Below are 72,089 nucleotides of genomic sequence, written 5' to 3'. Positions count from 1 at the left end.
TTGGAAACTTTAACTGGGTTGTACAATTTGCCACTGTGTTCAATATATTTCAAAGGTATCCCATAATAGCTAGTAGTTCTTTACAAAGGTCACTGTAAAATCATATCCTGTATTACTACATATTTCAGAAAGTGTTCCTCGTCTGCCAGCTGTTCAACTGAACTTTGTTAATGAAGGCGAAGTTTTCTAGGGTTATCACTCTGACCCTTAAACTATATTATCTAGAAAACCATAAACCTTATAAAAAAAGATATGAAAAGGTGTATAAAACATTCTCTTAGCAGATCCTGTTTCCAGCCTCACCTTTTGATCTGCAGTCGGTTTTAAGCTCTTGCCACCATGCCTGCTGATTACAATGGGACGTGGGAAATGGAAACCAATGAAAACTTTGAAGGCTACATGGTTGCTTTAGGTAAATGAAAAAATATTAACTATATAGAGATAAAGAGAAAATGTTTCAATTATAAGTAAAATCCTTCTAAAAATTAATGAGACTATTTCTGTAATGTGCGTTGTGGCATAAGGGTTTCTGCCAATCACATGAAAAATCAAGTAATTGTAATGTATTTATAATTACAATGATCTAAATATATAAGCAAGAGAAGACCTGTAGCTAAAGATATTAGTCTTTATTTAGATAAATGAAAAAACAGACACAGATGGAAAAAAAAAAAACAACAACAAAACCACAGGCTTTCAGATACAGAAGCTCTTTTTTATTCCTGGTATATACTTACTGTAACAGTCAAGCCGCAACCTGGTTGGCTCTGTTAAAGAGGAATAGATATATTCTATATCACTAAAGCAACAATAGTGTTTAGTACTTAATTAATGCTTTGAACTAGTAGAAATTATATGTACCAGTTGCATGGTAAAGGCAATAAAAGCCTTTAAAAGCATTTAAAGATAAATGGGCAGATATTTCTGACAATTTTTGTGGGAGTCATCCTTACACAGCAAGGAGACTTAGGTCACAGGAGTTCTTAAGACATATGTTTACATGGTTAACTAAACTTAATTTCACTTGGCTACTACCATCATTGATGACAACAATATATGTGTACATGCAAAAAGAGATGTTCTGCTCTTTAGGTAACTTTCATTTACTGCTTTGTTAGCCTCTTTATCATTAGAGGCCTGATAGCTACAGTTTGTGTAGCCATTGTATAGGATATTAAGCATACTCTTTGTAGATGCTAGAATACCAAAACACTGTTAACTGAATGCAAGCAATATCCTTGTCAGTTCATATCAAGATCAAGTTTATGTTGTTTGTAGATTTATTTTTCCCCACACTGACAGATTCAGTTTTTGTAAAGACTGGAGATAATTTTATGAGAGAAATGCCTTCTTTTGCTGCACCTATTATTTTCAATATAAATTGCCTTTCAAGCATTTTTGTTCTCGTAAAGGCATAAACTTTTTGTTCCAGGTCATTATGATTATGCAAGTAGTGTGCAGGAAATCCTTCCTCTACTTAGGTTAGCAGAGATGTAGATCTTTAATTTGCTGAAAAGAAGAAATAATAGAAGACATAACATTTCTCAAGAATGTCTTCACTACACTCTGGATTGGCATTGAAAGAACAGTTGTCACCTTTCCACCACTGCAGTAATATAGCTGCATTCCAAAAACCGCAAAAAATGGGGGAGTTAGATTTATACATGCATGAGAAGTGTAATCTTTAGAATCGGGAATCTTCTCCCAGCTCTATCTACTACATCACAGATGAAGGACATAAAGGACCGTTGTTTCCCTACCACACATATATCTATAAAACTTATACAAGAAAAGTAGTCATTAGAGTTGGCTAAATTAACCTAGATTGGAGGAGTCTGTCTGGCTCTGAATCATAAATTAGCATGTGGCAAAAATCAAACCTGTATTTTATTTTTATGCTTAAAATTGATAGCCCTCAGGGGCCCAACTGGGTCTATGCAATTCTCATTCCCAGATGTCTCATTGTTTTCTATCTAGTGGTCATTGATTTCCATCTTCTGTTCAGCATTTGCTCTTCTTATTTCTCTGCCTTTCTACAGTAGCTGACACCACTGTAAGAGTAATGCTGATAAACAGGAGCTTTTTCAGGTCAAAGTACCTTGCACTTTTCATCAGAAGTCGAGATCAGACTTGTGGCTTCTTGTGCTTTGTTCAAAAGGTGTTGAGTCAAGTTAATGGAGATCTAAAGAATTTGTTTGCTCAGATTCCAAAATATTCACTTGTAAAGATGCAGATTATAAAAACAATTCAGTGGTTCAAAATCAATGAGTACACTGTATAGCCATCTTCCGCAAGCTAAGAAAATGTATTCATTAGAAAGAAGAGCCTAACACATGGAAGGTAATCAGGTAATTAAATCTAACAATTTTCAAGTAATTCTCAATGTCTACACTAGTGACTGACTTTAGGGATAACTATCACAAAATCCTTAACTGAGATGAAAAATTTGATGCTTTAACTGATTTTCTTCTAGTTTTACTCTCATCAAAGAATCTTAACCCTAATTTATTTATCTGTTCAGATTGAAAGAGAAAAAATAAACATAAACACATAAACTCTCATCATTATTCAACAACAATTGAAAATAGTTATAATTTCCTCAAAGCTTCAACTCTTTTAAGAGAGAAAGGCAAGTTTCACTATTCATAGTTTTTAGCCTTTGCATTTATGGAGAAAAGCTCAATAACTTTAGGGAAGACTGTAAATACTATATACATACACCTGCGAGGTACAAAAAAAGTCTTTTTTTAAAAATAAGAATGGTTAAGCCAATATCATGAATTTCAGGAGAAAGATACACACTAACTGAAGTGATTTGGGTGCTGGGGTTTGACAGTTATGCATAAAGAATAATTACTACTTTATATGCAACTGAAATGTGATTTTAGCATTAAATATGCCAAGTGCAAGTGAGCCATGGGGCCTGTTGGTCTGGATGACACTTAACTCAACTCCTAGTTGTCACAAATTGACTGTTCCAGGCCATCTTCGTCTACCTCAGGCTTCTCTCACTGCCTGCCTCAGCTTCTGGTCTTACCTACAATTCTTGCCTCTAGCCCAATTCTCTCTGCTTTGGCTCTGCTTCAGTCCTGTCTCAGCACTTTGCTCCAAGACCTGACCTACTTTTGTGGGGTGTTACTCTAACCACCAGTCATGATGGTCAACCTGCTCTAGTTCTGCCTTGCTTTGTAGTGATAAATTTAATCATATTTGATAACTCTCTTTTGAGAATTATCTTGATACAGATCTCTCTACTTTTTATGTTTATTCCTTCCTTATTTTTTAGGATGCAAATTAAACACTTGTGGTGTGCGTATGATTTGTAATTATGGTGATATCTTTTCATTTGGTTGTAGTGCCCATCTCATTATTGTTCCTTTCTTCCCTTCCAGGGTATCATCGGATGAGATTCTTGTATTGTTTATTTCAGTTGATCTATAACATTTCACTTGTGTTTGTCTTAAAATTCAGGAAAAATGTCAGGGAAAAGGATACCAGCTGCTAATAACATGCATTTCTTTGAATTTTAATTTACCCACTCTAGAATTTAAACTGTGATTTTCACTCATTTAGTGTCTGTCATAATACAAATATTAATTATATCAGCTTTAAACTGAACTTTAATTATTATGATCCTTATATTCTGATCCTCTTATAACAAGTAATCCGTTTTCCAATTTTGTAATTCTTTTTGTACCATAAATGCTAGCATGAGCTGATCTACAGAGGTTCCTCATTGCGTCTCAGTGGCACCCTTAGAACCATTTCAGTCAGTGGATAAATTATGACTTTGTTATTATTAAATCAAGTGGATTTTTGATCCCTTTCTGATCTTATATATCCCAGTGGAAATTGGGAGAAAAATGGATGGATTCAGCCTACAATGGGTTCTGGACTACAGGCATCCAATACTTGGAAGCCTGCTTAAAAAAAGATAGTAACAGTTCGTGAGAATAAAAGAACTTGACCGACTCAATAGCCTGAAACAAGGCAAGAGGAAGATTGTGTTAGAATAAGGAATATAATATAGATGTATTTTTCCTGGGAAGTACTTCGATTCATTGCCTACCCTGAGTAGACTGTACTGGAGAGGTACTCACTGAACTTTCTGATAAAATTTTCAAACTACTTTCCCAATAAGTATGCCAGCAACTGGTTGGGATGAAGGAGCTATTTGGACCAGTTGTCTGGATCTGGCTTTTCATAAGTACATCATGATTTTTTGTGTATACATGCATATATATACTATAAGTTATACTAATTAAAAACTGCCAATGAATTAGCAAAAAAAAACCAACACCAAAAACAATGCAAAGATGCATATGGCTATAGGTCATTTTCAGAATAGAAAGAAATTACATGGAAAGGGTGAAAAGATATTCTTCTGCTCTGTTTCTCACAATTTTACATGTGGTTGATATTTTAAGTATTAAAGTGCTCAGGTTCAAAGCACACTGAGGTTTTGTTTTTTCAAAAATCATCCATCCTTTTAATTAATGCATACGCATTTCTATACTTTAATTAAAGAATAGTTTTGCCCTTTAAGCCAGAAACTTTGATTTTATCATAAATATGTTACAAAGTATTTTAATCTACTATAATAGAACAATATATCATTTTTATTGCTTGTATTGTTCAAAATGCAGTTATGAAAACCATGCTTTAATAAAACCTCCCCTGATTTTTCTCCAGGAGCTACAAGACTAATATATTAGTCAGAAATAGCATTTCTTTAGAAGACTAGACTTTTTTTTTCCTCAGAGAGAACTAAATTTTACGTTACCTGGCTATAAAACAGACCCAGAGACACCTTTAATCCACCACAGCAGATGATAAAATATACCCAAGAAGTCTTGAATATAAATACTGAACAAGAACATTATTCCCTATGTTAAAAAGTCACAATTTTTTTCAAGCCAATCCTCTTACTCAACTCGATTAGTACTTCACAAGTAGTATAATGAATCTACCAAAAGAAAAAGGGCTCCATTAGTACGTGGCATTGCTGAGCTGACAATGATTAACTTGCATGCGAAACCACTAAAGGATGGCTAACAAACCAAAACCATTTTTCAATCTCTTGCAGAAGCATGTGAGATTATTTCATTTGCATATAGCACCATAATAAGATTCACTGCCAGCTGGTCAGAAATATTTATTGCAGATGGTAATGCAGCTGGCATTAGGTGGATTGTCTGGGGCAAACTGTCATCATGGTAATTCTCCTTTTGGTAACTTTCAATGGATGCAGTTGCAAGCAGTTGTTTACATTATAATGTTAGTCTTCATCATGAACAAAATAAGGATGTTAAGGAGATCAGTACTGCATAAAATGTTGACAGAATATTAAACAGAAACTGTCAAATGCTGTAGTTCGATACTCTTTTGACTTTTGACTTTGAATTTGTCTCCCTTTAACATCTAAACTACAATTTATTTCTGTGTCTGCTGTCTAACAATAATGGATAAGTCAGGCTTTTATTTGATTGTTTCTTTTTTATTCATTAGTATAATTTTCATTATTTTTAAATTAATTAATTAACCTCTTGAATACTCCCACAGACTATAGGTTCATCGTAAAAGTAACATGCCAAAATCCCCTTGATTACATATTCATTCTAACATGCTTATTTTCTGAAAAGGAATGCTATTCTGAGATCCTTCTTTTGGGGGTGGCCAACATTTGTAACCGTGCAGGACACATACCAGTACCCTCATATGCCTAAGAGCTACATGATTTACACCGCATGCTTAGAAAAGGGAATGACTCCCAGGCATAAGATGATAATAGCACTCCTGGCATCCCACAGCTTCATGTGTCAGTGAGGCCAAAAAGGCAATGGCAGTCTTAATAGCCCCTGTTGTTTCACATTCTCCAAAAAAAATGGAGATTCGGGTGATTTAACATGCCAGCATCTATTCACTGCTGGTTTTACGTTGTAGCTCTGCTCACAACATTCCCACAGATAGCCTGTTAATAAATAAATCTATAATCAGTGGAAGATCCTCAAATTGAAAGTCTACTTGCAAACACAAGATTATTTTTATTTAAAATGATCTTTTTCTCTGCAAAATGTTGCAGGTAAAAGCATCATTTGTGGAACTACATTCCACATAAAATGTTTTTTTTTTTTAATTATGTGTAAATATAAGTATGTGGTTTTTTAGTTTTGGTAACAAATATTGGAATTTTCATTGTGATACTCTCTTTTCTGGTTTTTGGCAGATATTGATTTTGCAACTCGTAAGATTGCAAAACACTTGAAACAAACAAAGGAGATTATTCAAGATGGAGATAATTTTAAAACAAAAACAACCAGTACTTTCAGAAACTATGAACTGAATTACACTGTGGGAGTGGAGTTTGAAGAACATACCAAAGGACTGGATAACCGAGTGGTAAAGGTAAAAATTTGGTACCTGGTATCTGTTTACACTACAGTCAGCACCAGGAGTAAGCAGTTCCAAAAATCAGCTGAATACATGAAAAAAAACCAACCATATTTTATAGACATCAGAGGATTTTTATAAAACAGAAACAATTTTCATCTTGAGACAGTTTTCTTTCCTGCTACAAGCATTTATTATAAATGCAAATCAGGATGGTTACTCAGATACATGAGGACATTCATTAATTCCATGTTTTTCGGGTAGGGGATTTTTCCAGCTTTTCTATGATACACCTTTATGTATTTAGAAAGTAGCAAAACTGTATTTTTACCTATGTATCTTCCTTAATGAAACTGTAAATTCATCCCTTTGAATTTAGGACTTTCTCTGTGTCAATATAAATTTTCAGTTCTGAATGGCTAGGTTCACACAGTATTTTTAATTTGAGCCTGCTCAACCTCAGTTGGACAGTTTAACAGTTGGACACTGTTAAAAACAAACCTGCATTCAGCTATTAACTTTAAGGGAGCTTTGGGAAGGGACAAGAAAAAAATGTGAACCAAAGCTACCACTGATACAGGTGGCAGGCCTACTGGCAGTGGTACAGAGGCAAGGAGGCCCAGCAGTGCATGCTTTAATATCTTTAGGATTATAGGAGTAACCTGAGCTCAAAATACCCCTAGGAAACTGTGGGCATATGTTCAGACACCTTTCAGTGAGATATGTGGACAAGTAACATTTGGATCAAGGACTATATTGTGTGTTAGCCCATGCCCTACCTCCTATGACAGACAGAGTCAACTAATAAGTCTCTTCCTGTGAGGCATTCAAACAAGACTGTATCAGGGAAGTCAGTGAGGAAAAGAATACATAAGAGCACTAATTAAATTCACTTACTGAATTCAGCTTCATGTTTCTGTATCAATACTGCTTCTGTTTTACTCTCTTCTCACCCCTGAAATACTTAAGCAAGATTTTCTAAGGTAGAAAGGCCAGTAGATCTTAAATTTCCATTGACTGTCCCCTTCAGACTTGCTAATCGTGCATTGCCTGCCTGTCTTTGTCATCATTCACTGAATCAATCTACCCATATCAACTCTTCTGCCAATTACCACAGTTTTGTTCTTCCACTCAGCTCTCAGCTCTCTTGCTCTTCTCCAAACATATGCTGTCTTTTCCATCAGTATCTTCTCAATAAACAAGGTTTCAGAACTCTGGTTTTGGCAACTCAGGTTGCCAAACTCTGAGAAGCTGAGATCAAAGCTCACTGTCAACAGACCTGTTTTGTTTTGGCAATTGCCCCAGGAAATTGGCAGCATAAAGGACATGTTTACATTTGAACTCACATCATCCTTCACTGGAGTGGCACAAATTTAACAGAAGATATTGTTTATTCACTATGGATCACTTTTCATTTTCAAACTAACTTTGTGCAGTATAATTCCTATGACTTCTTCCAAATTATTTCTCATTCACAGCACTGCAAGCCATCAAATAATACAACCAATTTTTTTCCAGTATTCTGAATATCTCTATCTCTAAATTTGCTTCCTATCACTTCCTCCAGTGAGCACTGGGTGGGACATATTCCTGTGACAGAGTTTATGCTTTAAAACATTGCTCCCACATCTCTTTAGATCAGTTGAAGGCATTACTAAGGATCTAAGGATTCATTAGTTGCATCACTCCTTAAATCCATAGACTAATGCTCCTCTAGTGCTCTTCGCCACTACCAAAGCCATTGCTTTTCTGTGCAAAATCATTTCACTTGCAGACTCTCCTCTTCATTATCAATTATTTGGAAGGAAGGAAGGAAGGAAGGAAGGAAGGAAGGAAGGAAGGAAGGAAGGAAGGAAGGAAGGAAACACAGCTTGTACAATTACAACCCTACCTGGTTTAATAATTTTTGCCTAATATTCTTTTCTAAACAAATTATATTATTTGTTTCTAACAAGAGGAGAAGGAAAAAGGAAGCATGTCGTGCCATTATTCTCTGGACTGCTCTAAAAGAATTTTCCGGTCATTTTATTAACAAAACAATACCTCAAACACATTGAAGTTAGATGAAGGTAATAAAACTGCTAGGCAACATTTAAATGTAAAGAGAGCATGGATAATTTAAAGAGCATGTAGCTTAAAAATTCTGTAAATAAGAAAGAAGTTAACTGAAATGGAATGAGTTTTGTCTTGTTATTAATAGAAAGCTCCCTCATAAGAGAAATAAATCATCCAGTGCTGAACTAGAAAATGAATTAAGCTCCCAATACTCTTGGAGCTTTTTAATAACTGAACTTCCACTGACTGTAACTGGTCTCTGATGAGGATTTGCCTATGATACATGGTTAAATGTCTCCCTAAAGTACAATGGTTCAAATCTAGAACAATTCAAACAAAGTTGCTTTGAATGTACTCTAGCATATCTGAGTAGAGAATTTAGCCTGTAGAGAGAACTTTTCCTTACAGATATGGTCATCCTGCTCCTGGACAAGAATCAGCATACCCAATACCCTGTTTATTAGTGATAGACTCTGAATCACACCAAATCATGAAATGGTTGAGGATGGAAGGCACCTCTTGAGATCACCTAGTCCAACCCCTCTCCTCAAGCAGGGTCAGCTAAAGCACGTTGTCCAGCTTATGATCATATCTCTTTGTGAAGTGCATGAAAATATATAAAAGAATTTATTGTATGAGATGATATTAACATATACTTCCTCTTGTTATTTTATGCAGAGCTAGAAAAGGCGTTAGCACAGCACTAGTTGGTATAAGCCCCCAGGGCTTCACTCATGAAACCTTATAATCTTTTTATTAATGGCTTTAAACAGCAGGAAAAGAAAAATACAATTTGCATACATTGGACAAGTATCTGTTAATTCACTCAGTAATTCACTAGTTAGTATAAACAATTTATATTCATGTATGTGAAGAAATACATGGAAATGACAGCAAAGCACTGTAAAAGCTTCACATCAAAATGCTGTTGTCATCTTGAATGCATTCAGGTTTTGGTTGAATGGTTGATTTGGGGTTTTTTAGGAGGAAGATGGGGAATGGTAGGAAGCAACTGTGATTGTGTCTTCTCATTGTTTGATTGAGCTTATTTTCATGTATTTATAAACTTCTCGTCAACATATCTGAGTTAATTATCTGATTCATGCAGACACTAGTGACCTGGGATGGTGACAAACTGGTATGTGTTCAGAAAGGTGAAAAGAAAAACAGGGGCTGGAAGCACTGGATTGAAGGAGACCTACTGCATCTGGTAAGGGCTGCTATACAGATACATAGCACATAACTGAGACTGCAACAAAGTACGGTTTTCCATTTCAAAGGGTTTGTTACTTGTTCTAGTTAGAATGGTCTTTATTTAGACAGCTCTGATCTCTGAACTCTAAGGAAATCCCCCCTCTGCTACAACTCAGGAATGCTCAATTTCTTTCCACCTGCTCCCAATTAAGTCATAACCCTGCAGTGGTTTTTTTGCTCCAGTCCACTGCCCTCTAGCTATTAACCCTTCCTGTTACATTGCACCTCTAACATCATCTCGTTCTCATATAATCACTCGTAGAAAAAAAAAAAAAAAACAACAATATGGGACAGATTGCAAGAAAAATATTATTTTTTGTTCTGAAAGAAGCACTATGAAATTTTAGCATACTATGCTGTAATACAGATCAGAAACCTCTGGATACTCAAGAGGATCCTGCAAACAACCTACATTGCAATTATTTTGTGATACTACAATAAAAAAGTCAAAACATTCATACATCTGAGCTAGTAAGCTGGAGCCCAAAGATAAATGAGGTGAGTCCAAGAGAGGCCAGAAAAGCCTGTGCAGGAAATAAGTAGTCAGTGAAGTCCAGAAAGATTTCAAAATAATACATATATAATGATAATGATTCCAGAGTTTCTTGGGTGAGCAATAAAGAAATGGGCATGATAACGCTGGATGCTGCCATAGGTGGGTGCGGAAAGATTATGGAGGAGAGCTCATTGTTCTATCTCATGATTTGCATCTAGATATCTATTCCTTCACAAGTTTGCCCTACAGATAGTTGGTACAGCCAGCCACGTTGCCTCAAGTCTGTATGCTTGAAAGGTCAAAGCAATGAATAAAAAACCACTATCTGCCACCTAAGTAAAAGCCAACTGTCCAGTACACTTTTTCAACTATATTTTAGCACATATTCAAAAACTGACCTAACAAAGGTTCTACATGCTGGCACCAGGATTCAGGCTAAGACTGGTGGAAACAGAGAGACCAAGTAAATTCTTACAACAGTCTTCAGAAACTCTATTGCAGGTTTGGCCGATTGCTGGCCAAAAAGCCAGCTTCAGCTCACTTCAAAGTCTTATTTGGCACAGGAATGCTGGCTAATGAGAAGACTAACCAAACTGACTGCATTGCAATGTGCAGGTGTGCCAACCTTTAAGAGGTCAGCTGCAGCACTGGGCAAAAATGGTGTATTGTTCTGGCCCTTGAAAAACAGCTGGGCACATCTCTGAAGCAAATGTCCTCATCTTTTTAAAGCATCCTCCATTTTTTTTTTAATTTCCGTGTTTCATTGCTTCTTATGAATTATGAGGTAACCTGTGAATTATAAACTATTACAGTATATTGTTTTAATAACAAAGCATGAAAAAGCCTTGTATTAAAGAGTAATTTTTATGCATTTTTCATGTTTATTCTTCTTAGAGCTCAATTCAAGTGTCAAAATCTAATTACTGCAACATGTGGTGTGTGCCTGCTGATTGGTTACATACAATACACTGTTCCTTCTGTTCTCTTTTTCATAAGCATATCTTTTTAATGCAGTGGCTCAGTTGTAGTAATTTCTGGTGGGATCTGCTGGGTATGCAAAATACAACTTGTACCACTATATACTTACTAATTGTTTTAATACTGTAGGAACTGACATGTGAAGACCAGGTGTGCCATCAGATATTTAAGAAGAAAAACTAAAATTGACCAGAAAGCCACCCAGATCTTCACCACACTATTATGCTCTTACGTTTTGTCTAAAAGGAAGAACCAAGCCAGATTTGCAATAATTCTTTGACACTGCTGTGTGAACGTATTTTGTGCCTGTTTATGGAAACAAACACGTTTTATACAAGTAACATCAAACAGTTACAAACATCATAAATTCATTTGCCTTTCAGTCTGGAGTTAAATAAAAGTAATTGTCTTTCAAATAATGCTTTCCTACATCTTTGTAATCATTTCCAGAGGAATGTCCTTTAGCAACAAGGCTGAAAATTAACAGTCACAATTATCTCAACCACAGTATATCTCTCCACAGTGCTGTAATATCATAATATATTTGGATGACTGAGTAAAAGTGGACATTCATTGAACTGTTTCTATTTAATTTAGTCCTGGATCACTAAGTCCACAGTTTGAGGCAACAGAATGGCTCACTGAACACGATACATGGCCTTTCACATCTAGGTTATGCATTTGAATTTGGCCCAGGTCTATAGCTGCTAGTAGTTATCACCTGATAAATGTCTCATGGCCAATGTGAAATGCTGTAGCTCCTTAATACGGTCCTAACGTGGATCACTGACAATGCTGCTAACCTCCAGTTAGAACTGGCACCCTACTAATAATCCCAGTGGAGAAATCTGCTGTTTGAAGCTAACTCTACATTCAAGAGTTGCTCCATGATGTGAAAACTAAGGCATACTTATGGCTATAAGAGGAAAACTGCAGAGTATACACAGACTGCGTGTACCCTGTGCATAGTGCCCAGCATGCTGCAATCTTCACCTTGTACCTACCTTTCAGAGACTTTAAAAAGAAAAGTAACTTCCATACAGCTCTTCTCAGTTTTATTTAGGGTTTTTCAAAAGAATTCTTGTTCTTTGCTAAAGGCGAGTTTAAGTTAACCATGGATGGTGAGCACTACTTCAGTAGATGGAGACTGAAATTACTCAACAAAATGTGTGCACACATTCCACAGAACTGAAGAAGTGCTTGTATGCCCAAAAGCTCATCTGTTTTTTCCCAACTATATGAATTATTCTAATAAAATATACTGTCTTTCCTGCAACCTTGCCTTGCAGATATATAAACTTTCACATAAACTTCATCACCATTTCAATTCCCTCTTGTCCATAGGCCCCCATCTTCTGTTTAGTATGGGAGGAGTGGAAATTCACTAAACAAATCAGTGGTAGGGAATTAGAGAAAAGATGTGGAAAAAAACTTTGCAGAATTGGAGGAACATACGCTTTCTCCCCATCCCCATCTGCTGCTTAGCCTACTCACTGTCAATAGCTCAGAACAGGAAAGGAGCGAGACAGTCTTCCAGCTAAAAACAAGGTTACATCTGCAAAAACCCAAATCCGATTAATATGTCACTAATACTTACATGGCCATGGGCATATAAGTGCATATGTAGGGATATTTTTATGAATTGGACTTTGCTTCTCCTGATAAAAGTTGACCTGGTATCAAACTTCCTGTGTACTTCAACTGAGCAATGCTCTAATGTTAGTTCACATAGAAGAAACTGCACTTGGAGTTGGTAAACTCCTTATTTTTTCTTATTCAGACCTGGACTTCCCAGTAGAAACATTTAATTCCTAAGTCTCTGCTAGTTACTAGGCTAAGAAGTAGCACAGTTCATTAAGCTTTCAAAATGTTATCAGAACAAAGTAATCACTAGGAAACAAAATGTGCATGTTTTAATCAGTGACATTTCTCATAGTTGGTTCTTGCTAGGAGTAAGCCTGCACAATGCAGGGTTTCATAACTTCACACCAAATCATAAAACAAATGAAAAGCTTTCATATATCACAAAGAACTAGCATTAATTCACAAATGATGAGTTTGAAGATGGAAAGCAAGCATTCTTCCACTGATTTCTTATTATGCTTCCTAGTTTTATCTAATGGATATGGTTGGGAAGTAAATGAAGTAGGTAATTAGGCACTTGAGTAGACTTTGATTAGGAGAAAACTGGATCTGACCCTATTTTTTTGCCAATTTTAGAAAAGAAAATTCCAGACTTTTTAACAGGGAGTGAGAAAACGTGCAAGGTTTTTTACGCTCCAAACCAACATTTTCTTCCTGCACACGCTGATATGCAATAACTTGCAGCATCCTTTACAACCGTATGCACAGAACTGGAGACAGAAGAGATATTCATTATGTTGCATTATAATTACTTCCAAAGGTATACTTGTTTGTATCATATTTGAGATGTTAGGTTGGTCTCTAAGCTGTACAAAGTCCCTTATCACCTTGTCAGCAGATTAAATACTTGCACTGGAGGAACGGACCTCGCTGGTAAGTCAGAATGTTCATTCACATTTTTTCAGCCCTCTGGCATGCAGTGCTGTCTCAGCTGTTTTGAAGGATTACCATTTGCATTGATTCTTTTCCTCATAGAGAATATTACTCAAATACAGCTAACAGGGAGGGCATTTACCAGCAACCTTCTGATCCAGAAAACAGAAAAGCCTGTACTATAACAAAAGCACTTCCTAGTGAGTACAGTACTGGGCAAAGAGTCAGTACCATTACCTGTCACTGGACTTTCAAATGACAATGACAAAGGTGTAAGAAATGTTTATGGTGGAATTTCTAAAAATCCTCTGCATTGAGCCAATTTTTCTCCCTAGAAGTCAACCAGCATTTTCTTATCAACTGTTAAAAGAAGAAAGCAACACTGCAGGCAAATGCTGTAGAATATGTTGTAAATGCTCCTAACAATAATGTTCTGTGGCTAGTTCCTAAGATGCTATCTTTGTATTAAGCTCTGGAGGGTCACCTAGGCACTACGTACACAGAATGGCTTTCAAATTTTCCATGAATATCCTATGCGCTCTGCTGATTTGCTGCTTGTGAAAGATGTCTACTCCACTGCCATCTGGCAAAAAGTCTGAGGTTTCTAAATCAGCATTTACTTCAAGATCTGATGAAGACAAAATTTCACCAAAAAAAGTTGTTTAATTACATTTATTCATATTCTTTTTAAGCAAGGGTACATATTTTGCCTTAGTGGGGAGAGATTAATAGAGAGGATTTCTTCGGAAGGTTTTTTTCCCACTAGAACACATTTTTTTCAGGTTTAATTTGTGATTGATTTGAAGGGCAGAGGTTGCAGATATTTTAATTTCAGCTTGCTCATTACACTTCTTATGCAGATGGTGAAGATTAGAAGAAATCATTTTGTGAAAATGAGATTTAAAATAAAATTAACCAGACAAGCTTTTCGATAGCTGCAAAAATTTTGTCAGTTATTCTCTAAATATCACACTTGCTTTAATTATATCTCACACTGCAGTGCTTCAGTCATCATTAAATAGAAGTGGGAATGCAACAGATGACAGTACATATTCCAGAGTTCTTAGAGGTGGAGGAATCTATGGAAAGATTAGGAGCTTTGCCTCATGTGACAGCAAACAGAGACTCCGCTTGGCATAAGAACACGAACATGAAACACTGCTGCTAAAGGAATGAGGGCACACTATCATCCATACCCAAAGACAGGAAAAGAAAGACAAGACAAGAAGTAACAGACTTAAATTGCAGCATGGAAACTTCAGGTGGACATTAGGCAACACCTCTGCACTCAAAAGATAATAAAGGACTGGAAGAGGCTGGCAGATGAGCTTGTGGAGTCTCTATGGTCCAACCATAGTATCCACTTTCTTCCATCAGCAAATCAAGCTGAGTCTTTCATTGTACCTGTAGTAATAGTTGACAAAAAGACTGTCAGGAAGATCTCAAAGATATTATATTCTTAACATTTTTATGAAAAAAAATGGCCAAATAGAGTACCTGCAGTAAGAGAAAGGCTACAGCATAAACTCATGTTTACCAAGACCCAGAAACAAGCCTTAAGAACCATTGGAAATTCTCTTTACCTGTTTTCATGTTGCTATACTTTGGGTTCATGTTGGTTTTAGTTTAGGTAACAGTCTGTCATAGAAAGGCTTTCTGAAAACCTGATAAACCCTTCACAAAGGCTTTTCCTGTAAACTTAGTTATGACTTCAGAATTAAACCATGGCATGAAAGTTAAATTGGATATCTCCCTGTGAAAGCTGGAGAGGGCATACTTTTGAACTGCTTTTAATATGTAGTGCCCTTTGCTGCCTTTCATCACTGCACCCAAAGTCAAGCATTTTCCTATAGTTTCTTAATTGTTTTTTCTGTCACCTCTATTTCATTCATTTTTGGGTTTATACATATGCACCTTTAGACACACATGTATTTACATTCGGGGGGGAGAGGGGTTCGGTAGCCTCATTTGTTAAGAAAACGAGGCATAGGTGTCCACAATATTTGTTTGCTCACACCTCCGCAGCTTTTGAACCTATTGCCCAGTGTAGATTAGCCAACCAAATCTGACAAAGGATAAAGACTCTCTAAAATATAAGAGTTCTACAATTTTATATGAAAATTAATGGCCAAATAGAATGCCTTCAGTAAAAGACAGGCTACAGAGTGAACTCATGTTTATCAAGTCCCAGAAAAATCACTTAGGATAAAAACATGATAAATGCCTGTAACCATGGGAAAACCTTCGGCAGGAGTTCATAGCTTGATGCCAATGAATTCAACCATGAGACAAAATCGATAGGAAACCAAGCTTCAGTAGTTCTGCTGCTCACAGTAGTACTTGTTTTATTGACTACCTTATAATATTTAATTTTTTTGCTACTTACTCAATTCTCTGATTTGTCTTTTTCTGGCTATTTCTAGTATCTGATCACCTGTTTTTTCAAAATTTTCTCATCTCTTCCTACACATGTGTAGGGAAAAAGAACTTTAATAACTGAAGAATATGTATATATTTTTCCTGGAGGTGCCCTAAAGCCAAAGATTGCTTAAATTTTCTGGTGGCCAGACTAAAGCAATGCTCTTCCGACATGCCATCCAATGCAGTAGTCCTAAAACCCAACTCAATACTTCAGTATATCTTTTCAACACATTGATTCATTGATTGAAAAATACCATACACCATGGTCATGCATTCTAGCTTGATCAGAGAAAGGCTATTGAGCCTTTGTCACAAAAGCGAGTAAAGTCTTAGTAAAATTCAGTTGGCATGACAAGTAAGCCAACGGTATATTCTCAAAATATATAATTTTAACTTTTCTTTACACCTTTTTAATTAAATGTCAACTTTTGAAATAATTATAAGGGCTTCTAACTGTAGATTGGAGCTGGTTTTGCAAGTAGTTCTACTTAAGTCAGAGCACTTCCGTGGAGTCATTTATCCCATTCAGCCAGATCAAATCCTGAGTAAGGTCATGCACATCTACTGATAACACAGACTATAGACTCCAAAGCTGCAGAATTTAATGCATTTACTGTTATTGATATCTGCTTCAAAGATTCAACAATGAAAGAATGCAATAAACTTCCTGAATGTTTAGGAACAAGGTTTTTAAGTTAAACATTTTTTCTTTTCACTTAGATGTTCAAAACATGCAACTAAAAATAAAAGCATGTGACATATGGCAATTTTTTCTGTTATCTCAAAAAATATTTGAGAATTTACATTTATTTATATAGATATATATCACATTGTGGTTTTTTAAATAAATCACCACAACGTAATCTAAATTAGACTCTCATTTTCTAAACACTTTTGAGAAACCAATATCAGTAAAATAGCCAGGAATAACACCTGGAAGATGAGCTTTACTGGTTAGAGGATTAAGGCAAAGTTGAATGGCTCCCTTTGTGAAATAACAGCCTTGGTTCTCTAAAAACACAGATTGCTGTTTGCTACTAATGGGTGCCTTGAGTAGCATTACAGCAAATTGCTTTCCTTGATGGCATAAACTGAATACACAGAAAACACGAACACTTAGTTAAAATGTTAGCACATCAAAAGTCACTAAAGGAAAATAACTTTTCCAGAGAAGGGCTTTATATGATCATAATTGAACTATTTCTGTTTTAGTGAACTTGTGCCATTTAAAATGGGAAGCAGAACCAGATTTTCTACTGCCATGCTGATCGCACAGTCATTCTGCAGCAGAGCAAAATGAACTTTGACTGTGACTAAATCACAATGGCAGGAATAAATTAACTGTTGGCCATCAGACTACAGGATCCTGTGTGTTCCTCAATGGAAGTCTAGACAGCTCCAGCCTTTGCCCCGATTTGGGCTTCCAGATACAACATCTGCTCACAGCAATAGGGTTATCAGACTGTTTTGGTTACACCTCTTCCTACCTGACTCACCTCGCTTAGCTTGTATTGTACCTGCACTATGAGATTTTACAGGGGCAATGCAGTACTACAAGAGGGTAATATTTATCAGGAGATGTTCTCATACCAACTGGCTGAACTCTCCATGGAACAAGTTAACTCAAAGGAATTGCAGAACATATTTTAGTATAGTAGTTTAAACCTCTGTAATGTTCCATTGACACAGCATGAAGTGCAAGGCAATGAAGATTCTGGCCTTTGAGCTCAGACTTGGGTTTACAGGTTTTCATAACCTGTTTTTTCACCAGGGTAAATCTCTGTATTCTGTTGATACAGTTTATGTTTCTTTTGTTTCAAAGAAGAAAGTCAATCCTTCACAAAGTCATAAATAAAGAAAAAAAAATCTTTTTGGCTTACCGTAGATCTCAATATAAACAAACTATAAGCAAGGTTGTGCATGAAAGCACTGTAATAACTTCTCAGATATGTGTTTTTATTTATAAAGTACATGACAGAACTCTGTAGCTGTCCTAGTGCAAGTAATTTAAATAAAATGAGACCTAGAACATATTAGGAATCTTCCAATGAAAAGTAGAACATATTTTGGCACTTTGGAATAGGGTTAAAAAAAGGACCAAATAATCCACCTGTCACTGCAAATTTGTTTCCTAGTGGAAGTAGACACAGATTTAAATTCTTTCATAGAATAAATCAGTATCACTCTATCAGATATAACAACAGTGCAACAACTTATCTAAAAATCTAGGCCTGCAAAATATTTAAAATGTATGTAGTCCTTTGTCTAGATTACCAACAATAGTAACAATCAAGACTTCTAAATATGTATATGTACACTCTGGATATAATTCTGGAGTCACATATGTATACAGATTCACACAGAACAGTCAGTTTCACCTCAAGCAGTTTACAGTCCAAATCACTTTCTCAAATATTAGATCGATGCTACAGCATTTGGGCTGCATGTTTTAGTTGTTTTCTGGATTCCACTTGGACTAAAGAACCAAATATGGAAACATTTAAATCAATTGGTCTCAGATTGTTAAAAGATTAAAACTTATCCTTCTTTCCTCACCACTCCATTAGGTTTTGGTAATGAAAACCATTACTACTCCTATCTTTTCCTGTCAGCTGCATCAGCAGTAATTCATCTCGACTGACTGAAGAGCATAAAGGTAGCCTGGTGTTTTTATCACCGTTTTTTTCCCCTGCATTATAATGATTGTATTATAATCAAAAAAGATTCCAGAGAACGTCTTTAGGTAGGAGAGGATTCAATCTGAGAAATTCGGTATCTAGTTCAATGCCAGGTGTTATTATCTGGCAGTATTAATTAGAGAGGGGGGAAAAAAGTAAATCTTAGTTTATGTAGCTCTCCTTAATGTGTAAGATTGTAACCACATCACTGTGTGGCGAAATGAGCTGCACAGTACAGCATGCTTTTAAGCTTTCTTAAATACTTAATACTAATACGCTCCATGGCCCTTTATGAAGTTACTTGAAGCCACAGAAGAATTTGCAGCGTCTTCTCTGAAGACAAATGTTTTAATTTAGTGATTATTTTTTTAGAAGAGAATTTATATAATGATATTTTTAATAAAATGAGTAACACAATAAGCACATATTTTTTTCTATACTATCATCTTCAGCATAGAAAAATTTCCTCAAAAGTCTGGTCTACACTGCAAAGGCTTATTTGTGAGAAACCTCCTTTTGTCACTAGAAGTATAAATACAAATCTGATGTAACCTAGAAAAGCCCAGTTTTTGTCTTGTCCAAATCAAGTCTACTTTCCCAAACAACAGAATTCTCTCAGCCAACATACAGTCACTAAAAATACTGCTGACAAAATAACACTGGCTCCCAGTGTTGTTTTATATAAGCTTCCAGCCTCTATTTGCAGTCAGAGCCAGTCTTCTGAGTCCCATCCCTGAGAAGCCCCTCAAAAGACTCTGTCACTAATTTCTATTACATTTAGCATAACAATATTCATCAGTTGTCATGAAATAGTTCACATAAAAAATCAGATAGCATTTTCATTAAAGTATATTTTTAAATAATTTAAAAGTTTCAAACAGTGGATAGTATCTCTTCCAGTTACAAACCCATCTAATGAGGTTGGATTTTGTCAGCAAAACAGCCACGTATGCATAGGAACATAGCATTGTCCTACCATACAAGATCTGTTATAGTAAGTTTTTTTGTAAAGGATGGCCTAGTGCAGCCCTTTGACACACAAAAAAATTATCACAAAGGAAATAGTTCCTGTTGGTCAACTTGATGCCAGAACTGCTCACATGCAACTATCTACCTGCAAATGTCTACACTGAAGTACTGCTTAATCAAAAATGAGGAAATTCCCCATCTTTCATTGAAAGGGAGGCTGTTGTGATTTTCCTTAGATTCATGGCAAGAAACTGCCAGGTAGAAACATGCACACAGTTCACTGTGGAGCAGCTAACCCATGTTGATTTGTTATAGTATGGTAACCTGCTTGTGTATCACAGACTACAGACCTGAAGTTTATGAGTGCAGAGACTAACAAATGAGGAATAGGAACTACAACGCTTGCCCTGATCTGTGGTTAAACAGAAGATTTCAGTCTCTCTCTAGCCTGGTCCACACAGGAATTATTTATGGATATAAACATGTCAGTACCAGGATCAGTGATAATTTTTACAAATGTATGAGTACATATCATAAAATGGATACAGTTATGCCAGTAATAAAATGCTTTACAGAGGTATAGCTTATTCCCCCCTGCCCTCCTGGTAAGGAAAAATGTGCACCAAATGAAACACATCTATACAAGCATTTATCCACACATGCTAAATGTCTGTTAATAGGTGATGTAAAGGACACTATCCTGACCTGCTTCTACTTTTAAGTTACAGTTGTGAAGCAGAGGGACATGAAAAAAATGAAAGAAAAAATATATGAAGAAAAACTATTTTTAAAAGGGGTTTTGTCCAAGACAAATAAATTATTGGTATAATAGAAGAAGAAAATCGGTGATTAAAAAAAAAAATCAAAACCCAAAACCCCTGCAAAACAGGCTGGAGTTAAAAGCAGCAGTGAAAATTGAAATAATTTTATTTACTTCAGTAGAAGGCCTTCAAAATTATCGTTTAAAAATATGTGCAAAGCATTCTTTCCCAGCCGTTATTACATTCCCATTCTTACTACAGAAACCGTTTCAGGATTTCAGGTCCCCATCAGGGGAAAAAAAAAAAAAACAGAGATGAACAGAATCAAGGCGTCATCTAGTGGCTAATCTTTTAAACACACAGTTAAGGGGGGCATCCTGTGGTTTTATTATCTGAGTTTCCTGTCCTCTTCACAGACTCAAAACAAAAAATACTGTCATTACTGTAATTTTATATCTCCATAGTAAATTGAATAACATCCTTATAATTTTTTTAAGACCAGAACTATTAAGACAATGTATGTAGTGTAAACCACATCACAACTTTACAAGTGCTTTGAGGGGATTAAATTCCGACTACATACTAGCTACATATTATTAAAATTCATCAGTTTTAATTATAGCCATATAAAAATAGTACATATCCATTTTTAATAGGAGAATTCAATGTGCCTCTTCATAAAGGATATAAAACCATGTGTAGGTGATAGTTATTATTACTAATTGGAGGGAGGGGGGAAGTTGACTGTGTGTTAGAGAATGGTAACATTTTCAAGAATGGCAGCATAAGAGGAGTTGTACCAGAAACTTCTAGAATTTTTTACTTTGAACTAAGACTCTATATTGTTCCTCACTCATCAACAGATTGTATACTTCATCTTTGAGAGTGAATTTGTCCAGAAGATCTGAATGCTACAAACCTATGTCAGGTTCCATTTATGTAATATATTGACAAAGGACTGAAAAAGAGACATTGAAAGCTAAAAGCATTAATTGCTACAGTCTGAGTTTAAAAATTCAAACATTGGACAGGGATGGTTGTGATAACTTGCAATCTTCAGGCTAGATGAAGAGGGTAGGTACATAGCACACGCTTTTGTTATTGAATTACATATATGACTATCTCCGAAAACTTTAACAATTCCGGTTCTACTAGAAATGGGAAAAAAAAAGAAACAGAGCTTGTATAGGACTTTTATATATAAATACATTGTTACATTTGCCTCTGGCAATACATTATTTATGTGTGATTATTATAAAAGAGCAAGGATAAAATCTAATATAGATTTCATCACTGCCTGCTCTCCTACATAAATAACTTGTTACTGTGTCACTGTGAAAAAAAAGCTTCAAATACAAAGACATACATTCAGTGCTACAGAAATGCCATACAATTCTGTGATTACTAATTGTTTGAACTACAATGTAAACTGAGAAACCATATAACTATGCAGTTCAAATCACAAAGATAGAGTGGTCTTAACCTTTCCTAAAAAAACCCTAAATATTACAACTACTGAAAACAAATTTAAAAAAAATAAAATAAAAGAAGTCCCAAACCTGTTCACACAGCCACTTTCCATTTGACAGGCATATCTTCAGAGAATGCTTCTGGATTACGGTCACATTTGGGGTTTCTAAAAGCTTCTTCTGACACCCTGCATAAATTAGCCTGACCTGAAAACAAAACTTAGTAGCAGGGTTTTGGTTTTATGTGCCTAGCACACCACAAGCCTGACCTGCATTTGAGCCCGTGGTGAAACAACTGCTATCAAACTATAAAATAAGAGAATGCTCATAGCAGAGCATTAGGTCATGTGGGATGAATGCCTCAGCAATAGGATCTTAGTAATAAGAATGACAGCTACTCTTTAACCTCAATTTCCTTCCCTTTGTTGAGAAAATACACAACTGAAAGATACTGTCTTATATCATTGCAATCCCATAAAAGTAGTTTTAATATCATTACTGTTCCTTTGGAACAGATACTAATGTACAATATTTAGGTATTAATACTGTTCAATTCATTTTAACTAAATAAACATGCTTTAACAGTTTGATTCTGTATTGTTATGTACATTGTATATGCAGATGTTACACCAGGGGCTGAAACCTCATCTCTGCATCTGGAAAACACAAAATTGCCTGATCAAGAGAAAACAAACAACTTTGTTCATTCGCAAAGGTCACTAACCTTTCACATTGACTAAGTGTCCATAGTGCTGTTCTTAAACTTCCTTTTATTACCGCTTTATATCTGGATAAAAAATAACTCTATGTCAATCTTGTCTAACATTAATAGAAAACAACTGCAGTATTTTCAGTTTTCCAGAGTGCTGGCAACAGATCATTCTGATGATTGGTAATACTATTCTACAAACATTTTTTGCAAGCTTATGGAAAACCCTGTGCTGAATCATTTCCCAAGCACACTCCAACTCTGTGGTCAGCAGTGATAAGGTAATAATAAATAATAGCAATTAAAAGTGAAAATAAATTAATATTTTTGTCCTGAAATCATGAATATTGCTATTGAAATTTTTAAGTAGCTATTGGATTGATACTCCTCAGACAAGAAGAAATAATTTTATAGGTTTTCTAGTTTATGTTATCTCAAGACTATATTCAGGGCAAACTAAACTGCTTGCTGAATCAGATCTTAGAAATAGTTTGACAGATCGGTTTAAAGAAGAGCAGAGAAAATGGAATAAGTTTATCTGAAGCCTCAAAACTCAATAAAAGAACATTAACACCAACATTCAGGTATAGTGGAAGGCATTGTAAATCTGATAAAAAAAGAAATTATATGCTCTAAACTTGGAATATGTGGGAGGATATATACTGCTGCATTCCAAACCACTTCTATGGTTTCAAGGCCTGCCCTTTTGCCACCGATCTTAATGGAAGTGGAATCATGCCAAAACTGTGACTATGGCCTCCAGAAAATAAAACATGAAGAAGCAAGTGTTAATAGATCAGAAGCACTAGCAGGTCAATCAAGATCATTCCTGCCAAGTGATTACATAAATGACATAAAGATAGCACTTATCTAATGAATCAAATGTACTCAAAGAAGCTTTAGCACAAAAGGGTAAGAACTGGAGTCTTTATATTATGTACAACACTTCATTCACTCTCACTGATAACCTTTTTTTTGTCTGAGTTCCCTGTTTATGGACATCTCTCTCCTCATTATTAGCATGTGCGTAACTTACTGTGCTACCACGATTAATACTTTATGTTATATTTTCTGCTTAAATTAAGTCTATATCAGATGCTGCTAAAACCATTGACGATTATCTTGTTGCTGATTTTAAAGAAGCTGGTATTTTATGCTCCCTTAATACCTTTTAAAAAATTACTAAACCTTTCTACTGAAACTTGAAAATACAAGCTGACATAGGTCCCTTGTTCAGATGAAGACATCCAATACAAAAAAATCTAAACTCACACAGCTGAAGTTTGGCAGAATTGTAAGTTGAAAAGGCAGGCCTGTAATGAAAGTGTCAGGTGATATTATTTTAGGTGACTTCAAATATAAAACTTCCAATCCCTTCTTTACATACTGCAGTATCTATTTTTTCTGTATGCACCACATATATGATTGTATCCGAAGCAACAACCATCTTTTGAAACTATGAGTTTATGCACCATCAGGCTGCTACTGGCAGGTTGCAGGTTTTGGAGAGGACGGGATTATTCTTTTCTAATATGAACTCTACAGTTTTGACAGTTCTGCTAAAAGTTCTGATTTCTTTACTGGCATTTTAATTCCTCATTATCCTAGTGAGTTTAATACTCTGATCTCTGTATATGAGTCAGGATTGTGTCCAAGGCTAGTATGTTTCCAAGAGAGTGAGAAGAGACAAAGGCTGGGCATCTCGGACTGAAAGAGAAAAACCACATTCCACAACACTACTGTATCCCTGATCTGCAACAAAATCAAATACTATAGTTTCAAGGGAGCTTTTAATTCAGATTTACAGTGGGGTTTGTCTCACAGCTCTGCCACCTACATGTTAGTAACACCTTTTCTTTAAACCCACTGTGTTCCATCAATCTTTACTATCTTCCAAGTTAAGGCTGCAATGAGTTTTACTTCAGTTCACTGCACTGCAAGTATTAACTCCTGGCAATGAACAGCGCTTCACATTAATTTTACATACGAAATAAACACTTTACAATACTATGGAGTTGCCATAAATATATAAAAGCCTCTGTATATTCTAAAAGAAAGGATCTAATGAGAATAATACAGTAATTCAGGTAACAAGATAACTCACAGAATACTTAGGGAATTAGTAAGCCATCCATAATACTACCTCAAGATAACAAAATTAGTCAAGCTCAGAGATGCTAGCGAACTGAGCCCCAAAGTGAAATGCAGTGATCCTGGGAGGTGCCACATATCCCCATTAAGAAAATAAGCAGGGGCTGAAGTCTGGAGAAACAAAGAATTTACATAACAGGGGTGGTGTCCTGGCTAGAACAATCAAGGCAAAGAAATATTGAATCCTCAGGACTGAGCTGCCTACTGGAACAAGCAGCACCACACACTGTATTTATTACACCAGGTATGGATCTAGCTAAAAGCATCTGGTAGATTTTTGCCTGAACATGAATTTCCAAGCACATGGAATGAGCCATATGGATATGGCTCTTATTTCCAGACCTCTAGTCTTTACCTGAGAGAAAAAGAAAGTGGACTGGTGTTTTATTGTTAGCCTTCCCCTTCTCTGTTAATATTCATTTGGTACACTGAGGATAAACTATAGGTCCTTGTTATTGGTATCCCAAACTACGTTAACATTTTTCTTTGGAAGAACGATATTGTACTATTTTTTATCTTAAAATGCTCTGTCCTGCTTCCAGAAAACTTTTTATTGCCATACAAATTCAAAACCTGCCAATAATTTCATAGCCAAGAGGATCTAAGCCGAAATCTCAGAAAAGTAAGGTCAAATGGACTGGCTATCCCGAGAAGCAAGAGCCTTGTAAAGAAGAAATTACCAGTAGGCTGAAACAGTACCATAGTTGCTTCCTCCTTACAACTGTTGTCTCTCTTGTTACAATCCCATTATAGCTGCTGTGTTCTAACTAAATCACCAACAAGAAAAATGTGCAGAATTCCTCTATTACAGAAATCCAGTCCATTCTTTAGTTTTACAAAATTTAATGTGTCAGAATGCAATTGGTTCAACTACTAGCACTTAGCCGGCAAGTTGTTTAGAATATCTTTTTTTTTTTTTAATAAAAAAGGTCCTTTTTAATGCTTTGTGTCGAGAACTTCCAAGAGATTTAAAAGTAGCTTTGCACCTACAGGAAATGTGTCCTGCAACACCATATTACCACTTCCTTTATTATATACTTCATTACACACGCATATCCACACTTCACAGAAATGCTGTTCGTGTTTCTAACAAGATGACAATTGTAGAACGGTACTAGACACTGCATTGTAAATATTATGTACAGCTTTATTCTGGTTTCTTAAGGAAGCAAGGCATATGATTGCACTCTACTGATCTGTAGCCATCTCTTCATTTGCCCTACATCATTCTCTCCTCCCCCCTTTCCCTGTCTATGGTCTTAAAGATACCAAGTAGCCACAAAAGTAACAGGAGACAGACAGACCCAAGTTTGTGTCCTTCCTCCAAGGTAAAGAAAATGCTAGATTTTTTTCAGGCCCAGGAGAAAATAGCCAAATGCCCAGCATGCATGTATGTTGCTCCAGGTAAGCTGCGGCAAGTGCTGCTGCATAGCCAAACAGGCAGGGGTATGAAAGGGGCAATGAGGAACTTTCAGAACAGGACAATGCCCACAAGAAGCAAAGTTTCCTCTGTTCCACTACTCTGGAAGAAAACATTGTGTTGGTTTTTTTTACCTGAAAAATATCTTTCAGTAAATAGGCATAAGAATAGCTGTTGGGTCACATAAAAGAACCCGAAGTAGAGATTTTCTTCTTATTTCATGTTTGTATTGAAAGTCTTCCTAGAGACTCCCCATGGTTCCAGCTACTTTGTATATAACCCTCAGCGAAACAGTGGCTAGTATAGGATATATAGGAAAGAATATGAAAGGAAAACAAACACATAGTAATATTTCCTCTGTATACCCATTTAATTTCCAGTAATTTGTGGATCATGGTCTTCTTGACTCAGAACTGGTACCCTTGCCTCCAACAGCTGTGAGGGATATTTCTTATTCTTAATTTCATTGCTTTATTTCATTGCTTTGCTCCTACTGTACGGTCAGCCTTGGCTTACACCCTGTGCCTCTTTTCTGCACTTTAGTTGTTCTATTATTACAACTTCCCAGGAGACACTAACAGCAAAGTAATTTCTTCCTTTCCCTGCTGTTATTTTCTTGACTAACAAGCTCTATTCCTTCATCTTTCACTTACCTTCCTTGCTGTCTTTGATTCCCCTGTAATACCCTCATCTCTCTCTGGACAGGACCTCGTTGAGTTTTTCAAGGAAAAATATACAATGTGTGCTTTTCATCCCCCACTATCTACATTCTCTAATATGGGTATCCTTCCCCTACATCTCTTTTTTCAGTGTTCCAGCCTGTTCTTTCAGTGTTCCACCTCAGCTGTCTAAAAATCATGAATTAGACTAAAAAGTCATAAATTTTACTCAAATGATTACTTTTAAGGAAGCTTATCCAGATTCTACATCCTGAAATTCTGTACTCAAATGTTTTAAGCGTTATTCTACAATCACAAATATAATGAATTGAAAGTGAAAAGAAAGCCTTAAAGAAAGCTGAAAGTCTAAACTCACCCATAATGGTTGACAACATTGTGCCCCTTTTCTTGCTTCAGGCATTTCTCTTCCCACTTATTTCCGTCCAGCTTGTATTTTTTTGAATTTTAAGTGTCTGTCTTTTCTATCTTTGCTCTCTTGGAGTGAAAATAACAAGAGCTGAAGTAATCTCTCCATCACCCCTTCGTTTGTTTGTGTCCTTCAAACTGTAAACACTCCAGGGCAATGTAATCCTTCTTACTGTGTTGTAGGATAGAGCACACGGGTCTCCTAATCCCCAGGTGAACACTTGTATCAAAAGGAGTATTTTCTTTAACTGAATCCCAATGAATATAAATATCCTCTGTGTTATTCCTCTCCCTTATACAATGAAATGTGGGGGTTGCAATTTTTAATTAAAGATGGAACTTCAATCTGGCAGCAGTGCTAGGAGAAATTTTCTCAGCAGCGGTTCCTTGTGCTTTGGTCCTTCCCAAAATCTCACATTCCCCATAACGTTTCTACTAGATGCTGTTTGGGGTTGCAGCGTCTGTAGCTTTAGCTGACAAAAAGATTAAGAAGAGGAGCAATGTGTCACATAGCCTTTCACATCTACAAGGTCTGCAGGACTGACCAGGCTCACGTCTTTCTTGCTGAGTGAGAGAGGCAAGCTGGGCTCCTTCCAGTGGCTTGCTTCAGGCCCCTGTCACACTCACCACTGAGGACCTGGCCCCTCTGACCAATGTCACCATTATCTACACTGAGAGACCACACTGAGCAGGCAAAGGGGATTGGAGGACCCTGCCCTTCTCTAGGTCACTCACAACTGGGCAGAGCCCACTAGCTCTCCACCACCATCATCTAATTGAGAGGTCCAAGGTGGCACACAGGATTGTGGCTGGGACAGTGAGCGCCTCCTCACTTCAGCTGCCACCACGCGCACCGCAACGGCCGTTACAGCCGCTCTGAGGTGACGGGGCGCGCGCTCCCGCGCGCGGCTACTACAACTCCCAGCCTGCCCCGCGACGCGCAGCCGAGGGGCTGTTGACTACATATCCCGGCATCCCACGGCCTCGTCTCACTCTCGCGAGACCCGGGAGCTCCCGGCGCGGCTCTCGCGAGAGCGGCAGGTCCGGAAGCTCCACGTCGGAGGCTTGGAGCTTTCCCGGGGCGCAGCGACACCTCAGCCGTCGGCGCTGCGGCGGGGGCGACGCGGGGCCATGGTGAGTCCGGGGGCCGCTCCGCGAGCGAGGTCTGCTGTCCGGGGAGCACGACGGGGCGGCCTCCGGCCCCGGGAGCCCGGCCCGGCCCGGAGCGGGCGGCTGCCCGGGCGGGGGTGGGGGGGAGGTTGGGGGGCTGCCCCGGTGGGTGCCGCGGCCGTTAATGACCGGCTGCAGCAGGGCTGGCTGAGCGCACTGCGCGCAAGCCTCCGGTGCAGGAGGCTTGAAAAATCAGTCCTGAGCTGTTTTTACATGGCCTCAGTGAGGTAGCTCAGCCTGGCACAGCGCAGCTGCTGCTCTGACCGGCTCCCCCCGCGGCACCAGAAAAACAGCGCGATGGGACGTGAACGGAAGAGCAAGAGGCCTTGCAGGGGTGAGGGCCTGAGCAGCCGCCCCGCCAGGACGAGCCCGGAGCCAGGCCTGGACATCACGGGGCCCTTCTGCACGCTGTTGGCCCTGCATAAGGGAGTTGGGTTTGGCTCTGGGTGGGACAAGCCAGGGGTGTCTGTGCAGGGTCTTCTTGCTCTGTTTGACCTGGGCTTCCCTGTTCCCATGCTACCTGAAGAAGTTGTAGTGTTATTCTGTGATTTAAGTTAAATAACTTAATAAGAAGAAAGCACTTGAAAGCTCCCTAGTATCATTATGTTTGAAGTCACAGAGCAGATGCCTTGGGCCGTGTTACCAGTGTGGTATTTATCAAACCTAACAGTTGTCAAAGTGTTTTGAGTGCATGTTGCAGTTAACCTCTTAGATCAGCCATAGTCTGGTCCTTAGTAGTGGTAGATGGGAGCAGTTCCAAGGATAAGCACAGAATTGTGTGCAATTATCTTGCCTACTTTTCTAGTATTTATGGCAGGAGAAATAAACCACAAGTTCATTCTCTACTGTCAGATGTTATGTCCGTAAGTTATGGGTACCACACGATAGCTAGGTATCTTTTTCTCCTTATAGCATCTAATATATGTAACTGCAGTTTTTATTAATTTTATTCTGCTACTAAACATGTGCAGCATTCTTTGATCGGATGTTACCCATTAAGTTCTCTGAGATAAAATGTCAGCAGCGTTAAGTGAGCCCAATAGTCTTTGAGCATCTAAACAAATCTGTAATGCCTCAAATATTTTAGAAAATCACTTTGCTATACTTCATGCCTTTTAAATACTCTGGCTTTACATTGCCAGTGATGAAAGTGGAAGGTCAAAGCCTTCTTTGTAAGGGAAAGACTTAAACTTTTTCCTCCCCTCAATTTTTGCAACATAGTGTTCCATTCTAAAACTTAATATTGGAATTGTGAACGGAAATAAATTTATAATGGGCAAGTGTTGTGTTCCGTTGTGATAACTGGCTTTTCCACCTGGTTTTTCAGGTGAAGTAGCAGGAAGATTCATTTTCTATCATTTTTATTAGAAGTAAATTCTCTTTGCTTTGCTTTAGTAGTTCAGGGACACCAGGAACATGTGCATCTTTTTTTTGACTGCACTGGAGATACTTTTTACAGTATGAAAAAATTCTGAATTTCACAAAAGTAAATTAAATGGACCATTGCCATTGGTGGGGATGTGATGTTTCCAGAAACCCCTACAAAAACAAATTGGCAGATGGATAGAAAAGAGTAGTAGTCTTCTGTCTCCCTGAAAAGCGGGGTTGACTCCTTTTATTTTAAGGTTTAACTTCAGCTTTCCTTCTTCCATCATATTTCTGTGCCAGTTTTATGTTGAATAACTTGGTATTCTCAATTCTTTTCCTCTCTAGCCTCTCCGACTTGATATAAAACGGAAACTAACAGCTCGGTCTGACCGGGTGAAGAGTGTAGACTTGCATCCCACAGAACCATGGATGTTGGCTAGCCTTTACAATGGCAGTGTCTGTGTTTGGAACCATGAAACGCAGGTGATGATTTTGGTTTTCCTTTATTATGAAATATTCATAATTAACAGATGTATAAATTCTATTTTTCAGTACTAGATACACAAGAAGAATCTTAAATCACTGGCACTAATTGACTGTACTCTCCCCTGTCTTATTAGAAAAGTCACTGTAATAATAGACAAGGAATATCTTTAGCTGTGACTTTAATGATGTTTCGTTTCCTATAAATTTACTTTTCAAGATTTATCGCCTTTGTGGATTCCTTCCAAACTAATGCCTTTTCTTCTGAAAGATTAGATGCCTCTCCCTTGTACCTGCCATCTATATTTGTGAAGGTTATAGGAACTGTTAGACCTCTACCTGTCTATCAAGTATAGTTGAAATTGGGCAGCAGCTCCAAAAATATTCAGAGGTGGGGTTGGTTAAGAATGAAGGGAGAACGTAAAGGTGATGTTAAAAGAACGGCAGAAACAAGTATCTCCCTTCTTGGACAATTATGTTCCTTTTAAAAAGTGTGCATGTAGTGTTGTCGGATTCTTGGAGACTTGCCAAAGGCAACATACTGGACACTGTTAAGAAAAGATAAAGAGCTGATTTCAAAACTGATATTTTCTCCAGTGCTATAAACTTATTTTTATTTTTAGACTCTGGTGAAGACTTTTGAAGTGTGCGACCTGCCAGTGAGAGCTGCCAAATTCGTGGCAAGAAAGAACTGGGTTGTTACAGGAGCTGTAAGCTATTGTTGTCTTGTGATTTCCATATGCAGTAGTACTTTCTCTAATTCATTTTCATGTCATTCCTTTGTACATCACATAATAATACACTTTGATAAGAATTTGTAGAAGAGAAAGGAATATTTCACTACAGTTTCCTAGAAATTTTCTCCTTTAAGTAAGCTTTTCATTTCAAAGGAGAGCAACCTAATACGGTGGGTAATTCTGCATGTAGTGCAAGGTAGATCTAGATTCAACTTTTACTGTCAACTGGAACACACTCAGCACCCAATTTTGACTAAATATTAGTAGTGCTACTTTAAGATGAAACTATTGACTATGCTATGTAAGATGACTTGGAAGTTACTTTCTACTTTTGTTCTTGGTTATATTAAAAATAAATTTTTTAGAGTTTTACCTTTAGAAAAATACTTTTATTCAATGAGTCCACTTTGAGAGGAATAGTTTTATTCTAATTTTGGTAACACGTTTTTCTTGATGGAATGAATGTGTTTTGTCTAAATTGAGGTAATGCCTAAAATTTTCTGTCTCAGTTTTTTTTTTCTTGCCTTCTGCCATATACACAGTAAAAAATTTCTTGTCATTTCATTGTGTTATGCTGCCATGACCCAGTTACTTAGTGTGCATAAGTTAGCACTGTTTCCCAAGAAGTATGACACTGCCTCTTTGGCAGCACAAGAGTTCAAACAGCTGCATGGGAACTGGATTAGTAACTGATGAAAGTTAGTCTTCATTTTTATTTTTATCAACTTAATTTCACCTGGATCAGTTTCTTGATCTGATTCAGTGTGCAGCTGTATTTGTCCTAGCTTTCCTAAGGGAGGCTGCAATGCAGTTGCAAGAAATGGTAAGGAAAGGGCAAGACAGCTGCTTTCAGCAACAGGGCCAAGTCTTAGTCAGTGACTATGAGAATGTGACAGTAGTCATTGCTTATTCTGTGTGTTCATTATGCTGATAGGCTGTTCTCAAAAGAACATACTTGTCCTTTTCTGCCATTCTGAAGAGTCTTTTCTATAGGTGTTGCTGCTTAAACAGGCCTGTATGTGAAGGAGGAAAAGACAGAGTAGAAAAGTAAATGCTTTGGATAAAACAAGTACTGTAGAGTTTATCACTAAGTTTCATTTACTCTGATGGCCTTGTGACTCATGGTCACTTCTGAAAGCTTTACCTGATGATTTATTTCTTGTTCAGATAGTTCTTAAAAATTTATTTTTTTATAAAAAGGTTTGGGAATACCGCTTTTAATAATACTGTATCTGAAATAAAAATATCTCCCCGCCCCCCCAATCTCAATTTTAAAAAATAAAATTGAAATCACCTTTTCACTTGACTTAGAGCTACAACTTCTTTCTTCCTGGTCCCACAGCATTAACATCATTGTAAATTTTATGTTGGAGAACCTTGCTTTTCATTTTCATATAAAGCATTAATAATTTTAAAAGCATTTTTGCGCTTTCCTTCATTTTAAATCAAAAGACTATTTTAAATACATCTTTTAAAAATGAAATTTTAGTTGAAATTTATTCCATTTTATAAATGCCTTGTAATAGGATTGGGTAATTTATAGACTTCTGAATCGAAGTATAATTTGTATGATTAGCGATGTACAGAAAATACATTTTCTTAAGCATCTTGTTGTTAGAAGCTCTTCAGTGGTGGACTGTTTTTTTTCTAGCTATTCTGCATTGAATATAAGGTGTATTATACAGAGAGTGCTATTTTAATGGTGGCTTTTTCCTTTCATAGGATGACATGCAAATTAGAGTTTTTAATTATAACACCTTGGAAAGAGTTCACATGTTTGAAGCACATTCAGATTACATTCGTTGTATTGCTGTGCATCCCACACAGCCTTTCATACTGACAAGCAGCGGTAAGAGTTCTTTGGTATATTTTTTTATTTATTAACCAGCTATTTTTAGGCTTCTGTTTTCTGTCTAGTGAGAGATTGCATGTTTTTTCCTTTTTCTGCTGAAACACGAATCCTTGAGCAAGCAGCCAACATGACAGTTGTCATTTCATGTTATTTCTTTGCCCAATGCATTCATGTTTTTTAATGGAATATCAACTGTACTTACAGTTTAAAATATAATAGCATATGTTCATGTCAGACAAGACTGAAGAACCTTGTTGCTTAATACCTGCCAGAGGAAAGGTTCATATATGTGCTAATTAGCTGTTATTTGAGAGAGTGCCACACTGAAGTTCTATTTTTAAAAAAAATTACGTAGTGGTTTGGAGTATGTTTTCAGCTGGCAATCTGACTTGAAGCTACAGATAACTTTCATCTTTTTTCCCGAAATACTGCTGAGTTCTCTATTACTTGAGGCGATCTATGTTACCCAGGATTGGAATATCACAGTATCCCAACAGATGTTGCCCAAGAACATCTACATCGTGCTACTCGGTCCTTTTCATTCCTGGAAACCTTACTAATGCAGTCAGAGCTCTGCAAGAATGCAGAGAGCCTTGAGAGTCAGAAGCACCATGTATTTCTGTGTGTTTCTGTTGAAGCTAATACACTTACACTTGAAATAAAGGTACTGGGAAGCCAGCTTGGCTGTCTTTGCTTACTGTTCCTTAGTGCTTATCAGAGTAGGTGCTGCAGAAGAAAGCATGGGTCCAATTCCTTAATATCTGCCCAATATTTTAAGATGAATAATTCAATACCTTAATATCAATTCTTAATCTCCCTTTTTAAGACAGATATATTTCTTAGTTTTATCACCATTTTACTGGACAATCTTTTTGAGAAACTTGTACTCCCTGTGGTCCTTCTGCAAGGAAGGACTGGTAATCTTACAGATGAAAAATATATGGAGTATTAGCAGTACCCCCTTTCAAGGGGGAAGGGATGAGTGAGCCTTTAACTTGAGTTATTAAGGATTATGTAGTTGAGGAAGGTAGGTATCAGAATATATTAAACTAACTGAAGCTTGGTTTTTTTGGTGTGGTTTTTTTTTTTTTCCAGATGACATGCTCATTAAACTCTGGGACTGGGATAAAAAATGGTCTTGTTCTCAGGTGTTTGAAGGACACACCCATTATGTCATGCAGATTGTCATAAACCCAAAAGACAATAATCAGTTTGCCAGTGCCTCTTTGGATAGGACAATCAAGGTAGAGAAACTCTGTTTTGTGGTTTTTTAGTCGTTAAGTAATTATCATACAGAGTACACAAACCAATAATACTGTATGGACAATGGGTCAAAACTCTTAAAAGCAGGTGCAACAGTAGAATTTTTATTGACCAAAGACCTGAACGTTGGTTGAGTTACTATGCATCTCCTAAGTAATTCAGTAAATTTACAAGATTACCTGTCACCTCTAATCATTGAAGTGCGTTCTCTAAACTTTAAGTGCTACATTTCCATTTGGATTGCACAGAAATATTGGGGAGGAGTAACGGTTATACCGTCAATGAGGAGTTTGGGAGAATTGAAAATATATATATAGTGCGTAAAGCCTTTAACTGTGTGCATTTAAAAAAAAACAAAAACAGTAAAGGCGTTTCTCCCATTATTTTCATGTCTTTGGCTGTCTATCTACTGAATTGTTTCCAAAGGTGTCTTCAGCCTTCTCATGGTAGACCCTGATGAGTCTCATTTGCTGTGAAACTATTACTAAATATCTTTACAGCCATCTGAGCAGTGAGACTTCCTCACAATTGCTATAAATTATCAGTATATTGGCTGTAAAAAGCTGGTTTTGATTTTGTATGTCCTCAGATGTTGAGATTAGGTGCATATAAATGTTGGTTTGATGTGATAATCATGGGAAAATAGTAGTATATCTACAACTTTATTTGATTAATTTTGAGTCTTCATTTAGCATAAGATTTGTCATTCATTTAATGTAACTGGAAAAAATAAAATTCAGGACACAGCTAGGGGCAACTTGTGTATGCACGAATAGTTGATTGCTTTTTCTAGGTCTATTAGTTAATTTCATAAACAAAGACACTGTTTGTAAGAAGTAGTTTTATAGGGTTTTATGTCCTTTAAAAAAAAAGTTGAAAGAAACAAATTCCATTGTTTTGACATGTGAGCACAGCATGTGCAACTCAGCATGTTATTTCTGTTGGGGGGGGGGGGGGGAAGGATTGGCAGTTTGATAAGCAGTTGTTCAGGTTCTTCACCTAATAAAACAAACATGTCTTTGGAATTCCATATGCTGTATCTTTGGAATTGTAAAGTACATCTAAATACTTACTCTGTTTGGCAAGGTTGACCTGGATGCAAAAGACCGATAACTATGTGCGGTTGGGTTTTTCGGTTTGTTTTGTTGTTTGTTTTTTTTTTTCTGGGAAGGTGTGGCAGCTTGGCTCTTCTTCACCCAACTTTACTTTGGAAGGCCATGAGAAAGGAGTAAACTGCATTGACTATTACAGTGGAGGAGACAAGCCGTATCTCATTTCAGGTGCAGATGACCGGTTGGTTAAGATCTGGGACTACCAGGTATGTGTTCAACTCTTCATAAACTTTTGTGCAGACTGCCATAGCAAAACCATTAGTGAAGAAACAGAAAAAGAGGAAAAGGGCTTGAATACACCAACAGATTTTCCTCATCTTTCCTTGGAAAGAAGGAAGTGGGGGGGACATATTTCATGACATATTTTTCATTTAAAAAAAAAAAAAATTTGTTAACCCTTGAGAAAACCTGCTGTGAATTTAAATAACCTCAAAGTTAATTAGTAGAATTAAATTTGGCATAAAGTTTCTATTATTAGCATTAGGTTTTTTCTTGTAACGTAGTAATTTCTACCTTTTGGACTTCTTTTTTTGTGCTTTAAGGTGCTCCTCTTCTATGTTCAAATATCACTCTTTCCATCCTTTCACTTCTCATTAATTTTTTTCCTTTTTTGTTCATTCCCTTCCCTGTTGTCTTTTTCATCGTATGTACATTTACACAGGCGCATGTGTGCATGCACACACGTGCGTGTGCTTCTACTTGAAAATTTGCAGAGGTCATGAAGTGACTTGTTTGAGTGCTCTACAGGAAAGAGAGCTTGAACCCAGGGATTCAGTTCTGTTGCTGGAACCTAGAGCTCCTAAGTTCTTCCTGTGTACAAGTGTATGAATGGCCAGAAGGGCAAGACGGAATTTGTTAGATAGTACTTTCTGGTTGTTAAAGCATATTGCCCTGGAGTAAATCCAAGCTCAGAAGTTAAAGCTAGAGCTGTTAATTTAAGTAGGCACTGCAGTAATGACTGTTACATAACAGTGCTTGAAATTTTGCCACCATGTACAGTTGTATACATCAGTTACATAGTCTAATCTTAGTTGTCTCAAGCAGAGTAGACTTTTCTTTCACAACTGTGTGAATGAACATTCTTAACAAAGACAATATTGGATCTAGCTTCACCTGTAATTAGATTCAGATAGATGTTTCACTCTGATTTTTTTTTTTTTTTCTCAGCTTTCTATCTTGCTTTAATCTGTTGTGCTACGTAGCTCTGAGAAAGCATATCTTCTAGGGAAAAACCCATCTGAAAATAGAGGGAAAACAACTATGTCAAGGGAAATAAATATTTTCTTCTGGGGAGGAGAAATTAGCTTAATACAATCATAGTTTTTAATGTCTAATGCTATTTGAGCATTTTAGAAATAAATGTTATTGGAAGAAATCTAGAGAAATATGTTTTCAGATAAATTTTGGATTTGGGGAGAGATTATTTAAGAAATTAAGGTAAAAATGTAGCAACGAGTTTATTACCTGTACTTCCAACTCTTTTTTTTTTTTTTCAGAATAAAACATGTGTACAAACACTGGAAGGACATGCTCAAAATGTGTCATGTGTCAGCTTCCATCCTGAATTGCCTATCATTATCACAGGCTCGGAAGACGGTAATTTTGTATTTTCTGATAGATAAAGGACAGGGGAAGAACTTATGGGAGAACTCTTCTTGTGGTGTGGCTACACACCTCCTGCCCTCGCATTGAGAGAAGAGGTAAGACATGTATTTCTTTCTTTTTCCTCTAGGAACTGTGCGCATTTGGCATTCAAGCACTTACCGCCTGGAAAGTACCCTCAACTATGGTATGGAGAGAGTGTGGTGTGTGGCCAGTTTAAGAGGATCCAATAATGTGGCTTTGGGATATGATGAAGGCAGCATTATTGTTAAGGTACAATTAATAATTTGAAATGAGAAATGGTTATTCATCACTGTCCTGTGTACAGAGCAACTGATTTCTGATTCTGTGATAATATGTAAAATACTGAAAATTTGGCATTTTTAGACAGAGCCAGGGTATTTCACTAGATATGTTCAACTGAAAAGAAAATCAAGAATGTATTTTCTCCATCTGCTAAACTCTTACGCTACACTTCCTAGCTTGGTCGTGAAGAACCTGCCATGTCCATGGATGCAAATGGAAAAATTATTTGGGCTAAACATTCAGAAGTCCAACAGGCTAACTTGAAAGCGATGGGAGATGCTGAAATCAAAGATGGAGAAAGATTGCCACTGGCTGTAAAGGATATGGGGAGCTGTGAAATCTATCCTCAGACAATTCAGCACAACCCTAATGGACGGTAATAGATTTTAGAACAAAATACTTAAAAATTTCTGACATTCTGAAAAAATGTCCTTTTTTTTCTTTTGCATTGGGAAACTTTTTGGATTAAAAAAATGAGTTGCATGTGTGCTGGTGGCGAACAGGTATATCGAAGCCAGGCACTGTAAAATCAGAGTAATAGATGGGCTTCGCCTATAAGAGCTCACAGCTTAAACAGAGAAGCTGAACACTGTAGGTTGGGGAAGAAGTGTGCAAGCAAAATGTTTAAGGTAGTAGCAGCAAACCACATTCTTTTATCACTTCTCTTGAATTGTTTTTTGTTAACAGATAAGCTAAATTAAAAGAAAAGGTAAAGGGATACAAGGCACAAGAGCCGCTCAGTGGAGACCAGAAGGAAGAGGGAATAGCAAGTAGCTAGCAACATGACACAGGGAAAAATCCGGTTCTGTGACACTTTTGGAATATGCAAAGCTCTTTTATTCTGTCTGCATTTGCAGTGATTATATTGGGCTAGGGGCCTTTAACTTGTAAGATAATTTGTCTGCTCGATCATGCCTATTGAACTGAACACAGATACCTGACAGATGCATCTTTCTCATGCTCTAGGTTTGTAGTAGTGTGTGGTGATGGTGAATACATCATCTACACAGCTATGGCTTTGAGAAACAAGAGCTTTGGTTCTGCACAGGAGTTTGTATGGGCGCATGATTCTTCAGAGTAAGTGTTGCACACTTTTCCCTTTGTATTAACTGAAATTTGCTGCTGCTAGTTTTCAGGCTGTACAAACGGTAAACTGGCCTGAAGACTAAAACCTGTGTGGATAGTGAACTTTCAATAACTGTCCTGCTTTAAAATTTTCCATTTGTAGTGCTCTGCTAATTTTTGAAGGTAAATCAAATGCAGTTGTCTTGTAGCAGCTTACAGTCTTAGTAATTTGCTACTTCGGAAGCTTGAATAATTTTTTTTTTTTTTTTTTTTTACAATGCAATCTCTATTTAGATACGCAATTAGGGAGAGCAACAGTGTTGTAAAGATATTTAAAAATTTCAAAGAGAAGAAGTCATTCAAACCTGATTTTGGAGCAGAAGGTAAGTGTTTACTTTTAAAATAGATATGTTGGTGCATTTTTTTGCACAATGTGGATTTCTTCCACCTTTGTTTTCTTGCAGGCATCTATGGTGGCTTCCTGTTGGGGGTCAGATCTGTTAATGGTTTGGCATTCTATGATTGGGAAAACACAGAATTGATTCGCAGAATTGAAATTCAGCCCAAACATGTAAGTTTCTAGATGGGACTAAAGATATTTACCTGTCTGTGTTTACTGATTTTATTTTTTTACTAGACTGCTGATTTTCTGGAATGAAGCCAAGCTGTCAAGCATAAAGTAATAACCTCTTAAGTTTATCTGAGTCCTGTAGCAGAAGGGGGAAAAAAATCCGTGTATGTGTTGGCTTCTCAGGTCCTAAAGCTTCTGTTAGAGTTAGTATGTTTTAACCTTAATTTATACATCCTCCTTTCTTAACCTGGGGTTGTTGAAACAGTGCTGTTGTTGATTCTGATGATACAGATTTTCTGGTCTGACTCGGGTGAGCTTGTCTGCATTGCTACAGAAGAGTCATTCTTCATTCTGAAATACCTATCAGAAAAAGTTGCAGCCGCCCAAGAAACACATGAAGGTGTCACTGAAGATGGAATTGAAGATGCTTTTGAGGTACCTTCTATTTAAAAAATGGAATAGGATTAGAGATCATGGAAGCAAGTCTTCCCAGAGTAGAGGGGAGTCCTTAACGTAGTCCTATTAAATTTTATATACATCTGCCTGAGGAACACTGTTAATCATTTTATTTGGGTTCCTGGGGAGAGTACCCCTGTTTGAATCCCAGCGTGACAGACCTTGATGCCTGCATTTCTCTTCAGACATCTGTTTACTATTCTCACAGAGTTATAGAGGTTACTTTTAAAACACACTTTTGGGTAGTACGTTTATGTAGCTTAAACTTTTTCTGCAATTTTCAAGTTTTGAAATGTTATTGAAGTTTGAGAAGAAGTGAAAAAACCTCATGCTGTGAAATGTCAGAAACAAAAATTTCAGAAGGAAAGTTGTCTTTGATTATCTTGCTTAATGCTTGGTTTGGTGCTTGTTTCCTAGACTTATAATTGGCTTAGTTAAGAATTAAGGTAGAGATTTCATGTTACAGCATTTTTGTAAAACTAAAAGCATCATTTATGTACTTACAGTCTGTATCTAAACTTATTTTTGTAACTTGCCCAACTATTTACTTAAGTATAGAATATTAAATTTAATTTGAAACTGCAATAGTCTTACTGCTATCTAAAAGAACCTTTTTATATATCTAATGAAATCAAACTTAATTTGCAGGTTCTTGGTGAGATTCAAGAGATTGTGAAAACAGGCTTGTGGGTAGGCGACTGCTTTATTTACACCAGTTCTGTGAACAGACTCAACTACTATGTTGGAGGAGAAATTGTCACTATTGCCCATTTAGACAGGTAAGTTGCTGCATCGGGTTATAAGCAAGCGTTAAAGGTTCTTTCAACGAGGTTAGGACAAGGTGAACTTTGTCACCTGCTTGACATGCATTACTACTTTTTCTTATATATCATGCTAATGTATGTTCTGAGGCAGTAATGTAATCTTGGAGGGAATAAACAGTGTTATGTGAAAGTGTACATATAGTAAAAGTAGAATTTTTCATGTGAGTATTCTTGCTACTGTAAGAACTATTGGATTTTTTTTATAGACTATTTGGTATTGGATTTATTCAAGATGAATATTCTTTGTTTTGTTTCAGAACAATGTATCTTTTGGGGTATATCCCTAAGGACAACCGACTTTATTTGGGTGATAAAGAGCTAAACATTGTTAGCTACTCCTTGCTGGTCTCAGTGCTTGAATATCAAACTGCTGTGATGAGAAGAGATTTCGGTATGGCTGACAAAGTTCTTCCCACAATTCCAAAAGAACAGAGAACCAGAGTTGCACATTTTCTTGAAAAACAGGTAAGACACTACTGCTTAGTTATCCAGAACTTAATAAATCCGTTTATTCACATTTCTAATTGAGTTTGCTAAGCAAAACCCAGTCATGTTATCTGTAAGCATAAACTCTTGTTAATCATCTGTATTTATTTGAGAATACCGTAACCTTCTGTTTAGAGGGTTTTTGTTAGAACATCTAGGATGCTGTTTGACCTGACAGATCACAGCTTTACTTTCAGATTTTTATTTTAGGGCTTCAAACAACAAGCTCTTGCAGTATCTACAGATCCAGAGCACCGTTTTGAACTTGCTCTTCAACTTGGAGAATTAAAAATAGCGTATCAGCTTGCAGTGGAAGCAGAGGTAAACATATAATTTTTGGTGATTCATACTAATTCTGAGTATTAGCATGAATCTAAGAGCCCTGTAAGAAAAGACAATGGTATGTGGGGATGCAGTACAGGTCCCTGAACACTATATAAATACTTCCAACTTCCTCGATGAAGCTCTTCTGCCTATAATTTAAAGGAATCTAAGCTGTGGGATGGGGACAGAAGAATATTGTCTGCTCAGAAAGCTACAGAACTCCGGGAGAATACAGAGCTTGAACCAAGAACCAAGCCTTAATCTCCAGTATTTAACAGTGAGAGGAGGAATGACAGGACTGAAGCCTTTAGGCCTTTGTTCCAGCCTTGGCAAACTTAGACTCATGCACTAGGAAGACTGACAGGCAGTGATTTGTCCCATAGCCATTATTCAGAGAATTGATCTCACAGTTCCTGTTGTAAAATAATGAAGTTAGTGGTAAGGAATGTCAACTTACAGACACAAATGCCTTTCTTACATTCTGAAGGTTAACTTGGGAGCTTTAAGAGATTGTTACTGTTTAAATTTCCAAAGTTATTTCTACCTCCTTCCTCCATGTTTAATGAAAAACTGTTTATTTTATGTAATGGTATAGCTGTGTAATGATCTGCATATAACACTCACTGTGTCATGCTGTGAAGCTGCAGTAATCATAGTATCTCAAAGGGAAGACAAGTGTAATGATGGGATACAGTACCTTCACAAGCAAACTTAGATTTTCATATTCAATGCTCTGAAAATCTTTAAATGCTGTTCAAAAATGAGGGTTATTTTTTCTTTTTTTTCTTTCCCTCCCTCTCCCTTCTTTGTACAATTAGTCAGAACAGAAATGGAAGCAACTTGCTGAGCTTGCCATTAGTAAATGCCAGTTTGGCTTAGCCCAGGAGTGTCTCCACCATGCACAAGACTACGGAGGACTACTGCTTCTGGCTACAGCTTCAGGAAATGCTAACATGGTGAATAAGTTAGCTGAAGGAGCAGCAAAAGATGGCAAGAACAATGTTGCATTTATGAGCTACTTCCTGCAGGGAAAGTAAGTAGCAAGCAAGAGATTCAGATTGTTCGGTTCTGCTTTCCCAAGTGCAAAGAACCTCAGGTTCTTCGAATGGTCAACTACAGCTAACTTAGAACTTCATGGAGAAAGGTTGTGTCAGGTACCTTTTCAGAAAGCTGATTCTATTTTATGATGGCTGCTACTTTCAAAATCTGAAATGAAAGCATTTCAATGTAACAGAATAAACAGCTAATCTAATACAAAAATTTGTCTTTATTAAATTTACTGGTTAAAATCACATTTTAAAATGTTTTAGGCTTGATTCATGTTTGGAACTCCTGATTAAAACCGGGCGTCTCCCAGAAGCTGCTTTTCTTGCACGGACATACTTGCCAAGCCAAGTTTCAAGGTAACTTCAAAGCATATGCAGAGCATGCATAGTGTTGTCAGAATCAGCTGTGTATAACAAATATGGTTTGGATCTCCAGGGTTGTTAAACTGTGGCGGGAGAATCTCTCTAAAGTCAATCAAAAAGCTGCTGAGTCCCTTGCTGATCCTACAGAATATGAAAATCTTTTCCCTGGCTTAAAGGAAGCTTTTGTTGCTGAAGAGTATGTTAAAGAAAGTCTTGCTGACTTGCGGCCAGCCAGGGAATACCCCCTTGTCACTGTAAGTAAGAAGTGGGAGTTCTTATTGTCTCTAGAAGAAAAACATTTGGTGCTGTATAAAATCAGCTTTAAGCAAGTCAGTGCAACCACTTAAACATTCTGTGAACATATGTTTTGGTGGGTTTGGTTTGTTTTTTTTTACTTTTAGCCAAATGAAGAAAGAAACTTACTTGAAGAAGCAAAAGGATTTGAGCCTTCTGGAGTAGTGGCATCTCAGGTCAGTGTTACTACTAAATGATGAATTCTAAGAAAGAGGCAACTTTGCTATTGTACGGTAACATCTACCCTGGAGAATATTCCACCAATAATGGACAAATTATTGCTCTTATTGGCTTGACTGTAAGCGTTGCAGCTGAGTTCCATGTTCTTTTGCCTCAGACTCTTCTTAATGTACTTCTGTAACTACTACTGACTTCTTGACTGTGAAATTATTTCTTTTGTGTGGTTGCTTATCTTCGGTCATCTTTTGTTAGTGTGAGTAATTGTAGAGTCTTACCATTGAATTCATCCTGCAGAAAAACAATTTCAGTTGCACACACAAACACTGCCTCAACTGCTGCTAGTTTTCTAAAAGCTCAGTAGTTGGAACCTGGAAACTTGTGCATATTACAGCAATTAAAAATGCTTTATATTCTTTGCTAGTGTGCATGGTTGCACACTGACTAGGAATCCTGCTGAATTACTTCAAAATATGTTCTAATCAATATCTGAAGTAACTCCAACTGATTTTTTTTTTACCACCTCAGTTGTCCAAGTATTATGCAGAAAACACATGACTTAAATATAAGGTATAAGCATACAGATTGAAATGAACACTTAAAATGCTTTTCAGAGCTTAAACAGAAGATGACAACCTCTAATTCTTGCTCGTGACTAATACACTTTATATTTGAACATGAAAATCAGAACGTGAGAGTTTCTTAAAGACAATGACAGCTCTTTGAGGCTATAAACTTCTAAAAACTGTAGTGGAAACTGAGGGAGAAACAAAGTCACAACTCTCCATTCTGTCTCTGTATTTTTACCTCATAGGACATGCACTACAAAACTTCATTGACAGTTCAGTTTGCTTACTTTCCAGTAGCTTTAGTGACTATTTGCTGCTTGTGTATCAAAGCAAGTATCATTAAAGCTAAATCAAACTTGTGTGCACATTTGTTAAAGAAGATACAGAAATAGCATTGCAGAAGTTGTCTAAAACAAGGTAGAAATAGCTTGCATTAGAAGCTGAAAACAAGACCACTAATGTTAGAAGCATATCTTTGCATTCAGTTAATGACTGCGTAGAAGTCCTTAAAAAACAGTTGTGTCTTACAGCTGAGGCTGAATATGGGAAGTTTTGTAGGAGATAATTATATAATTAATCTAAATACGGTTAATTGAATAGTACCATTGCTTTGGTAATGGTACTAACCGATGAATTATCTTAACATAAAACTTGTGCAGCAGTGAAGAGAGAAGGGTAAGTGTTAAACGACTATAGGGTATGGAACACACAGCCCAGCAACAGTACTAAGATTTACCACCTTTGGTAAAACTGCTGTGACAATCTCAAGTAACCTAATCTCTTTCCTGCTGAGGACCTTGAAAATCACTTGCTTTCTAACAGCACTTCGGTATTTGAAATTAACTGATACTTTCTGAAGGCTGCTTCACTGTATCAGTTCCGTAGTCAACTGCTTTAAATAAACTGGGTGGGGAAATGGTAGTCTCCAGCAGAGTGAGGACTGGAATGCTTACTGGTTGTCAAGATGTCGTTCAAGAATTACTGAGGGAAACTTTTTGAAAGGGAACCACCAGGAGAAGGGGGATTATAGGTCTGCTGTTGTTTACTTGCTTTTGTTAAAAGAATTTAAGTTCAAAAGAACTTAAGGAATCTCTTTTTCATTAGAAAAAGGCTGAAGAACAGGTTCCATCTCCTAAACAAGAAGTGATGAAGACAGTTTTGCAGAATTCTGATCTACTTCCAACAAGAGATCAAAAGGTACTGAAATACATTTTCATGAAGTACAAGCACTAAATTCATTTTACATTGAAGACTTCAACTAATAATGTGATTAAACCAAGCTACTAGAAAATGTCACTTTATACATTAATAGACCCAGACAGCTTAGGACCAGTACAGTGTGTGGATCCCTTCCTGTTGCATGCAGAAACTGCACACAGTAATATAGACCAGTTCCTACAGCCTTGTGGATTTACAAGGAACAAAGGGTGAAGTCCAAACACAGTTGGTCAGAACGTGGTAAAAAGTTGCAACTCTGAGAGATGCTTTCTTACCAAGAAGGCAGCTTCTCTCTACAGCTTAATTTAACAACATTTATGTTTCACCTGACTGCCTCAGCTTCATGTTTCGCAGAATGTGCAAATACATCATACAGAATCATACATCATATAAACTGGCTAACATGTATTAGTATCCCCTTAATCTAGTCTTTTCTTTTCCTAGACGCTGCTGGACTTGGAAGATGACTTAGATAACTTGGATCTGGAGGATATTGATACCACAGATATCAATCTGGATGAAGAGATCTTAGATGAGTGAACATACTTTTTAGATGACCAAATCAATTACTCCAAACAAAGGAATAAAGTTCTGTGGACTATGTCCTCCAAGTTAATTTGATTTTTATACTGCAAGTGGACCATCTACATGTAGAAAGAAGGGTAGACCCAGCAACCGTACAAAAAGAATCAGTTTTCAGTATGTTGAAATTCAAGATGTAGGCCTGCTCTAGTGCATACTAATAAATTGCATTTATCGAGCAATTCAATAAACACTTTTAAACATTCTGTTCCTCAGCTCTCCATTTACTAGTAATTCTACTATTCTTATCCCAGCTTCAATAGTGTGTATTGCAAATATTTGAAACAGGAGCACAGTAGCCAAGCATTAGTATTTTAACCTGACTTTTCTCAGCATATACACTTAGGTATATGGTTACTTTTTCACTGTGCTATTTAGCTTGTATCTGTTAACTCTTCCAGACAACACTTTTAGCTAAAAGATCTAACAGAACAGTACTACGTCTTAAGGGATGGATGTGGCATTATATACGTTCCTAAATGAAGCTGTCCAGACCCTATACTTACTTCAGTAAGTAAAACGAATTGCGGGTAATTCTTTAGACTGAAGGTGCAACAGTAAAGGAATAAAACTCAGGGTATATTGTCACCTCAACACAAAAGTAATGATTAAGTTAATTTACAGAACTTATGAAAATAACAAGCTGCTGTAGTGACTCTTACATATTTTAGTAAAAAATTTTCTAGAAGAGTCAGTTGTTTAAAGTATTTATTGTGGAATCCTCTACAGAGAATGTTTATAAACAGACTTAAAACTTATGATGAACTACAGGTTTATTTCCTCAAGCCGTAGAAGTAGCCATTGCTTCTTCATAAGCCTGGAGGGCCAGTTGTATATAGCCTTCTTTCTGCGATTCAGTTTTCACAAATACCTGCAAACATGGCAGGAGAGAGATTAATGTACAATTAAGAGCATAATGAGATTTCATCATTCCAGTAGTAGATCAGCCAGCTACAAATGAAATCCTGGTGTAGCTATATATAGTTTGAAAAAAGAAAAAAAACAACCTGGCATGCACAACAGTTCCAGTTCAATACCTGCTTCTTAAGGTAAGAAGAAATTTAGACTACTAAATAGGTTTCTGCTGTTTAAAAGCTTTCTCTTCTGTAGTTAAGTATCCTTAAAGTAGAAAAGCATACCTTGATCAGATCAACTCCTTGAAGTTTCCCTTCTTTAGCTTCTTTTGCTGATTGACATTCAGGATGAAGCATATGATACAGTGTAATTAAACTTGTAGTGTCGTCCAGCCTAAACAAAGAGAGGCCCATTTGTAGCAATTACTTTCTCTTAATACTTAGAGCATTTAGAGAAAGTGTACTTTGCACACCACAGGCTTTCATAAACTTCTGCTTTCACTGAGTATACAGTCATTAGAATATACAGCTAAACAGGCACCATCCATCACCTATTACAATGGCAGCCTGTTCATAAGAAGGAAGACCAGAAGCATGTGAACACCAAGGTGCACCAGGTAAGGTACATTTATCCATACTGCAGTTTAAGCCTGATGTACTGTTCAGCAGTAAGAGCTGAAATCGCTCTGTAAAATACCATTAATTACCCAATAACAAGTATTGAGCGGAACAACTGTGCTAAAGGGAAACTTAACACTGACTGCAGTAACTAGCATGTTACAGAAGTAGTATTAGAGACCTTGTGACACCTAGCCCTCAGCTGAATTTAAAACTGGAACAGGTGTTTTACATAAAGGTAAGTATAAGCCAAAAGTGGGTGGGTGGCAGGTAAAGATGCTCCAAACTCTGGTAATTTAAATTATCCAGATATTTTAATCTTCCCTTTAACAGTTTGATTCCAAAACTGGAACTTCCCTATATTTCTTCATATCCTCAGGTTTAAAAGAAAGATCTGACCACCTGTTGAAATTTTCTAATTTCAACAGTAGGAAATGAATGCCACCATCACTGCAACTTGGAGTTCCAATTGTACGAATTTCTCCTTTCTCTAGTGACGTTTTGAAGAATTCAATTCAGGGAGTTTTGAATAAGTTTAGCAGCGTATCTTACAGAAATCCATCCATTAAAATGAAAGTGTATCTGTCTGTTCTAAGCTACTTAGGAATTGCTCTAAAACCCAGAGTGTGTCAATCTTGAAAGCCAAAATTGAGCTCAGTAGTATAAAATTGGTAGGCTTTAAGATAGCACTGTCCAGAGCTGGAATTGTACTGACAATTACATGGGGAAACAAAAATAAAAGCCCAACAACTACAAAAGGCTAATTTCTGCAGAAACCTAGTTTAATACTGTACAACTTCATGGACTGTAGTTGGCACTTCCATTCAGCATCTATATAACTTAAGAGTTACAGCTAGCCTAAAATTTCATGCAATGAAAACCTGTATGCATCTTACAGAAATACTGTTTTTATTTTCAAACAATGGTACTTGTATTCTGTTTCTTTAGACAAGCAGAATTAATAAGTGACAAACACCACTTACAAGTCTCTGTGGATCATATCTATTAGTAAGCCATCCGTTTTCTTTCTGTTTACTAGATACCATACCATTCCTCCAAAGTGTCTTGTCGAACGGAGCAGATCATATTTAGCATGTTTCTCAATGTCATCATATGTCCGATGATGAACCTATACACAGAAAAGGTTTCAGTTTCATTAGCATAACTGGAGCTTGATGACAGTTTCTCCCCTCTACCTCTCTCTCAGAGTTTTTAATCTATTTTCAGACCTCCCTAAAGTGCAGGAGCAAGCCACAGGCTGAACCATGCTACCTTAAAGCTTTATATATGTTACAATTCAGGGTAACACTAGGATAACTCAGTTCTTAGTACTTAGGCACAGACATCTGTATGTTAAGAGAAAGCTCAATACTAGCTCTGTACTGAAGATTTGGGGAGGGAGGGACATAACCTCTGAACCTTCATTTTCATTGCTGTCCAGTTGTAATCTATTCTTTAAGGAGAAAAATACTAGGGCAAAGAGGTGAAATTTTACTTTGAAGAAAAGGTACTTAAAAAATTGCCTAATAGAAATCACTTCTCTGTAAGCTGTAATAGTTTCTCAAATCACTGAGAATGTAAACATTTTAAAGGCAGGTATATTGACCAGTAACTACACTTACTAAATTTAAATATTTCAGCTAGAAGTGTATTTTTGTACCTGGTCTTTGTCAAAAATAGTACTTTGTACAGTGCTCTCAGGTGCACTTCATCAGTTATCTACCTCATCTTTTCAAATCCTAACACAGCAGTTAGCATGACTTTAGTAGCACAACTCTGGCTTAGGCCGCTTATGGGCATTATCATCAATTCTGGTTTGATACCAAAAATACCTATATAAAGACTGGTTTTATGCATCTGTAGTTCTTTCTATACTGTTGAAAATTACTTAAACAGAATCCTGTTTTACTCTTCTGCAAGAAAAAAACCCACAAAACTCATCACAAGGATAACAGGTAATCTATATGGGGAAAAAAAGAATACATGAACACCACCCTTGATCCCCAGATAATATTTATGTTTACAAAACAAAACCTCAAGTTCTTCACTAACACTTTTTTTTTTTACTAGAAAAATGAAAAGTGAACTCACTCTGATATAGTCAGGTGAATCTGGCTCAAACTGAGCAATGCACATGTTAAGGATATCCTCATGACGGTCTTGCTGAAACACAGTCTAAAACAACAGTTCAAATTGAGGAATAGATTCTGTATCACACCATTCCAACACTCCAAAATCTAAACAGCAGCCACAACATTTCTGTTCTGGGCAACACTTACAGTGAGTATCCCCTTAATCACAAGACGAAATGGATAAAAGTACAGTAACTGCCTTGATGAAACTAATACAAAGTTTTTTGATTTTTTTTTTTTCCCCCTGAAATACCAGTTCACATTTTCAGATTAAGCATACAATTTCATCAATGCATAACAATTAAATGTGGATTTCTAGTATGACAGAATATTTACACCTATCCAGGCTTTACCTGGCCCTAACCTGGAACTTAGTTAAAATACTTATAATAAAGTTACAATGGTTAAGCAATTGTTCAAAACAGAATGCAAGCAGCTTAAAACATACAAGCAGACTGGCTTATTCAGAGCTACTCTGTCCAAATAGCACAGCTTCACTATCAGAGCACAATTAAATAAAAACGATCAGTTTTCAAAACCAGGAAGATCTTACCACAAGGTGTTCGTCCTTGAATACCACTGGGGGAAAAACTCTGCGCCCTTCTTTTGGGAAGAATATCTGTATCATTCTGTCTCGTTCTTCCCAGGTTGCTTTGCGTAATACACCATTTGGTTCTCTAACTACAATGAAACGTTCCTGAAAAGAAGGTAAAAAAAGAGCATTACCTCCCAAAGTCTTCTCTCTTCATAGCCAGAAACATCATAAAAAAGATTATTTGGCAAAGTCCTTCTATACCTAAACTCACACTAATAATACCAGTTTCTAATTGATTGTTGCTATGTGCTAGATTCATCATTTCTTCCTTGGTACCTGCTAATTAAGGGCTACATTTGCACCTTAATTTTACTGTATGACATAACTCTGCATGCGCCTACACTAAAAGCTACAGCTCTGTGACGTTTAGACAGGTAACATAACTAATACCCTGAGAAAGGAATTAGCATTGCTGCTGGCCTGATTTCATGCATTTAATAACACACACTAAATTAAGGATGCAAGTGTCTTGTACTTTTTAAACTTTGTTTCAGAGGTAGGTGCTAGAATCAAGTAAAGGCAAGCGCAAAACAAAAAATACAACCACCAAAACGATACACTCAGATCTGTTCACAAGCATATTTGATTTAGGGTAGCAGACAGGAAAGTTTGTTGGGACAAGGAAGTTTTCAATACATTGAGGCAGAAGAATAAAAAGCAGGTTCCTGGAGAGAGCTCTCAGATGGAGTAATAGATGCAAGACTTGGCAATTCATTTCACAGGATCATCACTGTATGGATGTTTGAACCATGGAGACTTCTTAGAATCATAACTATTTGTTAAGAATTTTTCCAGCCTCTTACTACTGGTACTTAAGACAATCTAGATGTTTCATTATACAAAGAAATCTTTATTCCTATACTCCACAATTCTATTTGACAACTGTTTCTTCACAGCTTTCCTGTGAATTCATTTATCATTTACTCAGCTTTCCACCAGATCTTTGCAACTGTAAAGTAGCTCCATCTTTTGGTCTATGCACAGTACTAAGTAATCCAATTCCACAGAAAGCTTCTAGGAAGTATGGAAGAACTCAGCACTCCTAGCATATCACAAGCATCTGCTTTTAAAATAATTAACTAACTATCGCACAGCTTCCCCTCCCCACGCCTGCTTTTGACCACTGGAATGTAATTTGTCATTATCAGATAGAAGCAAACATTTAGAAATACATGTCTTTGTATTGCCTTGTACCAGACTGAATCTACAACTCCTCAGCCTTTCCGTAAACTGCTATAACTGCATTTTATTAAAACCTAAAGCTTATTTTGAAATTAAGAATGAAAAGCTCTTAAAATAAATTAATACATTGTTACTTACACGATGTGGAATGGAGTAAGTTAAATCTGTAAACACATATTTCGTAGTTTCAGTTCCTTCAAGGAATTTGTCTTCTGCCAAGACATCATCAATTGGCTCTCGTTCATTCAAAACAGGGGGCATGATTAGTTTTTCTTTAGCTTCCTCAATGGCTTTTCTTGTGGCCTTGGGGGGAAAAAAAAAAAGTAGTTTAATTTTACAATTAAAAAAAAAAATCACCCTATCGGAAAGCTAACATACAATTTTGGGACAAATATTTTCATTTAGAGAGAAATTTTTAAAATCTTTTTATTTTCTTCTGCAGTTGAGAAGTGAGACACTAATGCAATCTCCAGGTAGATGAATTGCTTGTGAACAATATACCACTACTGTAACTTGGGCAAATTGCTGGATCAAGTTCCAAAACTAAAATCTACATATACTACTGCAAACACCAAGTTTATTTCAGGTATTTTTCCATAGTAAATTTCCCCCAAAGCATAAACAACAACCAACAGTTTACATATAGCTGTGATTGTGGTTACAGAAGAACTAGCTTAAGTCAGGCCCCTTTGTCATCCTGGAGCACGGTCAGACAACAGGAAAAAAAAGTAGTCAAAGGATTCCCAGAGCTATAATTTAAATATCAGATAAAGACATTTAACACAATTAGGAAGCATAAGGAAAGGGGAAAGAAAAAAAGCGCCCAATTTCCTTCCATATTGCATAAAAATCGGGAAAAACTGGGTAAATAAAAGTGACTATTTAAAGTGAACAAACACTGATTTACACTAATTTAGGAAATGACCTGAAACAAAGGAAAGAAACCGAAATGTTTTCACCAGCAGCATTAAAGAAAGCAGAAATAGGAACTGCTACAGACTTTTTGCTAAAACCAAACCTTATTTCAAAACGAAGCAGAGCAGCCTACCTCTTCCAGCTGAGCTTCTGTCATCAGCTTGTACTTGGGCGGTTTAAGCTCCTTTTTCACCGGCCTAAAAACCTTCTGCAGGTTGAGCCCTGTCATTTTGTAGAGCAGATTTTGAACCGCTTCATCCGCAAAGGCAGGCTTGGCGGCTTTTCCTTCTGCAGGAGGGTTTCACACGCTGTTAACCCGGTTGGCGGGGAAGCCGCTGCCTGCGCGGGGCGGGGGGAGAGGAGACGGCCGCGGTCACGCCACCCCCTCCCCTCACCCGAAGGCCCCGCGGCAGTCCCCCACGCCTCCTCCCGCCCTCGCCGGGCCCCCCCGCGCCGGCACACCCACCCCGTCCCGCTTCCCTCCCCCTCGGCCCCCGTGGGGCTGCAGGCGCCCACCACGAAGGGCGCGGGCGGCTAAACGGGCGCTTGCAGGCTATGGGACGCGGCCGGGGGCGTCCCCTCCGCGCCCCCTTTGACATACCGTCCGCGGCCCCCGCGTCCTGCCCGAGCCCCCGCCGCGCGGGCCAGCCCCACAACCTTCGCGCCACGCGCGACAGCCGCGCGGGCACGGCCGCGGAGCCCCACGCCCCGAGCGCCGCCATCTTACATACGCCCCTTCCCGCCCCGCCGACGACGCGCGCGCCCGATCGCCCTTCCAGGCACGCCGGGAAATGGAGTCTCCCTTCCCCTCAGCGGCCTGGCAGAGCGGCGCCGCGGGGGGAGTGGCGGTCCCGGGCGGTGAGCCCGCCCGGGTGAGGAAGAAGCGCCGTCCCCCGAGCCTTTTCCCCGAGGGAAAAGGCAAGAAACCGCTCCCAGTGCGTTTGTGTTATTAAAACGCTGCTGAGGCGGAGGTGAGGGCCAGGTTAGGGTGGGAACCCGTTCTGCTATTCCTGTTAAAGCAGGGACAATGCCGGTGGCGGGAGCGGGAGCGCGGCGTGAGGGACGCGGATGGAGCAGGGCTCCCCGCTGGCAGGTTTCCTTGCTTAGCGGGGAGACAAAGTAGTAGGAAAAAAGACGACTTGAGGCCACCGTGCACACTGCCGCGATTAAACCACTGGTAAACTGCAACTGCTCAGAGATTAGGAAAGGTGTGAGGTGGTAGGTGGGTGCACTTTATCAGCAGCTGCCTGGTCTGATGCCCCTCGGGTTGGTCAGCCGGGTTCTTGGGCAGTCTGCCTGAGAGGGAGAAATACTGTGGTAATTTATACAAAATTAAAAACCTCACGTGGCTCTCCTTGCTAATTTGGCACTTGCGTGGTGACTGAAAGGGCTTGTGTGGTTGTCAGGTAGCAGATTTTCCATCTGGCCCGTAATTTGGGGGAACTCCAAAGGACACAGCAAGTAAAGCAGGAGTATTCATGTCTGGAAGTACTACCTGAGAAGTACCTGTGCCTCTTCAGTGCATCGGTTTCCTCAGTCTGGTGAAAGGAGTCACTGCCATTGGTGGTGATGAGTTCAGTCTTCTCATGTTCGGGGAGCTTTAGCATTTTTGTGAAGGAGAGAAAATAAATACCTGTATTGAAGCATAAAACCGAAATTAAATTTTGTAGCCAGTAGATACACCAGATCCGATCTAATGGCTGTGAAGAGGGGGTATGCAGTTGAAACTGGTATGTTATTTCATTAAAACAATAACTGACTTCTTATAACAGAGTATTTCAACAGGTTGAAAGTTTATTTTCTGTAGCTGGTCTGTATCTTCTATTGTGAATTTCAGTCTTGCAGACTGTGGTTAGGGGTGTGTGAAACGGAAAGAAAACCTGTTATCAGCAGGCAAGTCTCTGTACAGGGGCCCTGAATGCTTCAAATTTTATAATGTTCAAAACAACACGTTGATGCAAGCTGGCTGATGACTTCCTGTCCAAACAGGAAATATTTCATCTCCAGGAGGGAAGATATGGAAACACAAGTAACGTGCTTAAATTCTGTAGATTTCCAATTGTTTTAAAGTTTAGTGGGTTGTTCATTGCTTTGCCAAATCAAAGTCTAAATTATGTTACTTTTGAAAATGGAGATTAAAGTCTTGGAGAAAAGGAAGACTTTATAGCATATATTGGTTTTCATTAGAATAAAGTTAAGCATCAGATGAAAAATATATTTGTTTCTAATAATAGATCTTCATTGTATTGGGGAGTATTCCTATTTTCCTCAGCCTTATTCAATATCCAAACACACGTGCTGCGTTGCATTTTATATTCAAGCTTTTCAATATCCTGGCCTTTGCATTGTCCGAAAGGTTGCAGGAGGGCATATTCTTCTCATAGTTGTATTGGTACAATTAAGTTGAAATCATTGAGAATTAAAGAGTGCAAATGAACCCTTAATATTATTTTAATGTAATGTTGTGCTTAATTTATTTAAATAATGTTAAGAAAATGAAAAATAATTTTGAGGAAAAGGAGAAGATGTTGTTTTTCAATTCTTGCTCGGAAGATCTCTGGAGTGAGAGCTATACCCTATAAGGGAATTGGGAAGTTATTTGGCGACTTGCCTAAAAGCCACTTCAGACCTGTTCATGAATTTGGATGGCAAGCCAACGTCCATTTTAATTCACAGAAGTGCTTAGAACAACAACCGAATTTATTAGGCTTTATCCAGGAGAGGTTAAATTCACATTCATTCTGTACTGGAGTAGTAACAGCTGCTGTGAGGATTAGCCTTTTGGCTGGTGGGATGAAAGGAAATATTAACTAACTATACTGTAGATGGAAGTATAGCAGGTTAACATAATTTATAAAATGATACCAATTTATATTGGATAGGTTGATTCTATTTTATTTATGGTTTTTGTTTGTACTGAAGTAACCATTTTAAGTAGGATGTTTTGTATTGGTATACTTAAAAATATAACACCAGCTTGAAGAATCAGTGGTGTAAAAATTGGTAATGAAATAAAGAATCTTTCTTAGCTTTTGTTATTGTTTTGAATGCATCCCAGGACAGTTGCTATTGGAAAATTACAACCATCTGATGACGGGTGGGTGTCCCCTGTGAAACACATTGGTGGTCTAAGTCTGGATTCTATTGGAAAAGTGTCAATACGAAATTACCTCCACAATTGGCATTAATTTCCTTTTTGTTGGTAGTTTCAGGAGGGCAAAAGTATCAGATGGCTGCTGAGAGTGAACCAGTTTGGTTAACATCTCAGGGAAGGAGAAGGCAAATGGGGATCTCAGGAGCTTGCATTGTTGCTTTGCCTATTTAATTGATAAAATAAGGGGCTGTAGTTTACCAGGCTTTCTGAATAATAAATATGTCAAATTAGTAGTAAGGAGTTGTTAGGAAGGAATAATTCTTTCTTGGAAAAAATACAGTGAAAAATACAAAATATAAGTTTTGGTAACTGCATCCAGCTGCTGTAAGAAGAAAAAGAGTGAACCCGGTAAGGCTGTGTACACGTCCACAGTTGATGACATGACCTTTTTAAAATTAATGGTTGGTTCTGTTGTTCCTGATAAGAAAGAATCTGGCAATCCTGTGGAACATTTTTCTGAGGCACACAATGGACCAGGTTGGAAGCTGTTTTTACTAAACCTGCATGGATTAATCTGAAGAGAAATTATTTTTCACAGAGAAGGCAGAGAGTGCTGAAGTAAGAGAGGTGACATAAACCTTATTATATCATCAAATTAGTCTTTAAAGGACTAATATATTAGATGTGGTTGGTTTTGTTTCCCCATGTACATAGATGGAGTGGGGTGGTTTTTTGCTAAAATTATTGGGGTGGTCATTTGTAATATGATTGTCTATTTTCAGGCATATTACCTGCAAGCATCTTATTTGCCAGTTTCTTTTGTTTAGGGGAGAGAGTATTATTTTCTCTGGAATTGTCTTTTAAGGTCTGTAGCCATGGATTTGCATTGCCATCCAGAGCCCTGGGTAGCTATTTTGATGATGGTGGTGATGATGATGCATGAGCCTTTGCTAATACATCGAAGTGGCTATTTTCTGTCTTAAAGACCACATAGACATCTGAAGCTGGTTTATTTTCAAATTTCATTTCGATACTTGACAGCAGGGACAGATCAGTGTGACTGTAGAACTCCATCCTGGGCTGCTGGGCCAAACTTATCTCTGAGGGTAGAGTTATGGGTAGTTCTGTGGACAAAGCCCATTTTTACAAATAATAACTGAGATGCCCACTGAAACTCAAGTAATTGAGCTCATCTATAGCCATTATCATCCTGCGTGAACAGCTGCCTTCTGTCGCCTATGTAAATATCCTTAGTGAGAGGGAATGAGTGAAACATTATGCAAAAGTCTTCCAAGTTTGTTTCTTTGGTGCTGTCAGGTTTTGCAAGTGCTAATAGTAAGCATAGGTTGATGAGCAAGTGTCCCTCTAGGTTTTATTTGTGCCTTGACTCTTTGACATTTGAATTTGAAGAAAAAATGACAAAACAAAAACAATTATACGTGCTCTTCATTTTCATTTTCAGTCTAGTTTCAGACGAACTTACACTGTGCGCATGTGCTATATTCCTGTGGGCCACAGGGGGGCAAGATTGAGATTTTCAACATGAAGAATGAGTGCCTGAGTAGTTATAGTGGATAATGTAAATGAACTGTTTTCAGTAATGACCCAGATTTGCCTCTGTCTCACATAAAGCTGCCATAATCTCACTTTAATAATGATAAATTAGATATATACAAATACTGTCTCCAGTAATTGAGATTACATACATTATTTATAGTAGGGATATAAATCCCACTTCAGTTTATATTGTTTTCTTTGCTACACTATAAGGGCTTGAGCCAAGCCCATTAAAGCCATTGGAAGTCCTTCCTTGACTTCAGCAAGCTCTGAATTAAGTCCATATTTTTCAAATAAATTTTATTCTTCCTTTCTGCTCTTGTAATACTTATCTTTTAAAAATGAATTGTCAGGAAAAAAAAATAGTAAATATTCAGGATTATTCAGAGTAAGGTAGGATTTGAGTAAGTGTTGTTTTCCCCATTCTTAATCAGTTTTTAACCTCCCTCTCATTCCATCACTATTTAAAGTCCTGTCCATCTGAATCCAAGCACTCGCCAGGGCATTGTGAACTAAATCTGGTGTCCAGCACAAATTGTTATGTGTGGGCAGGATGGGACGTATCTGATACCTTTACTTCCACAGTATAAGGACAGAGCAAGGATCCTGGCAGATTTGTTGGTTTGTTTCGTTCTCTGGGGACAGGAATGTTTGGAGGAGATGGCACACTCCAGTTCAAAGGTTAATTATAATTTTTCCCTTCTCTCCTGTTGCTAACACAAGCGGTCAATACCTTTCTCTCATAATTGTACTTTTATCTGTTTTTCACTGAAACCTGACACCTGACAGAATATTCTGAAACCTAGACTGTCCTGATTAAACCTAGATGTGTATTATGTGTATTGCTTGGCCAGTTGTCAAAGGCTTCATAAAAATCCAAATCAGATGTGTCTACTAGTTACACTTTGTCATATTTTGTCACTCTTCCAAAGTAGCCTGGAGATATGATTTTCCTGCTTTTTTTATCCAGGTTTCATCAGGACTATTGTATCATTTTATGGTTTTTCATTTAATTATTTTATCAATGAATTTACCTGACATAGAAGCATATCGTCCTAGTTACAAACTGTTCTAATACCTATTCAATGGTAGCTGCAAAATTTTGTTTCTTCCAGCCTTTTCTCATAATAACTGATTTTATTAACAGACACAACCACTTCATTCTTCAGTTCTTTCAGAAGTAGGTGAATACATTTTTCTGCTGATGACTTGTTACAGTTAAATAGATTAATTTCTCCCAAAACTGGTTCAGTCTCTATCATAATTTTTTGTCTGTGTTTATTTGTTTCCAGTTTAAAGAGCAGTTACCTCACAACTGGCCATCTTGTTGCTTAGTGATGCCAAGAAACCACTCTTAACCACGTGCCATTCCCATCTCACGTTCTGTTTGCCTCTGATACTCCATCTGTCTCTGGGATTCTTTCATAAGTTCCCTTCTTCTGATTTATGTAATTATTTTTCTTTAAATCTCCTAATTGTTCTTCATATTGCCTCCAAGCCTTCCTATTTGCATCTTATATTACTTTGAATTCATCTGGATTTATTAGGATTTGTTGTGTCACCTTGTTTTCTCTTTCTTCTTTCCCCAAATTAATTTTTCATGGAAATAAGCCCCTGTAGTTTGCTATTTAACAATATGCATTTTTTTATTTACTTGGTTGTTGATAAGGGCAATGCATACCTTTGGCTTGCTATTATATATTTAAATAGCCTATATGACAGGGCCAACTTTTTTTTAACCGATTTCTTACCCATACCCGACTAAAGGACTTTTTAACACTATTTAAAATAAAATCCTCTCTCTTCTAAAGGTGGTGCTGGAGGAGTTTTGGGGGGGGGTTGTTCTGGTTTTTTTTTTTCCTTTCCTTCAGATCCAGAACGTAATACAAATTAAATTTGCTCAGGCAAACCCACCGTGCATTTAAAAAACTCATTATAAAGACAGGATCCTGGGGGTCTGACAGAAAAGCTAAACCAGCTGTGCTCTCCAGTACAAACAACACATAAATCTATGGTATCTTCTCTTCATGATCAAATAAGTGAAAGAAAAGGCTCAGAAAGTAAAAGATATTTTTATCTCACAGAAGCAGAGCTAAAAGAATTTAGTTTCAGTTTAAATCTCAGCCATTTCTGTTAGGCTGTTAAAATCTAACATTTTTTCATTTGTTTTAAGCAGAAGTATTTTGATTTGCTAGCCAAACAACTCTATTTACCTGTTTGATATGAAGGTTGTCTTTAGGTCCAAGATTAAATGGTTATTCAGCTGTTTAGTGGAGAGCGTATCTCACAAGAACAGTTTCCAGTTGTGTTTACTCTTGTTACTTTCTTTCTAGCCAAGCAACTCAAGAAAATCCTAGAAACAAAAATATACATAGAATTAATTTGGTCAAATAGTTATCAGATTGTTTTCACCATTTATTTCCAAGTAAACCTCTTGACATTTATTAGGTTTCCCACTAGAGTTAATAGGAAGACTCCCATCCATTTTTGGACAAACTGTCTGAGTAGAGTATGAGATGTCACTAGATGATTTCCAGAACAGTGTGGATAAAAATTATTCAGCTGGTGCTATACCTGCTTAATCTGGGGCAAAATATATATGTATATTCTTTACAAACTGTTTTAAAACTGTGCACTGAATGAGTAATTGCATTTATGCTTCTTTTGGTTTTCAGAGAGTATGTATATGGGTAGAAACCTGTACACTGTGTTACCACAGCTCTTTGTCTTGTCTACCCATAATCCCTGTATGCTTAGCCATACCATTTTGCAATACATGATATGATCATTAACATATGTCAATGTTTGTACATTTGGACGAGAATAAGTGCTTGGATCTTTATGAAGGCACATATTACATATCTAAATAAATAATGTAGCCGGGCAGCTGGAGAGATCTAGTAGTGGCTTTATAAAATGTTTCAAGGGAAAAAAAAAACAGCAAATGGCCCAGCATGCCAGGAGAAATATTAGTGACAGAAACATAAAAAACACAGGCCTAACTCTGCCCCATGCACTGTATGCAGCATGCCCCCATTTGTCAGAGGGATGAGTGTACCAGACACAAAGTCAAAGCGTGGAATTCTTTCCTTGTTGGGGAAGGGGATGAAAAACAACCTTACAGCAAGCAAGTAGACTGAAAAATAAGATGAAAAGCTAAAAGTGCCAGAAGTCCAAATGTTTGTATCATCTGGTTAGACTTTTTTTTTTTTTTTACAACTGCACGGCAGAAGGGGAATGTCTTGGTCCTCCCTTTTATTCACCCTATTCTGGGCTGCCTGATTCTGATTCCTTCCCTTACACCCACTCCATATACACACATCATATCTTTTCGTAAACAGTCTCAAATTATTATCCAAGTGGAAACAATGAATAATTTTCTTTCAGGTTATTGAGCTGAATCAAGTCACAGAGGGGTCTAATGAGTGCCAGAGCCTCTGAGGGAAAAAGAATGGAAGCAGGATCTTCTCATTTCATTAGCAGCAAGCCTCCAGATTGTGTCACAGCGTTTCAGGTAACTACAGCCTCAAGATGCAGTTTTATAACTGGCCAAAACTGATCTAAGACCATCCTGCTCCCTCTATTCAAGCCCTCCCTTGGGCTGTTTTGCTTGCTGGAAACCTTTTGGTCTTCATGCCAGTCACTAAACAGAGTCAATGATTTTCTTCTGAATTTTGATCAAAAGCACAATAGTTTGGGCCACATACAAATTCAGGATCTGACTCTGAAAGGGAGCTTATATGCTGCATGGAAAAGCAAATCAGATTCTGTCCCCTTTGCGTCTCTGCAACAGCACAAAGATTTCCTAAACCTTACAAGGTATTATTGAGATGCAGCCAATCCACATGATACTTTACAGTAGAATGCTGCAGCACTGAGATCACTTCATTTTTCCTGTGTGCTCCAGTGCAGCAGAATTACTTCCAACCCAAGTACCATTTACTTTGTAAGTAGGCAGTGGAATTTTTGATTGATACTTACAAATTAAGTAGGCTACTGCTTGAATGGTTTTAGTTCAGATCCAAAAACTAAAAGGACAATTTGAGTGCTGAGGCAGCAGAAAATTAGGTCTGATCCTGTGAGCAACAGAGAAATATGAGATCAGTATTGTATAGTTTTGGATAACTGTCCCTGAAATTGACTGTGCATTTGCTGTGCATATTTCAGCCCTGAGGACCGAATATTTGCCCTTAAAGCAAAGCATTGTTTTAATTAGTTGTTCACTCTTTCTCCCTCTCCTCTCATCTCTTTTTTTATGGTATACCTGATCAAAATTCTTCTAAATGCTGGTACAATATGTGATTCTGTGCAATATACTATATGCTCTAAATATGATTGTATCTCCTACTGATGACAGTTAAATGATGCTTACTTTATAGTCAAATATTCTTTTGCTTTCTCCTAATAATTTCCTCAGTGCTACTCAAAAATGAATGGTAGTTCAGAATAGTATCTGCCTTGTCAACTATTAGATGTGATTGTTTTATCACGTAGTACTGTATTTCTGAAAAACAAAACTAATCCATGTTTATTATTGTGGAATAATTTGGAATATCCTTTCGAAGTTCTCAACGTTATTCCCTGTATGGCCACAGAACACTAGATGGCACTGTGTGGCTGTGTGTCATACACAGAAATGACAGTAGCAAAAGTCCCTCAACACATGAACGAATCCTCATCTTTCAAAAATATTTGTAATATTGCCTTTTTATTATGAAAACAATTAAAACGTGTAAATGCTCGATTTTTACACTCTAAAAGCATTGCAAACGTCCTTTTTCCTGCATTATGATTACATGGGAAACATTTCTTAATGAGTTAGACTGGTGAGTACAACGTTTGCTCATTTCTTTGGTCTACTGTAAAGTTCTCCAATCGATTAATCTACCAAAAGGGAGAATTTTCAGTTCCTGATGTCATCAGCATGCTCCTTACAATAGAATAGGAAGGAAGAAATGACAGCTAGTGTATTGCTCTCTTGTATCATCTCCTCAAATAACCTTTTACTCAGTGCCATGGCATTGATGAGAATGGACATTTTTAAAATGTCCTTATTTTGAGCTAAAGAGTCATCTTGAAGACAACCAGTGCAACAGTTGTTACTATGTCAGTATTTGGTTGGTTTTCAATGACTTCAAAAGAAATAATTTCAAAAACACTGATCTTACACAGCTAACATGTTATTCAAAGGGGCCTGATCCTGCATATGGTCTTTAACAAAAAGATTGAGTGTGTTTTGGTAATGTTGTTAAATCACATGTAGTGTGTTGTTACTTTTCCGTGTCACATCCTACCTCTGTTTCACTGCTTTGGGTCTCTCTCGTCCCCACTCTGTGTGGGTCACTTTTGTTAAGATAAAACCAATTCCTAGCTAGGAGCTGGGTTCTGTTAATAACTGCCACAGACTCCTTGGTGACTCTGGGTCAGTCACTTTCCCATTTTGTGTTTCTTAATTCCCCTAGCTTTAAAATACAGATTGATTGGATGGGTAGTAAAAATGAAGTATTATTGTATGTATTCCTACTTTCATTTTCGTTAGGTCTAATGAAATATATTAATTTTTAAAAATGATTAAAGTGTTTCATGAGTAGCTGTCACGTAAGTTTGAGGGCTTTTGACCAGGTATTATTTTAATTTCTAGTAGAATTTTGCATTAACTGTGCAATGTCTTTTCAATTTTTCCAGACAGCCCAACTTTTTAAAATGCTGCCTCTTTATCCAGCAAGTCTCACTCTGTCCTGTGTTTGGCAAAGTTAATTATCTCACCTTACAGAAATGTGGACAGAAATAATTTTTAGAAGCATGAGATGATGATATGACTTTAATGTGTCTCTGTACAATTTTGCATGTAGTGTATTATTGCTGTACAAACAAGAGGGAGATTTTTAATGGTGAGGACCCACCAATAGTATTACAGATGGACATTATGCCTAAGACACCACAGAATGTTACATTCCCTCTGCCCGCTGGTGTATTCTCAGTAGAGGAGGAAGGCTGTGTATCTGCCTTTTGGGACGGAGGGATTAAAAGGCTGTTTCATGTTCTGCTCCAATGAAACTGATTGAAGGTCTGTCCATGGCTTGTAGTTCCTGTTGGATCGTAGGACTCAGTGATGGTAGGATGAAAATAGCACTGTCTCATTCTTTCTCTTATTATAGGCAATGCTGCTTTCTGTGCCAAAAAGGAGAGGCATAGCATAGAGCAGCCATTTTATTTCCAGTTCCTCCTCATTGTCTTTTCCATCCTACTGTAGTATCCAATGCTGTCTTGTGACAAACACCAGCAGTCATTCCAATTTGGAAACATGGCTAACTGAGGGCGGGAGAATGTGGGGAAGAGGAAGCCTGCATGGGAAGAAGAAGATGTTTAGGGCCTTTATTAATGACGCTTTTCCACCCCCAGGTTTTTTTTTTTGCTGTTGGGCTCTCTGCTCCGTGTTCCCCACTGGTGCTTTATTTTGACATTTTTGACCCTCATGCACATTCTGTTTTCCACCCATTGTCCCTTTCTCTCCTCCTCTTCTTTTCCTGGTAGAAGGGCATACCCCTGTGGCATTTAGTTTTGTTTGGTTGGGTCTGATACCTGTCCCCACCAAGAACATTTTTTTGGGATACTCATAACCACTGTGTGTAAGTGTAAACTGTTACCTCTGGTGGCTACAATCCTTTATTTCCAAATGAGGAACACAAACAAGGAAAGCCCTTGCTCAGTGGAAACGAGATTTGGGACTTTCTGCAGTTTGCAGACTGACCAACTGTAAAATTAAAACAACATTTTGGAGAGCAGTACTAAAGTAAAACAAATATCACTAATCAATCATGAAAGAATTTTCCTGAGGTTTGAACTTATTGTTTGTCTTTCAATAATTCAAAATAAAATCAGAATCCAAACTAGCCACAGAGCTGCCTCCATCCTCTTGCAAAGCAACCAGTCTCTTAAAACAAGCGAATATATATTATGAGCAGATGCTAACCCCAAATTATGTCCCCAATACTTTAGAAGCCAAGGATCTCTGTTTCTTCCCTCCATCAGGGGAGGAGCATGCATACCCCTTGCAGGGTTAGAGTGTGATGAGACCCACCTGCTCTGACCGACCAGGTCACTCGGAAGCACTGCTGCTTTCTGCAGCCGACCAGGTCAGGGGAGGAACTCCAGCCCACCTGCTCTGCTGGAACACCACTGCCAGGAGCCCACAAGGCCTGGCTAGGCTGTGTTATGGTTTGGATTGAAAGACAACCAGGGACATAGATATTACTTGGGAACAACAACTGTATTTCAAGATTATCTCAATGACCAGAATGTATCCTATCCTTACAGAACGAATTGTTTCCCCCCATCCTTCCCATTGACAACACCAGAACAGAGGACACTAAACTAAGTGTGCTGTGTCTTAGGAGGTGTCCATGCCTCAGGATTCCCAACTGGTGGGGAAAAACCATTCAAAACACCCTTTCCAAATCAGATTGCTTTAATAGTAGCAAGACTAAATGCTCTCAAGTCTCCTGCTTATGTTTTCAATGAGAAAATGGCCAAGCAATAGCCAAAGCCCCTCACAGAAACAGGACATCCTGAGCTGTGGCAGATGGACTTCCTCTACAAAGTTTTAATGAAAGTTTTCGACAATAGCTCTGTGTATGTGCTTGGAGGGGTTAGCATGCGTACACACTTATGTACACATACACTGCAATGCTACACAAGCTTTTTAAAATAACAGAAAATACTATGGGATGTGTATGTTTTGCTGGAAGAAACGTACTTTGTAAAAAAAAAAAAAAAATTACTCTGTTATGGCATAAAGAAAGATTAGGTAGAGAGAAAATTTCAGGATGTGGGTGGCCACAGTTGAAGGTCTTATAGTGAGTGTTCAGTAAAGTATCCTTGGAACATAAAATTAAAATAAATGAAGAGTAAACTTAACCAATGTATCAGTGAACATAAACAAATCCTCATGCTAAATAAATATTCTGAGGAAGCCAAAGTGCAATAATTAGAAAGGGATAATTATGCTTTCTCTCCTTCCTAGAAGAGATAGACAATTTTTTTGTAATTTCCTAAATCCATAGCAAAAATAGCTAGTGTAAGATGCTAGTGAAAGATGACAAACCTCTGCCGAAGTTTATGATATACAAGAATCTACTCTAGCTGAAGGCCTGTTCCATGGTAATAAAGACAGAGTAAAAGAAAAAATTAAAAAATATTTTAAAAGTTTTATCTGCTATCACATATAAAAAGATCTGGAAATGTCACATTTAATAGAGCAAAACAGTTACTATACTTAATTTAGACAGGAATGGTGGTAAAGCATGTTATCCAATTATTGATGAGGTAGTCTTCAGCTCATAGCTTTTCACACAAAAACAATGTGTTGCAAAATGCAAGAGGGCAAGACAGTACATGAATGCAGTGTTTCAAAAGTTTTTGTGTTCTATACTTGGATTCCAGCTCAGGCGTCATTAATTACCTGTGCCTGGGCTTCTTTGCCACAGAAGGCCAGAAAGCCAGGAGTGAGCTTTTCTGGGCTGTTTAGTCCACTATTGCAGCAAAAGTATGGCTTCTGACACAAACAGAGCATCTGAGTATCTGGGCTTGTGTCACCAAATGATCAAACTGGTGCTTGTCTTTCTTCAGCTCTCACTGCTTTTTTTCATCAAACAAATGGTACAAATCAGTGAATAACTGTAAATGATAGCAATATGTCAAGGGCAATACATACCACATTTAAATGCAAGGTAAATGCTTATAAGAAAGAGGACTTCTAGTAATTGTTGTAGAAGCTTAAAAGTATTCAGAGATTATTAAAAAAAAAAAAAAAAGGTTTGTTTTATTCCATCCTTCACCCAGTTCCAGATAATTTGACCTTGTTGTGTTTCACGTGAAGTAGTCACAGTTCTAATCATGTATCTTTAGCAGCAACCTCTATGGTCAGCACTTCTGGGTGAGTGTGGCTCTTGGTTATTGACCTTGCTCTGAAGCAGACGAAGTCGTTGGCAGCCATATCCTTGTGCATGTTCTTTTGCTGTAACTCAACTTTGGTTGCAAGGAATTTCATGGTGTTTCATCTCTGGATAAAGTTTTGCAGAACTGGTGGAGCTGAACACTAAAGAAATGAAAACCTTTTTAAGATCAGGTCATATAGAAAGGATGTTTAAATGTTGGGACATCAGCCCACACATGTGCTTGTTATACATCAGGACTTATTGGAACAAAATTAAACTGACAGTGCCCTACTCAGGCCTGGCATTTTTTCAGTGGTCAGGTAATGAAGCCCCAATAAAAAAATTATATTGAAGAGATCAGTACGTGGTGGGGTTTTTTTCATTTTGCATTTTTGTTAATAAATAGTAGGCTGATTTGTGATAAGAATATCTTCTTCCTTTTAGAATAAGTATAATTATTTTATTTTACCTAGTGGTGTTTAAGAGTATCTTACAAATATATATATACTCTCTCCTGTTTAGTATGTAGACTTCCAGGAATTACTTTCTTCTCTTCATAGCTTAGAAAAAGCACACAACCCTGTTAGAGAATCCTATGTTAAATAGCAATTAAGAGAAGAGAATTTAGGAAGGCAAAGTGTAATTACTCCAACTGGAATTTGGCCAGAACCTACCCCCTATGATTAGACCTTATTTCCTTACATTAATTAAGATCATTCTGTACCCATACCCACCCTGAGTCAATATAAAAGCCAAGACTGTGAGTTGAACATAGCATCAGAGATACAGACACCCCTAAATAGCTGCCCTCAGAATTCCAGGAATCAGATTTGCATGTAAAGCAATAGCATGTTTTGGAGGAGATTTTTTTTTTAATGTTTTTGAGTGTTAACTGTAGTTCATTTCTGAGGTGCCAGTTTTCTAGGAAGGACAACAGATGGACACTGTTCTGATGTCAGTTATCTGGTACAGCTCTGTGGAACTCAAGAAAGTTTAGATTTTCAAGGAATGCTGTGACATAATAAACTGTTCTTATGATATTTTAACAAAATGATACTGTTGTCAAAATCCAGTAACAGCATGAAAAAATATTTATTAAAAACTCTTTGCATTTTTGTCTTATATGGTAAACAATCTGATCTCCTAATCCCTTCTGGATGAGTTTAGGTTCATGCCCATGCTTAGAATACCCTAGTCATAACCACAGTGGCACCTTCACCCTCTCTTCTTTTTTAGTTTTTGTTGTACTGTATTCCCAGAAATATGTGTCAGAATTAGAGGCTCATTGTGCCCATTACATACAGTAAAAAGACATGCCCCAAATTTAATGCTACTGTAATTGAGACACTTTTCTATTGTTCCTATTATCACAGTATACAGAAGCCTTCCCAAGATGCTTTAGACAGGATGACCAAGGTGAAAAAAGAACAGCACTGAAAGGAATGTTTGGTTTAGAAATTTTGTGTCATTAGTGAAACTACAATAAGGTAAAGACTTTTTGTTTTTCTTCTATAACTGAAGATATGAAAAGTCTTTCTCATTTTGTATTTGCAAACTGGAACCTGGTTTTGATATTCCTGGGAGACAATGGAATGTGGGCAGGAAGTGTTTGCTGTTGAGGAGAAATGCTGTGGTGTGCCACATCAGTTGGAATCCCTAAGCCCTGAAGGTATAAAACTGTGTAAATTCCCCTTATTGTAGGTCAATAAGACCAGCCCCAGGTAGGTTACAATTGCGTTTAACACACAATGATATAAAGTAATAGGGAGAAGAAGTAGCAATGCTAGTGCTAGAAAACATGGATATATGTGAACAAGGTTTCTGTAGAGATGGATTTGAATTCTTAAAAACAGAAAATAAAAACTTAAATAAAATGCATATCATACAGAAGAAATATTTCATAATCTTTTCCTTATGAGTTAATTTTTGTAGAGATTTGACTGACTTGCATCTTACACTCTGCAAAACAAGGGGTGTTTACCATAAACTTAAATTTCCAACTGTCTGAGAAGATTCATAAAGATTCTGATACAACACCAGAGGCAAAAATTAATTGGAACAATAAATGGCAATCATCAGATACATTTTACTGGGACAGATTCTTAAATGATCTGTGCTATGTCCAAGAGCAATAGAATTTAAACTGGAGACAACAGGAAGATGTTGGTTTTATACCTTGGATCTGAAATCTGTTTATGGTTGACCTCTTTAGAGTTACTATGGAATTAAACAGAAAAATTATGTCCAGGACATTTTTGTTATAGTGTCCCTAGAGCCCTTAGGAAGACAAAAGCACACTGTCAATTATTTTGTTGTGTTTTAATGCTGTACCTCTTTAGGATCAGTGGAATGCTTAATGTCTTCTGATGGATCATTAGGCCTGACTTGTTACTGGGAATGTCCCTGTAGGTATACGTAGGAGCTAGTGAAGAAGAAGAGGGCTGAATACTGGGCCCAAATCAGGAGAAGGTTCTTTGGTTTGGCTTCATGTTGGAATCTGCATGGTGACTCTGCCACCTGAAAGCTGGTTGAGCTCTTGGAGCGTCAGGCTGCACATGGGGCTGAGGAGGAAGAGAGGATGAGTGTGAGCAGACACATGCAACCATTGCAACGCAGTGAAAGAATTTGTATGGATATATTTTGCTGCCACACCAGGAGGAGGAGACTTATAGGGGACAAAAGGAATGTGTGGCCCTGTATCCTGATTATATTATAAAGCTTTGATTTCGATGTTTGCATTTACATCTCTATTCAAATCTGATTTCAATCCTGAGCCTGAAGCTCAGGACACAAGCTCTTATCTTGCTTACTGTTTTGTCTAGAGTTGTGCTGCTTATGGGCCAGAATAGAACCAGCATTCACTTGTTTCCAGTTAGGATTTTCAGTGAAATGACTGGTTTCTCACAATTACCCAGCAGATCCAGTTGAGAGCAATATTGGAAGAACAGCAACTGGATATCTCTGAGAAACCAGGTGCCTCGTTTTCAGTGGTTAAATGTGGTTTCAGGTCTCCTAGAAATTTAATCACAGTCTATAAATACAGTTTATTAACAAAAGTTGTGATTCAGGGTTGTATGGATGCAGCCATATGTTGTCACATCTTTGATTTTTTAGGATGATTTAGAAGATTGGGATGTAGTATTATTTTATGACCCTAGAGTCTGATTCCAGTCTTCTCTTTCCCTGAAAGTGAAAGTTTGAGCAAGTCATTCTTCAGTTTAAGATTTGATGCACATACTAAAATAAATCACTTTACTTCAGAAATTTGGTAAATTCTTCTTCACACAGATCAAATTCAAAATAAGGCTTTTCTAGACTGCATTTTCCATTGCCCAAAATACTGTTTTTTATTTGTTTATCAACTATAAATAACAAAAGTTATAAATGCATTAAGTGCTCTGTTAGCATCCGAGCATCTATTAGCATCACTGAAACAAATGAAAATACCTATTGTGATTTAATAACCATATTGGCTAGCAGGTAGGAAATTCAGTTGAGTAATGCCTTGTTCAAGATATGTTCCACTGAAGTTGAGAACAGCATTGAGCCATCTTCTTGAGGTTTTGTTTCCCTTGTAGGTAGCAACATGGAGTAGAAACAAAATAGCTCAGAATGTAGGGGATAAAAATGGATCATCTGAGAGCACTGGGCAAGTGACCTAAAACGCAAGATGGTTTATTGTTGTGAGTTAGTTATTTTAATGTTGGGCTAGTCCTCAGAGAATGGGTGGAACCCTCTCTCCAGCCAGAAGAACCCAAAAGGGTATGAGCTCACAACAGGAACATGTGGGATTTATTCTATTTTGCTCAAATCTGAGATGTTAAGCCACCCAGGACTGTTAAATAAAACTGACCTGTTGAAATGACCATAATACTTTGTGTAACTGAAAACTCTGTGCTAATTTTGTAAAGTATGTGAAGATATCTTATAGAAGAATGAGTATCTTGGATTCCCACCACTGGAGGCTAGATTTCATGAGGAAAATGCGCTGTGTGTGAAAACTGCAAAGGAGGTATAGTTTAACCTATATTTTCCCCTTAGTTTTTCTTCTTGGAAGGAAGCAAGGAAATGGAGTGTTGGCTTCCAGTGAAAATAAATTGCTGCTTCCTGATTCCACCTGTGTAACAATGGCACCAGTTAGTGGCTGGAGTGCGTGTTCTTTTTATTCCCTCCCCGCTAGCTCCTGGGAAGGGGTATGTTGCCTGCCTTTGTATTTGTACTTTTATTGCCTAGCCTGCTGTTGATCATATTGTTTCACCTGTATTAGATCCTGACTTTGCTGTTGCTTATGTACAAAAATTGCACTAGTAACATCTTACCTTTTGTGTTAATTAGCTCACACTACAGGGGGGTTGTCAAGATATGGGTACAAGCTGCTCTCAGAGGAAAGAAAGCCTCATGACTGAAGTTAACCCCACAGGACTTTCTCAAAGCCACACAGGAAATCTGTGACAGATCCCAGAATAAATCCCAGATTTCCTGTCTCCTCCACTTGTGCTGTAACTACAGGGCCCATAATTTCTTAGCTGAGGAAAGTGTTGTCCAATATTATCTTTCTTTTTCTGGTATACTATTGCTTCAGTTTACCACACTAGTTGCTGCCATATGTTATGCTGTGGCAGTTCATCCGTATGACTCTTTCTTTGCTGTATTTTGTGGGATATGTGTGCATATTGTACAGTGAACAGTATTAATGCTGAGTACCAGTACCGTTCAGCATTTAAGCAAATAAAACTCCATAAAGAAAGGTATTATGAGTTAATCATGGAGTATTTGCAGGTATAGATAATTTATTGTCTGATTCCCTCTTCAAAATAAACTGCTCATACTTCTAATCTAAATGGCATTCAGAGAAGCAGTTTTGGTATGTATCAAATGACAGCTGCCTGTGCTAAAATAATACATTTTTATAGAGTTAAATTATTTGAATAAAGTAATTTTCATTTTTGCATATGCCAGTTTGTACTCTGGAAAATTGATGCATTCTGTCATTCTTAAGCATCAGTCCTCCTTAATGAATTATAAATGAATAGCTGCAGCATTGTCAAGGGAAAGTAATTCATTGTGGATCTATAACTGAATGAGATGCTCTTAAGATTTTATGACTTTTACTATGGCTTGATAAATGGAAACGAGAGGAATTTGGTGTGCTCATAAGATATCTTAGAAGTTCACATATTTAGATGTATTGCTGAATGTCTAATCTTTTTTTAGATACTTTGCCACCAGGTTAAACTTTAATAGTTTTCATTCTGTGCTGCTCAATTTGCCCTCATATGGTTCTTCTTTAGATAACATTACTTGTACAAATTCCAGCTGAAGCAGAATCAGTAATCTTCAGCCAGTCTTGACAGCATTTCTAATGCAGTGCAGCTATGGAATTTCATTCTATCTTCTTGTTTTCTAAATTACATCTAAATAACTGAACAGAAGCATGGGAACAAATGAGCTTTGCTAAACACCCTCTTCTTAATTGAAAGGATGACATTTAGAGCACTTATTAAATGTATAATCATTTTGAATGCAAAACCTTTGTAGACTTCAGTGGGAAATTCCACAGGCAGTAAGCTGAAGGTTCTTGCTTTACAGATGTTTAAAAGCAAAAAGTAACTTCCAGAATATTTTTAGGTGTAAGCATTATCTCTTTCTTTCTCAAAAAAAAGAAAAAAAAAAAATCATCCCATGTCAGCCATTGTCACAAGCTGCATCTGTCTTTGGAAGAAGAGTAAGGATTTTAAATTCTCTTTCTGCCCAGTGATGTCAAGGTCAGTTTTGTTATTGAATTTGATGAGAGGAAGACTGAGTCCTAGTGGTTCCATCTTAGTAAGGTCCTTAGGTATGCAGCGAACAACTTGCAGCATGTGTGTAGTCCACTTGAAGTGATGATACTGTACACAAGATAAAAGTTGCACGTACGTCCAGGTGCCAAACAACAGGTACTTAATACAAAACAGGCTGTAAAAACATTCTGAAAAAGAATGAACACTGTTGAGATTAGAATAAATAGAAAAATGAAACAGCTGTAGCTTCTAAAACCAGTTTATTTTTAACAAAATACATTTTTCCCTTTCTCATGGGATTTTAAGTCTCTCTGTACTGTGAAGCATAGCAATATGATATTAGCATGTAAAACTTAGAATGCACAGGTGAGAACAGCATCACCCAGTTGCTGGATATGACAGACATGTGAGATGTAGAAGACTCACTTTTTCAGTCAAGTTGTGGTAATGTCAGCAAAACTGGCTGCTAAACAAAGGTTTCACTGACATGCTGCAATGGGCTAAAAGTGACACAAAATGGTAGTTAGAATATGATTTTCAGAGAGGCCAGAGGGTATCTGAGAATGAGCTGCAGTTTGGCAATTGATTCCTATAGGCATTTTTGGATATCCTACTCTTTAAGTCTAGCCTACTAAGTCATTCATTAAACCCACTTAAGAGTAAAAATGAACAAAGATTGTGGATATATTAGGCAGAAAATCTGAACTTAGAAGTTTTGGTACGTTCCTGTAAATTCTGCAGGCAGGGGGTTTTTCAGATTACTGTAAATGGAGAAGCAGAAGAGTGCAAAGTTAGCTAGGCCTTTGCAGACCACACAAACTATGCCATGGTGATCAGGGGTCCAGAAGCAGCATAGCTGTACTTGCACAACTTACAGAGTTATCAAACTGTGCAAACTGGAGCTGACTTTGTACAGAGCAAGTCTCATCACTCTTTCTGGAATGGTCAGCCCTGTGGAGTGAAATGCAAAAACACTCCAGTGGTTTGCAGGAGTCCTAAGGGACCATCGGTTTGTTATGTCCACTCGTGCTGGACTTGAGTTGGCTTGTGGTGCCACAGAAAGCTGAGCAGCCTTCTGGGGAGTCTAAAAGGATTCAACATTGCCAACTCAGCGATGCTAAACCACAGCATGTGATAAGCATTGCAAAGACTGACTCAGGGCTCTGCAGGGAGCTGCTCTAAGCGTAACCTAACTAGTGCTAAGC

At 37.5% G+C, this 72,089-nt stretch overlaps 3 protein-coding genes across 4 annotated transcripts; 2 read left to right on the top strand and 1 right to left on the bottom strand.

Annotated features, from left to right (window-relative positions):
• The first annotated feature begins 339 nt into the window (after positions 1–339).
• RBP2 (retinol binding protein 2) lies at positions 340–11,356 on the top strand. The gene is made up of 4 exons (XM_050902630.1): positions 340–412; positions 6,227–6,405; positions 9,554–9,655; positions 11,303–11,356. The coding sequence occupies exons 1-4, from the start codon at positions 340–342 to the stop codon at positions 11,354–11,356; spliced, it is 408 nt and encodes a 135-aa protein (XP_050758587.1).
• A 17,083-nt stretch (positions 11,357–28,439) lies between these two features.
• Positions 28,440–45,427, top strand: COPB2 (COPI coat complex subunit beta 2). 2 transcript variants are annotated; one of them, XM_050902248.1, is made up of 22 exons: positions 28,440–28,487; positions 30,237–30,374; positions 30,998–31,084; positions 32,834–32,960; positions 34,059–34,207; positions 35,398–35,544; positions 36,835–36,934; positions 37,071–37,213; positions 37,423–37,622; positions 38,213–38,323; positions 38,606–38,694; positions 38,776–38,882; positions 39,174–39,317; positions 39,987–40,117; positions 40,420–40,627; positions 40,859–40,969; positions 41,791–42,005; positions 42,283–42,375; positions 42,455–42,635; positions 42,783–42,851; positions 44,526–44,618; positions 45,084–45,427. In XM_050902248.1, exons 1-22 carry the CDS (start codon positions 28,485–28,487, stop codon positions 45,177–45,179), a joined length of 2,742 nt encoding a protein of 913 aa, XP_050758205.1. In that variant the 5' UTR covers positions 28,440–28,484; the 3' UTR covers positions 45,180–45,427. The 2 variants fall into 2 exon arrangements, with proteins under 2 accessions (XP_050758205.1, XP_050758206.1); XM_050902249.1 differs by lacking the exons at positions 28,440–28,487; positions 30,237–30,374; positions 30,998–31,084; positions 32,834–32,960 and adding an exon at positions 33,373–33,627.
• Positions 45,428–45,918: 491 nt separating this feature from the next.
• MRPS22 (mitochondrial ribosomal protein S22) lies at positions 45,919–52,239 on the bottom strand. Its single transcript, XM_050902520.1, has 8 exons — positions 52,119–52,239; positions 51,651–51,805; positions 50,741–50,905; positions 49,379–49,522; positions 48,785–48,868; positions 47,677–47,822; positions 46,361–46,469; positions 45,919–46,092 (listed from the first exon to the last, which is right to left on the bottom strand). Exons 1-8 carry the CDS (start codon positions 52,237–52,239, stop codon positions 46,003–46,005), a joined length of 1,014 nt encoding a protein of 337 aa, XP_050758477.1. The 3' UTR covers positions 45,919–46,002.
• Positions 52,240–72,089: the final 19,850 nt, after the last annotated feature.

Source organism: Gymnogyps californianus, chromosome 10, assembly GCF_018139145.2.
Source record: "Gymnogyps californianus isolate 813 chromosome 10, ASM1813914v2, whole genome shotgun sequence".
Classification (NCBI taxonomy): domain Eukaryota; kingdom Metazoa; phylum Chordata; class Aves; order Accipitriformes; family Cathartidae; genus Gymnogyps; species Gymnogyps californianus.
Note: the sequence above shows the minus strand (reverse complement) of the source record. Positions and strands in the feature narration are given on the sequence as shown.

Coding starts and splice junctions, on each gene's coding strand:
- RBP2 (XM_050902630.1), top strand. CDS start 340: ATGCCTGCTGATTACAATGGGACGTGGGAAATGGAAACCAATGAAAAC. Junction 413..6,226: donor AGGCTACATGGTTGCTTTAG/GTAAATGAAAAA, acceptor GGTTTTTGGCAG/ATATTGATTTTGCAACTCGT. Junction 9,656..11,302: donor AAGGAGACCTACTGCATCTG/GTAAGGGCTGCT, acceptor TTAATACTGTAG/GAACTGACATGTGAAGACCA.
- COPB2 (XM_050902248.1), top strand. Junction 38,695..38,775: donor ACCTGATTTTGGAGCAGAAG/GTAAGTGTTTAC, acceptor GTTTTCTTGCAG/GCATCTATGGTGGCTTCCTG. Junction 38,883..39,173: donor TTGAAATTCAGCCCAAACAT/GTAAGTTTCTAG, acceptor CTGATGATACAG/ATTTTCTGGTCTGACTCGGG.
- MRPS22 (XM_050902520.1), bottom strand. CDS start 52,239: ATGGCGGCGCTCGGGGCGTGGGGCTCCGCGGCCGTGCCCGCGCGGCTG. Junction 51,806..52,118: donor GGACGCGGGGGCCGCGGACG/GTATGTCAAAGG, acceptor ACCCTCCTGCAG/AAGGAAAAGCCGCCAAGCCT. Junction 46,470..47,676: donor GATATGATCCACAGAGACTT/GTAAGTGGTGTT, acceptor CTCTTTGTTTAG/GCTGGACGACACTACAAGTT.